The sequence below is a fragment of the Zingiber officinale genome, chromosome 4A, assembly GCF_018446385.1.
Source record: "Zingiber officinale cultivar Zhangliang chromosome 4A, Zo_v1.1, whole genome shotgun sequence".
Lineage (NCBI taxonomy): Eukaryota > Viridiplantae > Streptophyta > Magnoliopsida > Zingiberales > Zingiberaceae > Zingiber > Zingiber officinale.
Window position 1 is genome coordinate 146,915,026 of NC_055992.1, and position 72,089 is coordinate 146,987,114.

Here is a 72,089-nt window from a genome sequence, read left to right on the forward strand (position 1 = left end):
AAATCCATGTTTTTAAGGAAGATCTCTCCCTCAAAACATGTACTAACTTCTAGCATTACACCAACAATGATTTGGAGTTCCTAAACCTTTAGGAAATCCAAAATTAAAGTTATGAGGTTTAAAATTCAACTTTTGAAATTAAACATCCTCCAAATCATCAAAATAGTCTCCTTTAACAACTCCTTTCTTATTTTCATCAAAAAAAAACTATCCTTAAATACTTATCAATGCATTTTTTAGGATTAGGAATAGTTAACTTGATTAATCATAGCTTAACGAACTGAAATAAGACCATTTAAGCTGGAATCAAGTCATCCTAATCGATTGGTTTTAGCTACCAATCGATTCAGGCGTCTCTTAATCGATTGAAGTATTACAGCCTTTCAATCGATCGGTTGATCAATTCTGTGAGCCCCTGTGCTCACTAAAAAACTCTTTAATCAATCTCTTGTTCGATTAACGTCTAGGCTAATCAATCACTTGATCGATTTTATGAGCTTCTATGCTCGTTGAAATGTCGTTTAATCAATTGACCAATTAATTCACCCTAAGTGAATCAATTGCCTGATCGATTGGAATTTTTGAATTTTTCTGATTTCAATTTTTTTTACTAAAATTCATAAATCCATAAATAATTTTATAAAATTTTTAAAATCATGAAACTTTACGTAGATATTATTTATGTCATATACTTCTATAGAAAAATATTTTTCTATAAAGATAACTCTCATTTTTAAGGATTGATATAAAATTAGAAATCACTGAAAACTTTAATGTTTCACTGCATTTTGTATCTAACTAATCAATAGTGATTCCTATCAAAAGATAGACTTCACCAAGATTTTTTATAATGATTTTGAAATGATTTTCAAAATAAATTTTCAACCATATTTTTTGGGTTAAATGCATATGACTTGTACACTTGCTTTCCCAATGATTAGACTTCACATAATCATTTGTTTTAATGAAACTAAAACTCAAAAGGATGCACTAATTAAGATCTTGAGTTTTGTTCATCTTTCTAACATCTTATTTGAATCTAATGTATCTCAAAACACATACAAGTCAAACCTAAAGTCTCGTGAAATGTAAAATAGGTTTTTCCTAAAACTAAGGGATCATGCATATTTAACTAAGTATTTAAATTTTGATCATCAAACCTAGGATGTCAAGTGATGTCATTACCCTAATTTTAAGAAATTAAAACAATGCATGGAAATGATTATGGCACACATCAAAATGCATATTTTTAAAAAGAAATCTATCGTATTCAAATGATGCATGTATGACATGACATATGACATTTTTCATAAACATATGAATGCAAAAGCAATGATGTCATGGCATATGATAGGACAATCAATCATGACAATTTTAACATTAAAAAATATCTAGATTTTCTATCTAAGTATTACTAACTAATTGTTAAATTTAAAAATAAGCCTAAGTTTGCCCTTATTTCTCTAAAAGATGCTAAAATTCTAATTTGACATTTCTTTGACTTTTATCCTAATTGTGCCAATTTAATTAAACTCAATTTTCAAATGATGGCATATTTTACTCTTTTAAGAGTAAAAATCAACTTTTTATTTTTAAGGTGTAACAATACTTTGAAAATGTCTAAGAGTGCCAACTTCATTATGGTTTAGTTAACTACCCTTCCAATTTGAGTTGACACACTCTAAACTCATCTAGTGTGTAGAAAACACACTCTTAGGAACTCAAAACCTATTGATGCTCCTTGAGTGTTCTAGGTATTCATTAAGGATAACTTTCCTTGATACATTCCTAATGACCTTTCTAGCCTTCTTAGAAGTCTTGGTTACACTAGTCTCCTCGAGGTCAACTCTAGGGATAGCTTTCATTATAACCTTGGCTTGACTCCTAAACCTAGGATTTGTTTCATAGTTATATGGAACTCTATGGTATGAGGTCACCTTTTCCTTGGACTTAGGTTTGTATCCCAAACCCTTCTTGCCCTTAGATGGCTCTAGCTTTCCTAAACTTAGGTTTTGCTTCTTAGGCCTTAAGACTTCATTTATCATTTTTTTAATGGTCTTCTCTAATTTATCAAGTATTGACCTCAAGACTTGATTTTCTATCCTTAAATCCTTAAATTTAGAATTTTTTTTCCTTATTACCTTGAATATTATTATTTTTAGGCACATATCTAATTTTGGTAGATGTCTTGCCTAATCTATTTTCTATCCTCTTATCCTTATGTATGATAGTCTTAGCATGAAATAATTTATAATTTTTCCTAGATTTTTCACACTTTCTATTTTCATGATAAATGATATTAAAATGATAGAAATGATTTCTAGCATGTTTTTTATCATAATTTAAATAAATACCATTAATTAGTGGTACCTTAATATTGCCCTTGGAAGTTCCCCCTGACTTGAGCTTTCTTCTTTCTTCTTGGTTGGATTCTCCCCTTTGAACATTTGACTCCAATAATATCCTTTTTTGATTGCAAAAAAAAAAAAATACACAATGTGCTCATTGCCTTTTCGAATCACGAGGCCAATCTCCTTTGACTTTTCCTTCATCTTGAGAGTCATTTGAGCCTTCTTCTTCACGAATTTGGGACACCTTCTCTTACAGTACCATTTTTCCCTACACTCAAAGCATATAATATGTTTTTTATTTTTACAACTTGAAATTGATATACCTTCACAATTTATGCTTCTTAACTTGTGGAGGTGGCATCATCTTATTTCTCATTGACCCCGTATGATGAGGCTTCTTGTTGTTCCAATGTCAATGATATCTCCCTCTCAATCTTTGAGGTGGATACTTTTTCAAGTTCTTCCTCGGATGTTGAGCATCTCTCAACCTCTAAATCCTCTTGTATTTGAAACAAAGAGTTTCTCTCGTTGTCTTTCTCATTACATTCCGTTGAGAGTGGAAATTCATAGAGCTTGGCCAAATTACTCCATAATTTGTTTGCACTCTTGTGATCTCCTATTTTGCATAAAATATTGTTAGATAATAAATTAACCAAAATTTTGATTACCTTATCATTTTCCTCAGATTTTCTTAATTACTCCTCGGTCAATTTGTTTTTCTTAAGAAGCTTCCCTTTGCTTTTCATCGAAGCTTGAAATTCCTCCACTATAGCAAACTGTTGTTCTATCTCAATTATAAAGAAATTTTCAACCTTTGATTTCCAAAGGTTGAAGCTTCCAATTTCGAATGATAAAGGTGCTCGTATATCGTATCTAAATACATCTTGGCACTCCATTTTAGAACTTGAGCTCCTTTGAAAATAAGTTTTCAACTTGTTAAACTTAGGGCTTCAAGCTTCAACTTCTTTTTTTTTTCTCTAGTTCATTGCTCTCTCAGTGATTAGTCCAATGAAAAATGACCTTGCTTTGATACCACTTATTAGGACACTTTGGGAGCTAGAGGGGGTTGATTCGCTCCAATCACTTCGTTGATGATGATTTACAACGAAAACTTAAAACAATACTAACACCCTTGATCCTTCTTGGTATCCACCTCCTTGAGGCAACTAATCCAAGGGTGCACTCTCCTCACGATCTCATCTAGTATGAAATCTACTCTTTCTCGAAACAATCCGAAGGCAGAGAAGCCTCGTACAATCTTATAACAAGAATACAATGAAAGCAAGAAGTAAATACACAATACAAATAAAATCTGACTTGCTTGATCTCTTGTTGCTTGTAGATGTCTCTTGTAGACTTGGAAGTGCTGCAACACTTCATCCTGAATCGTCCAAGAATCGACGATGAAGAGTGGAGAAGAAGAGTTGTTGATTTGAATCTTCAAACACCTTTATATCTCGTGGATGGCCTTACTCCCAATTGATTGTCATGTCAGATCCGGCACATCTAGCCGTCCAAACCTCGCAACGGCTCTATTTCTTCTTCTCCCAATTGATTACCTAATAGATTAAGAGTCTTTAATCAATTACCTGATCGATTACAAAGCCCACTGTGTTTCGTAAAAACTCCTATCAATCGATTGAGGATGCTCTGGATTGATTGCCCAATCGATCTAACAGCTTACTATTCTTCAAGGGAAAAAAAAACACCTCATAATCGATTGTCTAATCGATTGGAGAGTGTTGAATTGATTGGTCAATCGATTCAACACCTCTTTATGCTCACAATTTATGCTCTCAATCGATTGCTTAATCGATTATACTTTGGGCTAATCGCTTACCCAATTGATTACTCATACCTCTGTGCGAAAGCACTCCCAATCGATCGACTAATCGATTGAACTTGGGTCAATCAATTACCCAATCGATTACTCCAATCCTAACTTACTTAATCCAAATCCAGAGTTCCCTTGCCCAACCTCTTGTCAACTGTGACATATTGGAACTTCCCAAGTGTCTGGTCAACCTTTGACCCACTTGGACTTTGACAACTTTCCGTTGAACTTTCGATCACCAAGTGCAATCCTCCTTGACTCACTTGGATTTTCCTCTTGTCTAACCGCAGTTTGAACTTTTCTCTTACCAACGTACAGTCCTCCTTGACCCACTCAAACTTTCTTTACGAGTGTACAATCCTCCTTAATCCACTTGAACTTTACCTTTACCTAACCCTCGAATTAGGATTTTACCTCTTGCCAGCATGCGGCCTTCCTTAGCTCACTTGGACTTTCCTTTGCCAACGTTGGATCCTCATTGACCCACTTGGATTTTACCTTTGCCTAACTCTCAAGTTATGACTTCCCAAATCAAATATCCGATCCTTCTTGACCTACTTAATCTCTTCTCACATATTATTTAAACATATTGTCTAAACATTGAAACTTAAACCTACTAAAACTTAATCAGACTGATCAACCTTAACTTAGGGGCAATTACATCAACAATCTTTCAACAAATATTATATTGTTATAGGATCATAGCTACTAAAGATAGTAGTAACTACAAAATTATAGATACTACAATTGTATAACAATTAAAAGATTGTAATTGTTGTAATTATGTAATCATTATGATTTTATAATTACTATAATAGCGTTAAAAGTAAAAATATTTTTTAAAAAATATAGGATATTTTTTTTTTTGATAAAAAGATTAAAACATGAGGCCTTTTGATGGATTTTTATTCAATTAGGTTAAAAAATAAAAGAGGATGGCGTCGTGCGTTATTTCCTATAAAATTGCTAAAACACGAGACATTGTGGTGGTAAGTCTGCTTACTTATGTTCTTCGATTTTTATTGAAAAGTACAATTAGTTCAGAAATATTTCCATTTGTTATATTTCGATTTTGAACTTGGTCCAACCGGTGGAGACAACGAGCGTTCAACAACCGTACCATAGTGTTTACACTTTGACGGGCAGTAGTAGCATTTCATGGCGCCAGTTCCTCTATGTGAAGGGAAAAAGACAAAAAGTAATTTTTCATTTTCCAATCGAGTTAAAGAAGAGGGAAAGGATCGCGAAAACTTTACTCTGGTAGCCCGAGAAGGGTTGCCCCGAGGACGAAGATGAAAAAATCGCCGACGCCGGCGTTTACGCGGCTAACGACGAACTTTCACCTACGGCGGAGGACAGCGAGGCGGAGCGCCTGAGCTTCCTTCGCCCCTCCGATAGGGAGGAGATGGTGACCGTAGGCTGCGATATGTTGCTGCGGGGCGTCGCGGTGATCGCCGGAGGGAATCTGGCGGAGTTGCTCCTCGGTCGCCACTTGTCGGCTTGCAGGACGCCATGCTCATCGTACGCCCCGTGCCTCCGCACCTCCGCCACTCTGGTGGGAAGCACGCACTTGCATAGGAACCCTAGTGCGGAAAAATCATTCCATTGGCAACGAACGGGGAGATCAAAAAAAAGAAAAAAAGAAAATCGCTGCGTTGAGGGGAAAGGGAAACGGGACGACGTCGAGTACCTATTTTGGCTAGACGGTTGACCCACTTGGGGATGGATTTGCCGGTGAGGCGGAAACAGGCGTCGTCACAGAAGTGGTTGCAATTCTTGGAGATTAGGTTGTAGGCGCTGCCGGAGTATTCTGCTGCCATGCCCTCCACGAGCGCCCGCACCTCGCGCGGCCCCATATCGGTGCGCCCGATGAGGATGGCCTTCCGGAAAACGAACCCCGGGCAACGGCGCGGCTCCCCCTCAAAGATCCCTGTCGCGGCGTGCTCGTGTGCCCCATAGGCGTACTCCACCCCGTGCACTACGCCAAAACAAACCAACAAACACCCTAATCACGCTGACAATCAGTCGGAGATAAAGAAACAGAGGAGAAGACGGGGGCGACGGTTCGATCCCACCTTGGACGCCGGAGTGATACGCGCCAAGGCCGAGCCAGTAGGCGTAGCCGTTGATGGGGGAGAGGTCGTAGACGTTGAGGAAGACGGGCGTCGACGCCGCTGGCCTCCACTCCCGCGAGCCCCTCCGGGTGAACATGGTCCGTAGTAGGCGGGAAGGAGGAAAGACGATCATAGAGGCAGCGGCAGCCTACGCGGCATTGGGAGCGGCGATGAGAACCTCGAGCATCAACGAAGACCTACAAGTACTTTTGGGAATGGAGCGGAGATAGTGCCGTGTGACCCGTGTCCAACGGAGTTAGTTTAGAGAAGGATATACTTTTCAGAGGGAAACTTGAACAATAAGATGCGAAGTAGAGAAGAATATACTTCGATATATATAACTTTAAGCAATAACGTCGAAGGAATGTGGCACTCGAGCGTTTGTCTTAACGAGGGATGACAATCGATCATGATGAATATTAACGCAGAAGGAGCCATCACCGAATAGATAGATAGATGTAGGGGCCTCCGTAAGGGACCCTTGTATCGCACTTTTTTTTCTCAACTCGAACAGCGCAAAAACAAAGAGAATTGGCTTATTGTTACTGTAAACCAAGTGTGGATAAACCGACGAACCAGTTGGGACATGGGTAATTGAGGTTTTCTTTGAAATAATTTGGAGATAGGTGACACTTGGGATATTAAAATAATTTGGCATCTTATGTCCGTCGGTTCCTTACCTTTCTAGATAAGATCGGACAATGGTGGATGCAGCATAACAGCACATGTGGCAATCACGTTCCATGTTGCAAGTATGCAAGTCAGTAAGTTTGTTTCAACTTATTCGGCCGCTTAGGGGAATTGGACCTCAAGCCAGTTCAATTCAACAAACCGAGGTATCATTTATAGCATAACACACCATGTCTTATTATTAAATGAATGTTTTTTTTTCTTTTTTGCTTTGTACGTTCTAAAAAACTAAAGAAGATTGCTACGAGAAGATTGCTACGATATTAGGTACGCTTTGCTGCTGCACACTGAACAGAAGAGAAAGTACTGATAATTAATGTCTCGTAATCCCCAATTCCACCGAGTCATGATTCCACGGAGCCTTGAAGGCCAGGCACTAAGCGTAATAATTTAAGCTGGATTTCTTCTTTGCTTGAACTTGAATTATCCCTTCATTGAAATCTTCATGCGTCACCTGAACCAAAATTAGCATTAGTTGACTATCATAGCTTTGTTCATCGACCATATATTGTGCCAAATAAGAAAGTGACTATTCCACCACTTTGTGATTGCCTGATGGCCCAGTTCAAGGCAATCTAGATGTATGCAGTGCCAACTAGATCATAAACGCAGGTACAGTATTTCCTCAGTCGACTACACAGCAAAATTCTCTTAATAAGAACCATCCAGGTCAGGTAAACAGAGAGTCAAAGAACAGCAGAAGAGTTCCTAAATATGGGACGTGAAGTTTCAATTATTAAAATTATAAAACCCACATCAATTTGGATCCTGAATGTTAAAATTTGACCCCTAAAATTTTATAGAAATTTAATCTCATCAAAGCCAAAATTTTGATAACATTCGGCAACTTTTTGCGCCAAACAGAAACAATTCAAGCTTGAAGAGCACTAAAGTAGGGGGTCAACTTCAGGAGGCATCTTTTTAAAACCAGCATATGGACTGTAGTTCAGTGCTCTAAAAGTTTATACTAGGACAAGAATTAAAATGCAGCATTAAGTTGTTAACAGTGAAAATTATGGGCAATATAAGGAAAGCGCAGAAGAGAACCTCAGTTGCATCACGACGCAAGGCGAGCATGCCAGCTTCAACACAAACCGCTTTAAGTTGTGCTCCATTAAAATCATCGGTTGATCTTGCCAGCTCTTCAAAGTTCACATCAGGGTGCACATTCATTTTCCTCGAATGGATCTAAATTTCACACACATAGTCAGCAGGGAATAAACAGATGAGATAACCTTGCTTAAGCAGCATGATTTTTTTTCCCCCTGTTTTTTGCTATGCTATGCAAGAAAAAGATTGTAAAACTGAATCTAGTGGGGGCCTTGCGCAGACTGGAGCCGTACTGATGATGACTACTTTTTAAAAGGATTTTTTTTTTGTTGATATATAAGTATTTCCTGTTACCTGCAATATTCTAGCTCTTGCCTCTTCAGTTGGATGGGGAAATTCTATTTTACGATCCAGACGCCCAGAACGCATAAGAGCAGGATCAAGAATGTCAGCACGATTAGTTGCAGCTATCACCTATTAAACAGACAAGTTCACACAATTAGGGAGAGCCGCAAGTAAAAAATTGGGAATCTCATTGTTTCTTTTCCCAAATTTAAGGAAGCAAAAACATGCAATGTTGTATCTCTTAATTAGCTAACTCGACAATATGAAAATAAAATCGTCTCCCAATTAATCTCATATGCCAGAGTGAAGAGTGAAGAATTAAGAATCATACGAGAAGTTTCAGGGAGATGAAGGCAACATGGAAAATTGTCAGTACCCAGTAGCGAGGTGCAAACACACAAACAAAATATTTTAAGCTAAGACTAGTAGTTTTCTTAGATTTCATTGTCATCTTCATAATAATTGATAACGATGTTTTTTGGAGCTCTAGAAGGTTAGCAATTCACTGTAATTAACAGAATGTTATCACAGTCAAGCAGTGACTGCAACAGTTCCTATCATAATGCAAAGATAAAAGATGTTTTTTTGGAGCTCCTGAAGTTTACAGATTGACTGTTATTAACAGAATATTATCACAGCAAGTAGTGAATGCAATAGTTCTCACACATTGATAGTCATTAACAGAATGTTATTGCAGCAAGTGGTGATTGTGAGATCTTTATCAGATATCTATAAAAAAAGTATTTGTCTTATCAAACTTCTATGAATTTTGTTATCAGACCAATATTATGTATGAGGTTTTTGCTTATATTCTGTTTAAGTTATGAAATTGTTTCTGTGAACAATCAATTTCAGATCATTTATGTTCAAGTTGATTAAGTCTTTTCTGTCATAAGATTCAGATTGTTTATGACATTGCTTCTGTCCACTTTGTCATTAGCCATGACTGCAGAACACTTTTTTAATTCCATCAACTTTATTGTTTTTTCAGCAGCCTTCTTTAATAAAGGCTATACTAGTTATGCTTTCCTAATTCAGCATGCAATACTGTTTTTTGAAGAATTATGTTCAACCTAATTAGCAATCAAGATCTAAAACTCTTGACTAGAATTTGAATTCTTTCAATGCACTTAAAGATCTGAAGGCAGCATAAAGGATTCAAATTGATTTGTCCTTTTTGGGCATGGTGAGAATTGCAATACTTACTCTAAGTTTTGGACTTCATAGGAAGACAATAGGGAAAAAACAAAAGTTATCAAGGATATTTAGTCTTTTATAGAAAAGAAATCCATCCTCCTAATATCATCCAAAGTACACAGGAAAGGAATGATTAATCAAATTTGCCATCCTTCTATCCAGCAAATAGAATAATTTATTCTTACCCCTCACTCTTCATCCATCTTTTGACTTTTTTCACATCCACATACAAGGACCCTCATGCTATGGCTAGTTTATGCAGGAACAAATGACAAATGACACAGGTCAAACAAAAGCATGCACTGCTACATATATATGTGAGTGTTTTTCTTATGATAAGCATAATCTTGTGTATAAGAAAGGAGTAAAAAACCAATAGAATAAAACAAAGAATGGAGTTGAATGCTGAATGTGTTAAGAGATTAAAGATAACTAATTAAAATGATCAGATTATCAAGTTACATGCACTCAGGTATAGTAAATTTGAATTCACTGTAAGCTAAGTTGACTAATAACAATGACCTTTATACGTTCATCACTGCTAAAGCCATCAAGCTGATTTAATAATTCCAGCATAGTTCTTTGAACCTCCCTGTCTCCACTTACTTCACTACAAGTATTAAAAAAGAGAATGTTTCAGTCTCATGTAAAAATAATCTGATGAACTATTGCTACAATACAATAAAATAAAACAATTACATAGCCAGTGAACTATTAGCCAGCGCTGATAGATTGCATGTGGGAAAGCAATGACAAGGGGAAGAAGAGATCCATCTAGGGGAGTAGACAAACTAACAAGGAGATTCTGACTTTGGGAGAAGACAAAGCAACTTCTTTGTTGGGTATGAATTTCCGGGGAAACCTGTTTTTCATTTGTGTTGAGTGAGGGTTTTGCTGTGATTGTGGGAGTGAAAGATACTTGGCAGTATACCAATTAATAAGAAACATACTTCTAGAGTACTGCAATTGTTAGCAATTCCAACACTACAACTCAACTGATATTTATATTTGCAAAATTGTCCAATATCAGTGCCAATATTTGATTTTGACAACCATAGTATAAATAATTGAGCACCCATGTAAAATAAACCATCCCAAGTCAAGAAAGTTCACTTCTACAAATAAAATTAAATTTCAACTCCCTACGCTCAAAGAAACCAGATCCCAAATCACCTCAAGTCTTTTCTAGGTTTTTGACACATGTCTCACACTTTTAGCTAGGGGAAATGTTCATACTTGCACAATTCCTTTATAGTGTGAGAAATATCCTTGGATGTATGATTTGAAATCTTGTACCATGGGTAGGCAAACCGGTCAAAACTATCATTCTAATAACTTACCAAAACTCGATACTACTAGGCACCGAGACTATATCTCCAATGTCGTATCAATCATGTTGACAAGTATCATTTCATGTCAAACTTTCAACACTTCTTGACATGCTAAAATTGAGATAATGTTGTTATTTATTTTTGTAGTTTTTCTTAGTACAAGGCAATGTCATAATCGTAGCATGCTAGATAGAAAGCAAACATTGAAATTAAGTATATAGTTGTTTATCTTTTTCGTTTTCATCTATTTCCGCCCACCTTCAATTTGTCACCTGCACCATACATGGGAACGTTGGCACAATACCAAATCAGTATCGTTTGACTGAATGAGTCAAAGACCAAATCACCACGTACAACTTGAGATTTCAAACCTTAACCATTTGCCACAAAAAAATACCATAGTAGAGAAATTAGAAGAGGAATCAGCAAGCTGCCCATGCTACTAAATCTGACTTATATGAACTTGTTACCAAGGGAACCTCTTTAGGTGCATCAGAGAAAGTTATATTGTGACAATATCGTGCCCCTATGCTGGTCAGTTTGCCATTCTCTAAATTAATTCATACAAGTTGATATGAATTACTTCATAGGTTTCGTACCTCATACTCAAAGAAATGCCATGGTATAAAAATGTTCTACATTCTGATCAAATTAGCATGCTATATGAATAATAAATATTTTGTTGAACATTAAACCCAATAAGTGCAGTCTAAAACGGAAAAGAATAAAGGTACCATACCTGTCAAAACGTTTGGTTCCGATAGCATCTATCTCATCAATAAAAATTATACATGGAGCTTTCTCTTTTGCTAGCTGAAAAGCATCTCGGACAAGCTTTGCTCCATCACCAATAAACATCTGCATAGAGTTGCTAAATTTTGAACCGAAACTCAAATAAGCTGATGGTTCAAAAAGGAAAAGAATATAAATAAGAATCCTATATTCTTTAAGACATTTAACCTTTCTTGCCAATTATGTTGAGGTCCGTATGCAACATGGGTATGGATCGAGTGTCATACATGGGAGTTTACCAAAGTAGGGGCACAACTGCTTTCAAAAAGGGGTTTAATGATAGGTGGCTTATATTTAGATGAAGGTCAATGCGATAGTCCTGACCTACTCCAAGCCCATCCTCAATTTCGTTCAAGATCATCCCATATGGCATCTGGTCTGGGTCATGGCTCTGATACCATTTGTTATGCCCAAAGGATATTCACATATTTCTACAATGACATGATATTGCCTAAACCCACATGATTTTGCTCTTGGGCTCTACCCAAAAGGCCTCATAGTAATAGAGATATCTTACATCCTTTTAAACCTATGATCTTTTCCAAATCTATGGGACTTTGATTGAATCTCTAACAATCCTCCCCTCAAACGAAGAACCACAATTACTCTCATGGTCCAGACCTCCCCGCGTGCATCCAGTCACTTTTGACTTTCTTCGGGCCTCCCTGCGAGTATCTGGTCACTCTGACATGCTCCGAGCCTCCCCGCAAGCATCCGCATCCGGTCACCCTGACCTGCTTCGGGCCTCCCCGCGAACATCCAGTCACCTGACTTGCTCCGGACCTTCCCCGCGAGCATCCGCATCCGATCACTCCTCACTTGCTTCAAGTCTCCTCGTAAGCATCCGGTCATCCTGACCTACTCCGGGCCCACCCTCAACTTCGTTCAAGGTCATCCCACATGACATCTGGTCTATACCATGATTCTGACAACCACATGTCTCCACAATAACATGATATTGTCCACTTTGGGCCTAAGTTTGACTTTGTTCTTAGGCTCTACCCAAAAGGCATTATGACAATAGAGATATCTTACATCCTTTTAAACCCATGATTTTTTCCAAATCTTTCCTATGTGGGACTTTAATTGAATTCCCAACAGGTTCCAACTAGAATATGGATGGTAGGAATACAACAAATCAATATATTACATTAAAATTTAGTAAATGCTAGAACCTAAATACTAGATAACCCTAATATTGTTAAATAACCTTAACATAGCTCACCATTCCACCATAACATTCCGAATAACCCTTGATATAACCTCAATTCCTAGAATTATATGACTGAACCAACCCACCCTCCCCTAGCACAATTTAATATGACCCACTAATGCTGTCATTGTACCATCACAAGTTGACAGATCATGAGTCAACCGCCTGTAAGCCCCATTAAGGCACCCATCCAGCACCCTCCCCTCTCTCTCTATCTCTCTCTCTCTCTCTCAACCCCACAAAAAAAAAAATCACAACCAACATGCCTTCATCTTCTTGTCCAAATGTCATTGTGAACAAGCCCACATCCCTCTATTCCTCTCCCTCCATGGCACCGCAATGCTAGTTGAACTCTCCTCCCTCCTTAGACAATGTGATCTGCCAACAAAGCCGAATAGGAGTAGGTACTTACCTCTTGTTCTTCCTGCATTGTACGTTTTTTTTTGAATTTTTAAGGCAAGTCCAACCACTCAAACTCATTTTCATAATCGTACTCTATCTCATATCAAAACAAATACAAGAGGGGAATGTGTCGAACCAAGTATCCTCCCCAAACAATGTGATTCGTTAACAAAGCCCAGTAGTAGGTAATTTTCCTCCACTTCTATTTCCACTTTTGTCCTCTATTACTTGCTCTTCCTTTCTTGGACCAGTCTGACTACTCAAACTCATTTTTTCATACTCGTACCCATCTCACATGTTGACAACATGTACAATGAGGGGAATCTATCGAAACAAGTAATTATCTAAGACTAAAAGGGTACAGTATAGAGTCATTTTGACCAAATCAAGTAATATTTATCCATTTTGGTAATGGGTTTTAAAAGGCACTTAAATTTTAAGGGGGCCACATGGAAACTAATGACATTTGCAATCTACTTATACAGAAAAAAAAATCTTATCACTTGAATTAATTTAAATTGAGCCAAATTGACTTAAACCCTAAAATTTCTCTATGGAGTAGATTGTAACTTATAAATGTTGAACAAAATTTCCCTAATTACATCATTGTCCCTTGTAAATGTTAAACTGTTAATTTGAAAGTAATAAACACTATGAATATAAATGTTTTTAATATTGTAATATTGACCACATGTCCCCTTATATACAATTTATACTACATATGCATTATGGAATTGATCAACTGCATATCGTCTGTATATGCTTTGGAAACCTTGATTATGAAGGAAAAACTTGTTGGCTAATGGATAGACCCTTACAGAGTTCTCAACATCTATCCTCACTACACGAATGATCATTTGAGGGATGATGCAAAGCACCCTCTTTTTGTTTGTTGGACAAGGCATGTACAAGAGCTTTCAACATCTTCGGTAATGCTCCCTCCCACTCTGAGGCTTCATTATAACCTCAATCTACTAAATATTGCACGGATAAGGCCTCTAACCAACTATGTACAATTACATTGATTAAGCATTCTATTTTAAATTCAAAAGACTTTTTTGAAGTGACATTGATGAAGCTACATGTGCACCTTGGAGCCACTCCACTCCACTGTCATCTCCCAAGATCCACCGCGATTGCCATAGTAGATAGGATAGGGAACCCTCCAAGAGCATCCACAGTTTCTCTATAATATCTCTAAAATTTGGATAAACCACCCTTTTTATTAAATTTAGACAATCATTTTTTAGTGCATACTACATCAACTATCTTAAAATTTCCATTATCTTTATTTTTTTTATTGTTTTCTTCTCCCTCTTCCACTTTTTTTAATTATTTTTTCTCTCTAACTATGTAATATCTACTTTTCATTACATAATCCATTCCCTTTATTGTTTCTCTCTCCCAAAATTAAATGATATTTTAATATTTAGGGAATGGATTTCATTCCCTAAATTTAGAAAAGTACTATTCATGAAATTTAAATTTAGAGAATGGAAAGGGTAAGTTGATGCAAAGGTTTTTTTTAGTAAAATGTAAAATTTAAAGTAAATTTTGTGTTTAGAGAAATTGATGTGGATGCTCTAAAGTATTATATCAGCAATAATTAGGTGAATTCTTATCATGTTGGATTACATTGCTGAGACCGTCAAAGCCCCAACAACACAAGAAACTATAAATGTCCATCCGCCCATTAAGAATATGAAGTATCTACATCAAGCCATCTTACATCCACAATTTCCACTTGATGCAATGGCAAAAGCTAAGCATCCTTTAAAACATTAATTATAGTCTTCCGGCAAAATACTAATTCCTTTTTCCTCTCACAATGTCCCTAGGTTGTACAATAGTACGACAAAAGTATGCTATTGAAATATGGTTCCTCTAATAAAATGTTGAATCCACTTAGTGGGATAAAGGCTTGGTTATAATTGTTGTAGAGGATTAAAATGAAAAGCATTGAAGAACCAAGGAAGTTAATAATAGGTTCCTCTAATAGAATGTCCATAGAGGATTAAAATGAAAGCATTGATTGTCAACCAAGATATTTTCCTTATTCACTTCTTATTAGCTTTATCATTGCAACTGCTTATAAGAGAGATATTACTTTCATGGGGTCCCTTGGATATTGCCAGTGATCCTTAGGTGCCTCGCGTGGATTGTATTAATGTCAATATTGTCATCTTAGGCATATCACTCCAATTAGAATTGGCCAATTATGGAGGCAATTGACTTGCACAGTCACACTTCAAGACCCATCACATTCATTAATGTTAACCATAAGTGGTTAAAGAGCCAACACAACTATCAAATGAAAGTCTACATTCATAGATGAGAAGACATTCCCAACAATGTCGACCTTTACATTGTTGGTTAACACTTTCTAGCGCACTCAAGGTCATTGAGGGATCAAAATTCACAAGTATGACTTGTTCAACCAAAAACGAGGGCAACTGACACCTAAGGAGGTTCAAAAAGATTGTATCTAGCATCATTCAGGGCATTGAAGCCCACAATGTCAAAACTCCACCAACCCCCACCCTTCCCCAGTGAGCCAATGCTACCAAAGCTACTTCCCCAATGAACCAACCACTCGAACAATCCCTTTCAATGCATCATCACACTTGGTCTCTGTGTCTCTAATGAAAGCCACATGGAGGTGGCCTGTTCTTATTCCAAATGGGTTGCTATCCTACCAAGACAATCAAAATGGGCATAGTAACTTAGTTGATCATATCATATTTATAGCTGTTGCATTATTGCACATTATTATAAAGGCTAAGATGAATTTGATGGTAGTAAATGTTGGACCTTTGTCCCAAAGTCCAAAAATACAGATGGACACAAATATTAGCATGTCAAAAGGTTCAGTTACTGTAAGAACAAATGCGGGAGAAAAAATAAAGATCGGAGAAATGCTGAGAACAAAACTGCAATATTGCAAATGTAAAAAACTTATGTAAAATTAGGAAAGGAAATAATACCAAAAAACAACAAACTAGTTACTGAAAAAAAAAGGAGTACAAATAGTATATGTGATTTCCTTTCATCTTATAAGCCAAATATTTATATTTAATCTATTATTTGAATCAAATTCTTGAATTTTAAAAGCCACCTTTCTCATTAAAAAGAGCATTAGCATGTTTCTTATTAAGTTGGATGGAGATTTATCCTGTCTGAAATAAGTGAATTGGGACGTAGCTCTGCTGTCGATTCGATGAAGACTCCGCGCTACCCGCAAAACAAGGAGTGTTAGTATTAGAACAGGGAACTAGCGTTGGCCTTCCAACACTCAAGTTAATGCTCGGTCTAGGAGAAAAAAGTAGCGAACTGTAGCAAATGGCGAATGCAAATAAGAAGCATCGCATACATCCGCCTGTAGATCAAGACCCCTTTTATAATGTCACTGTTGCATGATGAACGCATCTCAAAGCATTAGCATGCTTCCCAAAGCTTTCCTAAGAAAAGATAGACCCCTTAAACGAGCTTACAGATCGCTGTGACTTGATAAGCTAGAAGCTTCTAAAGGACGATTTGCTGATGGATATTCTCTATCCTTTTCGGCACAAACTTCCAAAAGAGTATAATATGACAGGTATCTAGGTCCTGCTATAAGCCGACCGACGACCACCTTGCCAGCTCGACCTTCCAGAATGCAACTGCCGACTTGTTCTTCACTCGGCCCTTTATATTGTCAGAGATGCGCACTATGTCCGATCGGCCCTATGCCCGATTAGACCTTAGGTCTGATCGGTGGGCCAGGTGAATTAGTACTTAACTCTAAATTCCATTTGCGAGTTGTGAAGAATGGTCGTCGGGTGGTTCGACCAGCCCTTCACATCTGACAGGCCCACTCGATCAACCTTGCTTGGTGGGCAGTCTCCAAGTTCGTCCGACTCTGCAACTTTGACTATTTGACTTTGACCTCCACGTTAGTCGATCCTCGTTGCTTTAACTCGCTTTTTCGAGGGGGGGCCATCTTTATCATTGTATCATAAGTCCTCCCCTCAAGTTTAGTCAAAGGAAGTTGCAAGTCCGACTAACTTGACACTTGGTATTTTTGCAACTTTTCTTCCCGACCAGGCACTTTACTGTCTTGGACACCAGTTGGGCGACTCCGAGGTTAACGCCGCTCGGATCAAATGTTGATGATACTTAAGCGGTTTGCTCTCTTTTCTCATTTTTTTTCCCAAGCGACCTCCCATACTCAGTGTCTCTTAATTACTGTTGACGTCATCCCAATTTCTTGGAAATCGCTCAAATCCTTTATCATGAATGCAAAGCATGTCGACCATGCTTTTCCATCATTCACCTACTGATCATTTCCATTCCCCATTAATGACACCTGTGGTTGACTGCCACGTGTACCAATTCGTGTCGCCGAATGTTTGATGTGATAGGTGATTGTTAAGATTCAATGTGACAGCTCTACCTTTTGAATTTTGACGGCCCGGAGAAAGTCTAGTTTTTCTAAGCCCTTGATCGGACGACTGAATAATCGACAACAAGGTATTTTAGCCTTCGCTTCTCCTTGCACTGTATCACCTCCACCTTCGCTTTCATCTGCTCAACTTTCTGCTCTCTGTTACAAGTCACCAGGGATTCATATCCAATAAGTTCCTTCTCCTTGCCCCTTTCAATATTTGATCTGCACCTTTCATCTTCTCCTCCGTATAGTGCACTCTCCTTCTCCTCGTACTGTCATATTACGCCTATGGTACACATTCACCTCATCGAACTTCAATGGCGACGAGATTGACCAGATGAACCTCACATACCATATTCCCTCCGACCATAAGCTCATCATTCCTTCCGTCTACGACCGTCCCCACACTCCTCCTGAGGGGTTCCTAACTTTCTTTGAGGACCAACTGTATGCTGGCCTTCGTTTCCCGATCCACCCGTTTTTCTCCGAAGTCTGCAGATACTTCCATATTCCGTTGCATCAACTAGTACCCAACTCCTTTAAGCTACTATACGGAGTGGAAATACTATTCTGTTTGTACAAGATTCCTTTTAATCCACATATTTTTTACTATTTTTATTACCCTAAGCAATCTGAGTCAAGCGTCTTCCTCTTTCAAGCACGAGTCAGCGTCGTGTATTTTGCTAAGATGTCTTCTTCCAACAAGGGTTGAAAGTCTCATTGCTTCTATGTTCAACTTCCCGGCTGAGCTACCTTCCCAACCGGGTGGCAAATGCAGCTACCCAATTCCCCAGAGCTAAGAAAATATCTATAAAAGCGGACCTACCACCAAATCGCGGCGCAGCTAACCGACCTAAATATCACATAAACAAGTTGTTGCTAGAGGGTGTTCTATATGTGTTTGGATTGAGTCCCGTCCGTGTCCCATTGCCCTGCACAATTGGTGAGCAGCTTTGTCTTCCCTTGTTTTTGGATCTAAGGGATTTTTTCTTCTCTTTTGCAACAAAAGTGATGTTTAGGGATTTACTGAACGACTCCACTAAGTTAACTGAGGCAGAGCTGGAAGCTCATGGAGTTATCGAGCTAGAAAGTCATAGGCTATTGCTGGTCGAGCAAAGTAGCGGGGAGTGGCGCTGCTAGCAACACTAGCGACCTACCTCTCAAGCAGCCCTCCTTGGTGCCCGTAGCGGTGCCTTCAAAGTCGACAACTTCCGCAAAAGCATTGATTCAACGACAACCCCACAAAAGACTCTGAATGGAAGATACTGCTAGGTTGGTCACTTCAATCCCCCAAACTTCTGCTGTCGCGTCTACACATCGACCACCTTCCGAGCGAGGAGAGAGCTCCACTTCTACCGCCCTCGAAGGAGCCATGGGCGAACCAACTCCCCCATCCTCCAACCGGAAGCCTTCCCTCTCCGAACTGCCGTCTGGTGCAATCGTTGTACAACCTCTAACTTATCTACCTCCAACACCGGCCGGACCTACGGCCTCTTTCTCCACCATCCGCTCTTCTCCAACGTCGAAATCTAAGGGTAAAGCCAACTCAACAGAAGAAGACGACTGGATCACTGACTATCCAAAGCTCAAAGCCCTTACAGAGCAAATTTATTCAACAGAGGCTGTCTCAAAATACACGCCTCCAATGGACACAACGATGAACCCCGTCGGCTATTCCCCAACAAACAGGGCAAAATCTGAACCTATTAGTATTGTTCCCCCAATTGAACCAGGAAAAGGGAAACACTTCAAAGGCAGAGATATATCTGAATGGTGGAACCTACCGTCAGCACACCAACAAACTGGTGCCATCTTAACCCTGCCTACGCAGCTTGGTAAAGTAGAGGATGTATTTTTAAGATGGGAAGGCATTACTAAAAATATGGTTGCTTTGCAGAATTTTACAAATAACCAGGACAAGGCCGATTTTATTGAAAATCTTTTAGGAGAAGCAAAAATGCTGACCTGGATTCAATGTCGAATGGCCTACCCGGATGAATATCAAGAATTGGTAAATTCATCTGAAGGAAGAAATGGTACCCAAAATATACTTTCTCAAATAAGAAGGGTATTTATTCTAGAAGATCCTTTCCAGGGATCTATTAATATGCAAGACAATGTATATAGAAACCTTGAAAGAATATCATGCTCCCATATTAAAGATGTTCTTCCATTTATGAATGATTACATGAATTTAGCTGCAAAGACTGGAAGGCTATTTACTAGTTCAGAACTATCTGAAAAATTTTGGCTAAAATTACCATGTGATCTTGGCAGAAAAATTAAAGCTGCGTTTGAGGAAAAATACCAAGGAAATACAATAGGAGTTCACCCAAGGGTCCTTTTTGCATACAAATACTTAGAAGAAGAATGCAAACGAGCGGCTTTCAACAGGTCATTGAGAGACTTATCATTCTGTAATCAGATACCTATACCAGGATATTACCAAAAGAAAGGGAAATTTGGAGCAAGAAGATCCACTACTTATAAAGGAAAGCCTCATAACTCTCATGCCAGGATTGAGAAGAAGAAACACCTTCTAAGAAATAAGAAATGCAAATGCTTTCTATGTGGAGAAGAAGGTCATTTCGCAAGGGACTGCCCCAAAGAATATCGAAACACAAAAAGGGTAGCTATGTTCGAAGGCCTTGAACTTCCAGAAGACTATGAAATAATGTCCGTCCAAGAAAGAGATGAACCTTCTGACGCAATCTATAGCATATCCGAAGGAGAGGATAACCAGGTACTTACAAATCTTAATGAATCTCTATTTGTATTTATAGAGGAGAAGAATTGTTATATGATTGGAAAAGAAAGTGGATGGCAACCCATGGTACGGGTTACTAAAACCCAACACGACTGCAACCACATATGGATGATCAACGATGAAATTTCATACCATATGAAAGGTGTTACTGCTGTAAAAGAATGACGATGCAGAAACACAGGATGCACTGTTCCACATGCAAAATAACATCATGCGGTATGTGCTCAAAACATTACTTCAATGTTACAATTCCTATTCAGCAAAAGGCACCAATTTCATATAATCCTAGTAGCCTTGTTCAAGAGAGCAGGTATATATTAATTGGGCTGAAGCAGAGATGGCTAGACTAAAGCAAGAAGTTGAAGCAGCCAAAAAACTTTCTATTTTGCAGATAGAGCAATTAAAAAAGGAGTTCCAAGGAAGAGAGGAAAAGTTAATAAGAAACGTCTTAGCAGACAAACTTGAAGCTGATGCGGAAAATGAAGAACTTTGTTTAAAGGTAGACCTTATTGAGCTAGAAAATGCCGATCTCAAAAGGCAAATATCTAAAAATCAGAATGAGGAAATTCATCAAGAAGAAGAAGAAGCATACATGTTTATCACCGAAGGGCGAGAAAAGGATCTCTCTACCTCTGAAGTAATATCGCCAAAAAGAAAAACAAATGGCCTTTTTAATCTTGTGGTAGAGCTCAGCATACCAGGGGTGAAGAACTTTAGAGTTAATGCAATATTAGACACCGGAGCTACTACATGCTGCATAGACGAGGCATCTATACCACTGGAGGTCATTGAAGACAACACCTTCATTGTCAATTTCAGCGGAATCAACTCAAAAACAACTGCCAACAAAAAACTAAAGTATGGCAGTATGAAGATTGGGGAACACACTTTCAGAATACCTTACACGTATGCTTTCCCCCTAACAATTGGAGGAAACATCACCATGATAATCGGATGTAATTTCATCCGATATTTATACGGAGGCATTCGGATAGAAGGAGATGAGGTAACTTTCTACAAAAATATAACCACTATAAAAACTCAGCAAACTGTTGCTGCAGCACCCACTCTTGAGGAATTGGAACTTGAAGAAGAAGAGTGCAACCAGATTAAAGAACAAATCTGTACATGACAATCAGGTACTCTGCTGCAAGACCTCATAAAAGAACTTACTAATACTGGTTATATTGGGAATAATCCCACCAAATATTGGGACAAAAATAAGATTACATGCAGGCTTGAAATTAAAAATCCCGATCTTATTATTGAAGATAGGCCCTTGAAACATGTAACTCCTCAGATACAAAAATCCTTTAGTGCTCAGATAAAGGCTTTGTTGAAGTTAAAGATAATCCGACCAAGTACAAGCAGGCATAGAACTATAGCAATTATTGTCCATTCCGGTACTACAGTTGACCCAGTAACTGGTAAGGAGACAAAGGGGAAGGAGCGCATGGTCTTCAACTACAAACGTCTCAATGACAATACTCACAAAGACCAATATAGCCTCCCAGGCATCAACACCATTATTAACAAGGTTGGCCGAAGTAAGATCTATTCAAAGTTTGATCTTAAAAGTGGTTTTCATCAGGTGTCAATGGATCCTGAATCTATCCCCTGGACTGCATTTTGGGTTCCTGATGGACTCTACGAGTGGTTAGTCATGTCATTCGGATTAAAAAATGCTCCAGTTGTTTTTCAAAGAAAGATGGGCAACTGCTTCAAAGGTATAGAAGATTTTATTGCAGTTTATATTGATGATATTCTGATTTTTTCTGAATCTGAGCAGGAGCATCGAAGTCATTTAAAGTTCCTATTAGATATCTGCAAAAAGAATGGGTTAATAATAAACCCAACAAAAATGAAGCTTGGAAGCCCAACTATTGAATTTCTTGGTGCAACAATAGGAGGATCAAAAATCAAGCTTCAAGCCCACATTATTACAAAAATAGCTGATTTTAGTTATAATGAATTGCAAACAACCAAAGGGCTTCGTTCATGGCTGGGCCTCCTTAACTATGCCCGATCCTATATCCCTAATCTGGGAAAAATTTTGGGCCCATTATACTCTAAAACAAGTCCAAATGGTGAGAAAAAGATGAATTCACAAGATTGGGCTTTAGTACGCAAGGTCAAAGTAATGATAAAAGAACTGCCTGATCTGACTATACCACCGGCCAGTGTTATATGCTTATTAAAACTGATGGTTGCATGGAAGGATGGGGTGGCATCTGTAAATGGAAGCTTCAAAAGCATGATTCAAAAACAGAGGAAAAAATCTACGCTTATGCAAGTGGCAAGTTCTCACCCCCAAAGTCCACCATAGACGCTGAAATCCATGCTGTTCTGAATAGCTTAAACAGCTTTAAAATCTACTATTTGGATAAGGAGGAGCTTTTGATCAGGACTGATTGCCAAGCCATTATTAGTTTCTTTAATAAGTCTGCACAAAACAAGTCATCTCGAGTACGATGGATAGCTTTTACAGACTTCATTACTGGCCTGGGCATTCCCGTCCATTTTCAACATATTGAAGGTAAAGACAATCTTCTTGCTGACGCTCTATCCCGATTACCCTGTGTCCTTACAGGTCCATAGACTCACACGGAGAAGGATCTTCTAATACTGACCCAAATGGAGGAGACCTTGAGGCAGCTCGACTCCAAGCCAAATACAATAGCATCCCGACACCTAACGGGCCTTATCATCTCTTGGAGATGTACGAAGAACTGGCCCAATCCAATAAAACCTGGATCTTCCATCCAGAAGAACATGACAAAAGAGCCCACATGGAAGATATTGAATGGACAGCCTCAAGAAATGTCATTAATAGCATCAGGGAGCTAGAACTCATCTGCAGGGTCAAAGAAAGCGACTTTAAGTCAAGAAATACCCAGAAACGAGACATTTACTTTAAAGACGCACTACCAGCAGTAACCATCACTAGAATTGAATTATTGGAGGCTTTTCTGAAGATGCAAAGCACGTTCCAGCACATCAAAAACACACCACCATGATTAAAGGAAGCATGGTGAGCCCACAAATCCAAAAACACTTTATCCTCTGATAGATTGAGCCCCGAGGAGCCGTCCATTTGTCCAAAAGGATAAGAGTGTTGAGTCAGTCTGTCCTGTAAAGCAAGCAATAATGGTAGAGTATCTACTTTAGAGTCTGTAGAAAAACTGTAGTGGGTACAAGAGATAAGAATCGGCTGAATAATGATGGGGCCCAATGCGCACCCAGTTCACCGATGAAAAACTCTATAAAACCCATGACTCTCTCAAATGCAAGACACACAGCACATCTTGCTACAAGTCTTACTTTGAGAAATTTCTAAGATTGTAAGTCTCTTACTTCAGTTCTTAATATTAAATCCCAGTCCAGTATATTATTTCTATTTCTTGTATACATTATCTGTGAGATTTAGATTAAAAGACGTTTCCGCACTTTGGTATCAGAGTTAGTTTGATGGCTAGCTATGTTTTATAGCAAGGTACTTAGGGGACAGGTCCCTGAGTTAAATATCACCTCCTGTCATTCTTCCTAAAAACAATAACAGAGATCTTTCTTTAAAATTCAGGCTTAGTGAATTACAACTGTTGATCAGTTATAGCAACGTCTGAAGGCATGTCTAGCGAATTGCAACTGTTGATCAGTTATAGCGAAAACATGAACTGATGCTGTGTCTTATTAACTAATTTTCCTTAAAACTATTTTTATTTTTCTATTGTAATAAGGCGACCAGGGAACAATGGGTGGAATGCAAAAGAATAGGTCCTAACTTGGCAACAAAGGCTGGTGAAGCCGCTCTAGTCCAAGGGCACACCTATGTGAGCATGAAAGCCTTTAAAACCCTCTAAGCCGTAAGCAATAGGACTATAAAAGATAGAAAAGGAAAAGAGGTTATAATTGTGTCTATGTCTAGACAATGGGAGGAACGGATTCAGGAATGGTATACAAAATCTCATACCTCGAACCTTGAGTACCTTGATTTAGCAAAAACCAGTAAAAAGCCAACCCAAGAAGAACTAGCTCACAATCTTTCAATAATCTACGACCGAGTTTGTTTGTCTTGTAGAGTTCACTTAAAAAACTTCAAACAAATTCAAGAGGAAATAGAAGTCCTCAAAGAAGAAAACAAGAAGTTGGTCAAAAACCTAATAAATTTGACAAAGGTGATAGTAGAAAATAAACCACTCACAAAAATACAACTTAAGGAAGTGGTTTTAAACATTATTCGACGACCTAAAATAATTGAAGAACGAACTTTGCAATTGTCAGAGGAGCTAAAGAGGAAACTGGATAGAGTTGAAACTTTGTTACATAAAATTGAGACTTGGACGTCTTCATGAATGAGTTACATCAACACTCAGGCTACAAATTCATATAAAGAAGCTCTCCAAGCAACTGAAAGCCTAGAATCACCTTCTTTAGGCTTTTGTTGACCAGCTGACTACAAAGGAGCTATCAGTAGCTCTATAGCTACTATTAAGCAATCAAATACTCAGATTCAGCTATTAATAACCATTCTTGAGAAGTTAGAAACTCTTGATGACCGCTTGAAGAAGCTTGAAGCCGTAGTCCAAAAATTCGGAACACCCTCTTTACCAAAAACAGTCATTGATAATTTAAGTGAAAAAATCAGGAGCCTCAAAATACAAGAAAAACCAAAAGAGCAAAAAGGAAAGCTCAGAGTATTCTCGGACCCATTCACTTTATTTAAAGAAGAAAAAGCTAGAGAAAGGGGCAAGTAATGGCCACCAGAACAAGGTTACAAAATCCTCCTGTAACAACCCTTACCAGAAGTCTAGCAGCAGAAGAACACCCAATGTTTGAAGATCAAGTAAGGGAATACAGGTAAGGAAAGAAGCGTAGATACAATGCTCAGAGAAGACTCCAGAGGATTACCAGAAGCATCACTGGTCGAGGACCTTTTAACCGATCTCTAGAGCAGCAGCTTTAACCAATCTCACAGATAATGTATACAAGAACTAGAAATAATATATAGGACTGGGATTTAGATTAAGAACTGAAGTAAGAGACTTACAATCTTAGAAGTTTCTCAAAGTAAGACTTGTAACAAGATGTGCTGTGTGTCTTGCATTTGAGAGTCATGGGTTTTATAGAATTTTTCATCGGTGAACTGGATGCGCATTGGGCCCCATCATCATTCAACCGATTCTTATCTCCTGACCCCCACTACAGTTTTTCTACAGACTCTAAAGTAGATACTCTACCATTATTGCTTGCTTTACAAGACAGACTGACTCAACACTCTTATCCTTTTGGACAAATGGACGGGTCCCCGAGGCTCAATCCATCAGAGGATAAAGTATTTTTGGATTTGTGGGCTCACCATGCTTCCTTTAATCATGGTGGTGTGTCATTGATGTGCTGGAGCGTGCTTTGCATCTTCAGAAAAGCCTCCAATAATTCAATTCTAGTGCTGGTTACTGCTGGTAGTGCGTCTTTAAAGTAAAAGCCTCGTTTCTGGGTACTTCTGGACTTAAAGTCGCTTTCTTTGACCCTGCAGATGAGTTCTAGCTCCCTGATGTTATTAATGACATTTCTTGAGGTTGTCCATTTAATATCTTCCATATGGGCTCTTTTGTCATGTTCTTCTGGATGGAAGATCCAGGTTTTACTGGATTGGGCCAGTTCTTTGTAATGCTCCAAGAGATGATAAGGCCGGCTAGGTGTCGGGATGCTATTGTATTTGGCTTGGAGTCGAGTTGCCTCAAGGTCTCCTCCATTTGAGTCAGTATTAGAAGATCCTTCTCCGTGTGAGTCCATGGACCTGCAAGGACACAGAGTAATCGGGATAGAGCGTCAGCAAGAAGATTGTCTTTACCTTCAATATGTTGAAAATGGACGGGAATGCCCAGGCCAGTAATGAAGTCTGTAAAAGCTATCCATCGTACTCGAGATGGCTTGTTTTGTGCAGACTTATTAAAGAAACTAATAATGGCTTGGCAATCAGTCCTGATCAAAAACTCCTCCTTATCCAAATAGTAGATTTTAAAGCTGTTTAAGCTATTCATAACAGCATGGATTTCGGCGTCTATGGTGGACTTTGGGGGTGAGAACTTGTCACTTGCATAAGCGCAGATTTTTTCCTCTGATTTTGAATCATGCTTTTGGAGCTTCCATTTACAGATGTCACCCCATCCTTCCATGCAACCATCAGTTTCAATAAGCATATAACACTGGGCCGGTGGTATAGTCAGATCAGGCAGTTCTTTTATCATTACTTTGACCTTGCGTACTAAAACCCAATCTTGCGAATTCATCTTTTTCTCACCATTTGAACTTGTTTTAGAGTATAATGGGCCCAAAATTTTTCCCATATTAGGGATATAGAATCAGGCATAGTTAAGGAGGTCCAGCCATGAACGAAGTCCTTTGGTTGTCTGCAATTCATTATCACTAAAATCAGCTATTTTTGTAATAATGTGGGCTTGAAGTTTGATTTTTGATCCTCCTATTGTTGCACCAAGAAATTCAATAGTTGGGCTTCCAAGCTTCATTTTTGTTGAGTTTATTATTAACCCATTCTTTTTGCAGATATCTAATAGGATCTTTAAATGACTTCGATGCTCCTGCTCAGAAAAAACCAGAATATCATCAATATAAACTGCAATAAAATCTTCTGTACCTTTGAAGCAGTTGCCCATCTTTCTTTGAAAAACAGCTGGAGCATTTTTTAATCCGAATGGCATGACTAACCACTCGTACAGTCCATCAGGAACCCAAAATGCAGTCCAGGGAATAGATTCAGGATCCATTGACACCTGATGAAAACCACTTTTAAGATCAAACTTTGAATAGATCTTACTTCGGCCAACCTTGTTAATAATGGTGTTATGCCTGGGAGGCTATATTGATCTTTGTGAGTATTGTCATTGAAACGTTTGTAGTTGAAGACCATGCGCTCCTTCCCCTTTGTCTCCTTTCCAGTTACTGGGTCAACTGTAGTACCGGAATGGACAATAATTGCCGTAGTTCTATGCCTGCTTGTACTTGGTCGGATTACCTTTAACTTCAACAAAGCCTTTATATGAGCACTAAAGGATTTTTGCATCTGAGGAGTTACATGCTTCAGGGGCCTATCTTCAATAGTAAGATCAGGATTTTTAATTTCAAGCCTGCATGTAATCTTATTTTTGTCCCAATATTTGGTGGGATTATCCCCAATATAACCAGTATCAGTAAGTTCTTTTATGAAGTCTTGCAGCAGAGTACCTGATTGTCATGTACAGATTTGTTCTTGAATCTGGTTGTACTCTTCTTCTTCAAGTTCCAATTCCTCAAGAGTGGGTGCTGCAGCAACAGTTTGCTGAGTTTTTATAGTGGTTATATTTTTTTAGAAAATTACCTCATCTCCTTCTATCCGAATGCCTTCGTATAAAGATCGGATGAAATTACATCCGATTATCATGGTGATATTTCCTCCAATTGTTAGGGGGAAAGCATACGTGTAAGGTATTCTGAAAGTGTGTTCCCCAATCTTCATACTGTCATACTTTAGTTTTTTGTTGGCAGTTGTTTTTGAGTTGATTCCGCTGAAATTGACAATGAAGGTGTTGTCTTCAATGGCCTCCAGTGGTATAGATGTCTGGTTTATGCAGCATGTAGTAGCTCCGGTGTCTAATATTGCATTAACTCTAAAGTTCTTCACCCCTGGTATGCTGAGCTCTACCACAAGATTAAAAAGGTCATTTGTTTTTCTTTTTGGCGATATTACTTCAGAGGCAGAGAGATCCTTTTCCCGCCCTTCGGTGACAAACATGTATGTTTCTTCTTCTTCTTGATGAATTTCCTCATTCTAATTTTTAGATATTTGCCTTTTGAGATCGGCATTTTCTAGCTCAAGAAGGTCTACCTTTAAACGAAGTTCTTCATTTTCCGTATCAACTTCAAGTTTGTCTGCATAGGCGTTTCTTATTAACTCTTCCTCTCTGCCTTGGAACTCCTTTTTTAATTGCTCTATCTGCAAAATAGAAAGTTTTTTGGTCGCTTCAACTTCTTGCTTTAGTTTAGCCATCTCTGCTTCAGCCCAATTAATATATACCTGCTGCTCTTGAACAAGGCTACTAGGATTGTATGGAATTGGTGCCTTTTGCTGAATAAGAATTGTAACATTGAAGTAATGTTTTGAGCACATACCGCATGATGTTATTTTGCATGTGGAACAGTGCATCCTGTGTTTTTGCATCGTCATTCTTTTACAGCAATAACACCTTTTATATAAGTATGAAATTTCATCGTTGATCATCCATATGTGGTTGCAGTCGTATTGGGTTTTAGTGACCCGTACCATGGGTTGTCATCCACTTTCTTTTCCAATCATATAACAATTCTTCTCCTCTATAAATACAAATAGAGATTCATTAAGATTTGTAAGTACCTGGTTATCCTCTCCTTCGGATATGCTATAGATTGCGTCAGAAGGTTCATCTCTTTCTTGGACGGACATTATTTCATAGTCTTTTGGAAGTTCAAGGCCTTCGAACATAGCTACCCTTTTTGTGTATCGATATTCTTTGGGGCAGTCCCTTGCGAAATGGCTTTCTTCTCCACATAGAAAGCATTTGCATTTCTTATTTCTTAGAAGGTGTTTCTTCTTCTCAATCTTGGCATGAGAGTTATAAGGCTTTCCTTTATAAGTAGTGGATCTTCTTGCTCCAAATTTCCCTTTCTTTTGGTAATATCCTGGTATAGGTATCTGATTACAGAATGATAAGTCTCTCAATGACCTGTTGAAAGCCGCTCGTTTGCATTCTTCTTCCAAGTATTTATATGCAAAAAGGACCCTTGGGTGAACTCCTATTGTATTTCCTTGGTATTTTTCCTCAAACGCAGCTTTAATTCTTCTGTCAAGATCACCTGGTAATTTTAGCCAAAATTTTTCAGATAGTTCTGAACTAGTAAATAGCCTTCCAGTCTTTGCAGCTAAATTCATGTAATCATTCATAAATGGAAGAACATCTTTAATATGGGAGCATGATATTCTTTCAAGGTCTCTATAGGCATTGTCTTGCATATCAGTAGATCCCTGGAAAGGATCTTCTAGAATAAATACCCTTTTTATTTGAGAAAGTATATTTTGGGTACCATTTCTTCCTTCAGATGAATTTACCAATTCTTGATATTCATCCGGGTAGGTCATTCGCCATTGAATCCAGGTCAACCTTTCTGCTTCTCCTAAAAGATTTTCAATAAAATCGGCCTTGTCCTGGTTATCTGTAAAATTCTGCAAAGCAACCATATTTTTAGTAATGTCTTCCCATCTTAAAAATACATCCTCTACTTTACCAAGCTGCGTAGGCAGGGTTAAGATGGCGCCAGTTTGTTGGTGTGCTGACGGTAGGTTCCACCATTCAGATGTATCTCTACCTTTGAAGTGTTTCCCTTTCCTGGTTCAATTGGGGGAACAATGCTATTCTCTGCCGATGCATCATCAATCGAGCGAATGTTTTATCTCTAATTTCTTCTATTAAGTTCAGCTCCATAAGACGCCGCTCGGAGTTTTCTTCGCCATATAGTTGTCTCCGATCGGACTCGACGCCTATTTCCACCAGCACTACTGCTTCTCCATACACCAATTGGAACGCAGTGTGCCAGTAGCTTCTCGGGGTGTGCGATACACCCATAGCACACTCGGCAGTTCATCGACCCAACTCCCTCCAAGATGGTCGAGCAGGGTTCTAAGTCCTCTGATAATTTCTCTGTTAGTGACCTCCGCCTTGTTATTGCTCTGGAATAGGCTACTGAAGTAAAGACCTGTAGAATATCATAGTTGGCACACCATTCTTTACGCCTTCATCTTTGGAATTGTCTTCTAGTATTAGAAACGAGCTTGTGAGGAACACCAAATCGACACAATATTTTATCATAAAAACTTAATAACCATCTGCTCAGTTATCTTAGCAAGCAGCTCGGCTTCACCTACATAGAAAAGCAGTCCATGGCTACAAGCAAGAATTTTCTTTGACCGATCGCGGGAAAAGGTCTAACAATATCCATGCAAACGAGAACGAGAAAATTGATGTCTTCAGCGTTTCAGTAGATCAGTATGTTATGTTCTGATGTCTTTGACATGAAAGGCAAGTGGTCATTGTCCGAACTACATCTGCTTGCAGGGTTTGTCAAAAATATCCTACCAATAAGATCTTCCAAGCCAGTGAACGGTCATCCGGATGACTGCCACAAGAACCTTGATGTACTTCTTACAAAATGTATTGGACGCCTTCCGACCCGACGCATTTGAGCAATGGCCTAGAAAAGACTCTTGTATAAATAACCTCATATAAGCGTGAACTGATCAACCCTCTTTTTATCAATCGAGCTTGTTCCCAATCTAATAAGTATTTCCCAATCGGAGGAATTCTATCAAGGTGTCCTCCAATCACTTTGCACTTCTGCTTCAGTCGATCTTTCAATATGAGCCACTAGCAATACTGCTCGACCGGCTTATCCAACGTCACTAGCTCAAAGAACTAGCTAACTTGGACAACTCATCCGTATATTGATTGTCCGACCGGGGGATCTTCTGTAATGTTATCTCTTGAAATCCTGAAATTCATCTGTCAAACGCCTCGGCATATAATTTCAACCTCATATTATTTATTTCGAAATTGCCTGAGAATTGTTAGGCGCCAGCTGGAATCAGAATAAATAAGAACCCGAGAGCTCCAACATGCTTAGATGCTTGTAGACCGACGATCAGAACTTCATATTCTGTCTCATTATTGGTAGCCTGATAATCTAGTCGGACGCACAACTGCATCCTATCTTCGCGTGGTGATATCAAGAGTACCCCCACTCTACTACCCTACCAAGTGGATGATCTATCCACATAGACTCCACGTTTCCTACAGCTCAGGATTCTGTATTTCTGTCACAAAATTAGCTAAGGCATATACCTTGATGGTTGATCAGGGCTGATATTGTATATCAATTCGCTCAATTCCATAACCTATTTAATTAGTCGTCTCGACGTCTCAGGATTGAAGAGAACTCGAATGTGTTGTTAGTTAACACAATGATAAGATGAGAGAAAATAAGGACGTAACATCCGGACGGCCAAGACCAACCTATACGCCAACTTCTCGAGACAGGTATAGCGGCATTCAGCATCTTTTAATAAATAACTTAAAAAGTACACCGACTGTTGTTCGTTGTCGTCCTGTCGCACCAACGTTGATCTAATGGCCCGTTCGATAGAAGATAAGTAGTTTTTGAGTTCCTCCCGCGCCTTATTGCATTCGGCATCCCACTAAAACTTGGTCGCTCAGTGTAGAATTTTGAAGAACGACAGGCTTCGATCGAACGATCTTGAGATGAATCTTAAGAGAGCAGTGATTCGTCCGATCAACCGTTGAGCCTCCTCCAAAGTTATGCGACGAGGGCATGTCTTGAAGTGCTTTCACCTTGCTGGGATTGACCTCTATTCCCCTTTCGGTCACGATGTAGCCAAGAAAACATATGCTCTTAGCCCCAAACAAGCATTTGTTGGGATTGAGTTTGACTCCATATCTTCGCAGGGTCTGGCATGTTTTCTCGATATCTGCACACAAGTCTATAGCCCGGAGGGATTTTATTAATGTGGTCGACATATACCTCCATATTTTTGTCAATCTGCCACCAAAACACCATGTTCATAAATCTTTGATATGTGGCTCCAGCATTCTTCAAACCAAACAGCATGACATTGTAGTAGTAAGTCTCATCTGCCGTGATGAAGCTGACTTTTTCTTGATCCTCCTTGAAGAGCAGGACTTGGTGATCTCCTTGATATGCATTCAGTATACATATCAACTTGCATCCGGTTGTAGAATCCGATCGATACGCGGCTAATAATCTTTCAGGCAGGCTTTGTTCAAGTCTCTAAAATCAACACAGACTCGCCACTTGTTTCCCAGTTTGGATACCAACACCACATTGGCAAGCCAGGTCGAGAACTGTACTTCTCAGATGTCTTGCCTTAGCAGCTTCTCTTTCTCTACTCGGATAATTTGATTTTGTTCCGAGTTGAAGTCACTCTTCTTTTGCTTTACCGAACGAGCATCCGGTCGAACGTGCAACTCTTGTTGCATTATTACTGGAGAGACCGAGAGCTCATGGGTTGCCCATGCAAACACATCATGATTTTGCTTTAAGCAAGCCACCAGCTCGGCTTTCTTCTCGAGGCTCAGATCGACCGCAATGAATGAAGTGGCCTCCGGTCGGTTGGGGTGACTTTCGACTTCCTTCTTTTCTTTATAAACTAAAGTGGGAGGCACCTCTTAAATTGCGTTGACCTCGAGTCATTGAGCTTTCCGAGCTGCTTGAGACTCAGCTCTGACCACCTCCACGTAGCATTTACGCGCCACGAGTTGATCACCTCTAACCTCACCGACCAAGTCGTTTTTCGAAAACTTGATTTTATGGCAGAATGTTGAGATTACGGCTCGAAACTCAGTCAGTGTCGATCGACCAAGTATCATGTTGTAGGCCGAGGACGCGTCCACCACGATGACATTGGTGCAAGGATTCCTCATGAGTGGCTCCTCTCCAAGAGATACCAGCAGAACTTGACCAATCGGCAGAACCTCGTTACCTGTGAAACTGTATAATGGAGTCGTCATGGGCTGAAGCTCGCTTTTTTCTATTTGCAGTTGGTCAAACGTCTTCTTGAATATGATGTTGACCAAGGTGTCAACAAAAGTCCGATGGATATTATAGTTAGTGATTACCGCTTTAATAATTAAGGTGTCATCATGAGGGATTTCAACTCCCTCCAAATCTTGAAGACTGAAACTGATTTCTAGTCCTTGTGTCTTTTTCGCGCTGCACCCAACTGCATGGATCTCCAACCTCCGAGCTTGTGATTTCCTAGCGTGGTTAGATTCACTGTCGATCGGGCCGCATGCTATCATGTCGATGTCGCCCCAGGCTGCGTTACCCCGATTTTTTGCTTCGCAATCCGACCAGCGCACTGGTTGCTCGGCGGATGCCCAGGTGGGCCTTTAGTTCTCTTTGTTGGAGTTGTCGCTAGTCCCGCTCGACCGGTGTGTTGTCTTGATCTTGGGCTCCCGGTCGACGATGAAATTGACGAGTTGGAGAGAGAGATCGTCGACGATATCCATGAGGGACCGATCGGCGAGGCCTCAGACTAAAGCGGTAGCGGTCCTTAGTGTTATGAGTCGACGACGGTGGTAGGAGCAGAACATTGGGGTCCACGGTCGGGGTTTGATGGATCTCGTCCATTCAACTTCCACATGCTGGACTGCTTGCGCTGATGTTACTGTTAAGGACCCACTCGGGGCCCTTTTGGGGGCACATTGCTATTGGTCGATCGGCGCTCATGACCAACAATAGGCTCGGGGATCACTTCCTTCTTCTGAGCTAACTGGGCCTCCACATTGATGTATAGCCCGTCCGAACAGATAATCGAAGTCCCTCAGAGGCTTCCTGATGAGGAATCGGAAGAAATTATTATCTACAAGTTTTTGTAAAAAGGCACTTACCAAAATTTCCTAAGTGGCTGGCGAGATATCTATGACCACTTAGTTGAACATTTGATGAAGGCTCGTAAGACCTCCTTAGGTCCTTGACTAAGAACAAATTTACAGTCTTCTGATAGCGACGGCTGCTTGCGAAATGTTGGAGGAATGCCGCTCGGAAATCCTTGAAGTTATAGATGGATCTGATCGGTAGTCTTTTGAACCATCTCTGTGCCAAGCTAGACAATGTGATGAGAAACACTCAAAATTTGACTTCGTCAATGTACTAGTGGAGTGTGGTGATGCAGTCAAATTTGAATAGGTGATCTTCAGGATCAGTCGATCCTCCATACTCTCCGATCGACAAAGGTCGGAAGTGAGCTGGCAGCTGACAACCAGTCATCCAAGATTTCTTGCGAAAATGTAGATTCACCCGCTCGGGCGAATCGTCAGTTTGGAGTGCTTTGCCCTTACGAGTGACCCGAACAGGTGCATCCTCGGAGGACGATCCTTGTGTTCTTTATCATGCTCTTTCGAAGGTGTTCTGAATAATGCTATGTGGTATGGTATCGGTGCATTGGGCGCTGGTGGTAAGTTAGTTGTCGAGGCGAGTGCTTGATGGAAACTGCCCGTCGGTTGGTGGTTCAACTGGCGCCCGGTGTAACCCTCCACTCGAGTCCCACGCTCAGCGTGTTGGCCAGTAACGGACACGGCTGGGTCCTTCAACGTTCGACACACAACTGCTAGCATTAATTAGCATCTCTATCTCTTCTGGGTTAACGTCACTGTAGCGAGTCGTCCAGCGTCCTCCATCTTCACGTCTATACAAGTGAGATTCCCACGGATAGCGCCAAATATGATCATGTCCAAAATCGATGAAGCTCACGTGGCTCTCTTGTTGACTCGATGAAGACTCCGCGTTGTCCTGTAAAACAATGAACGTTACTGCTGGCCAGGGAAGAGGTCCCGGCATTGGCCTACGACGCTAAGTCAGTGCTCGATTTAGGAAAAGAAAATAATGAACTGTAGCAAATGGCATAGCATCTCATATCTCTGCCTATAAATGGAAATCCCTTTTATAGTCATTGTTACATTATACACGCATCTCAAAGCATTAGCACACTTCCGAAAGTTTTCCTAAGAAAGGACAGGCCAGACACCTTTCCTTAAATGAGCCTGCAGATCGTTGTGACTTGACAGGTTGGAAGCTTCTAAAGGACGATTTGTCAGCGGGATATTCTCTATCCTTTCCGGCACAAACTTCTAAAAGAGTACGATGTAACAGATATCAAGATTCTAATATAAGTCAACCGACGACCACTCGGCCGGGAGCTTGCCAACTCAACCTTCCAGAATGCAACTGCCGACTTATTCTTCACTCGACCCTTCATGTTGTCAAAGAGACGCACTATGTCAGATCGGCTCTGTACCCGATCGGACCTAAGGTTTGATCGGCTAGGACAATGGGCCAGACAAATCAGTACTCAACTTCAAATTCCATCTGTGAGTTGCAAAGATGGTCATTCGAGTGGTCCAGCCTGCCCTTCAGGTACGACCGGTGTTGCGAGACCCGCTCGGTCAACCTTGCTTGGTCAGCAATCTCCAAGTCCGTCCGACTCTGCGACTTTGACCATTTGACTTTAACCTCTACGTCAGTCGGTCCTCGCTGCTTTGACCCGCTTCTTAGGAGGCTCATCTATATCACCGTATCGTAGATCAAATAGTGTATACATGTTTTCATGTAAACTTTTAAGTAAATTTCATCAAAAGAACCAACATACCATATCAAATAGTGCAAAACTGTTTTCATGTAACCTTTTAGGTGATTTTCATAAAAAAAAAACATTCTGTGTATAGCATTAAATCAATAAAATTTAGGAAATATGAATAAGAAATCACATGTTACCTGAACCAGTTGAGGACCTGCCAGTTTCAAGAAAGTTGCATTTGTTTGTGCGGCACAAGCTCGTGCCATCAATGTCTTACCAGTTCCAGGTGGTCCGTATAGAAGCACTCCTTTAGGAGGGCGAATTCCTAATTTCTCGAAACGGTCTTTGTGTGTCATTGGCAGAACAATAGCTTCAACAAGTTCTTGAATCTGAAATTTTTTCAAAAATAAACAAGTTGATTTAGATAAGAATTTCCCAACAAGTACCAAATTGTTTTGGTTAATATTAGACCAGCAGAACATAACTCAGGAATCAGTGTGGGAAAAGAGCCAACGTCTTTAAGGTCTACAGAGCAAACTCATGACTGGATTTGGAATTCGGAAACTTAGTTACATGCATTGACATAAACAAATTACCTGTTTCTCAAGACCACCTATATCATTATAATCTTCTGTTGGTTTTTCGTCAACTTCCATTGCCTTCACTCGTGAGTCATATTCTGAAGGAAGAGTGTCCAAGATCAAGTAACTATCTTTATTGACCCCAACAAGATCACCAGGCTTTAACTTATCAGGATCAACTAACCCAACAACAGGGAGAAAAATTGTCTGGAAGAAAATAAACAAAAAGAATAAGTAGGCAGCATTCTTTGTTGGCTGAAATAAATAACAAAAACTGTCAATTTTAAGTAAATAATAAAAGATTCAATAGCATTATTCTTGACCTCGGAGAATGAACCTTCTTTTTGAACTATTATTCAAGTGTTTGATTGCACTTAATAGGAAAGTTGAAATTATAAAGCTCTTTCAGTTTGCTTCCTTCTCCTTTTTAGCTAGAAATGATATTTTATGTTGCCTTGATTATTAATGGTGAATACCTTAGGTTATCAATTATCTAAAAGGATATTTGATGGTAAGAAGTCAATAAAAAGGAAGGATGCACATTTAAATCGATGCACGAATTTCCTGACAACCGAAATAAGCAATCACAACCAAAGATGATTCTAGCAAATAGACTAAGCTAACAGTAAGCTTGGCTACAACTAAGTGAAGCTTGATGAAACCGGAATTAAATTTCTGAGCTTTAGGAAGGATAAAGAAACAGTTTTAGACCAAGCTGAAAACCACACACAGTCAAAAAGAAAAGGCATTTAAGCATGGAACATATTCCACTTGAAGAAGAAAGAGAACAACAGTTAGTAGAATGCAATGAATAAATTCACAGTAGCATATATGTTGTATGGTTCAGGCTACTTAGGAAATAATGAGGCATCCAATCAAACTTATAACTTTATTTCCTGACTCAACTCAACTAAGCTATTTGTGTTTGTGTGTGTTCACAATAATGACTATAATGTTTTCATGTATAATTATGTTTGTAAATGTAAGTTCATATTCGATTTTATTGGTATTATGTACTTATACATACAATGATACAACCATGGGTCATGGCAAGTTTGGTTTGCCAACTGAATTCGAACATGAATCCGTATAATCCAAGTCCAAATAATAACCACAATTATTTCCTTTCCACAAACTGACGATGGCAGAAAGACAAAGCAGTAACAACTTTGTGCATAGACCATAGATGAGAACCGTAAGAAGCATGAATATAAAATAAGAAGAAAAGAAGATTGAAACTTTACAATTATATAGAATTCATTAAAGTTCAGAACCAGCAGAAGAGCTTTTCAAAACTTTTAATACACTTGGCCAAATCTCATGGGAAAAATCTTGATTGGCATATAGTGCACATACACGAGAACAAAACAGTAGAAAAAAGTTACAGGTCGTATCTTACTTGTCGGGTGGAAGTTTTTAATACAACACATTTTCCCTTTCTTTGAGAATCAAGATCAATATTTGCACCATCTTCCTCTGCCTCTTCTTCTGGATTCATCTCCAAAATCTGGAGAACAATATAAGATTAGAAATCTCATCAACTTGCAATAATTAATCTACCTTTTATTTGCATTTGCTAAACTAAAGAAAAAGAGCAAAAAAAATAGTGCATAGTTAAACTAACCGGCACCATCTTCAGCAAAAAAATTTACTCAGAATAACAATATTGAGCAGAAATTTGTATTTAGTTGAGAATACAGAAACAACAAAAAATGCCATGCTAATCACAGAAAAACACATATCTTAAAAATTAAATGGAAGTGCACCACACCTCTATACATGTTTGACGTAACCACATGATAATAAACTTAACGGAAACAAAGACAAACTAATCCATACAAGAGAAATAATGCTAAGGAAGCTAACCTCAACGATGTTTCCAACTAGGTAAGGCAACTGCTTGTTGAGCTTAATTTTCTCTTGGTTCTCCTTGATTTTTTCCTTGAAGGACTCGAGTTCGAGATTCGTCCTCTGCATCTCATCCTGCAACCAACACCGAAACACAACAACAAAAAATGATGGCGAAAAAAATGAGAAACAAAAACGACACCTTATATTGCAGGGAAAAGCAGATGAGGAACGATTCATTGGGCGTTAGGGTTTGAGACCTTGAGGATGCGGATCTCGTTATCGAGGAGGCGTGAGGCCCTGATGATGTCTTCGGTGGTCATGGAAGAGATCTGATCGTCCTCGAACGCCGCATCCTCCACCGTCGCCGTTGCCATGGGTTGGAAGCAGAGGTGCTTCCCTGAAACGGCTGAGTTGATTCTTCTGCAAGCAAACTTGCCGACGGATCCTTGCACTTAACGGTGATGGAGAATCGGATCGGGTCAGAATCTTATTTCGATCCGACCTAATCCAATATAAAGTTCGCAGGAACCCAAATTTAAACTTACAAATGCTTTGTAGATTTTAAGAATAATTTTAACAAGTAATGATAGGTATTAAATTTTAATATAAACTAGTGTGATCGTACACACACGTTACGTATGTAATATAATAATATATAAATTATTTTGGTCTTTAAAAATCTGAATTATTTGGATTTTCTAGTGTCATGTTAGAGAATCCCAGCACTAAGCTATTGTAATGGGCTTCCCTATGTAAAAAATTATTTTAATTTAATATTATACTTATCTTAATAAAAGAAACTAAGAAAAATATATTTTTTAACATCGTCGGCCTAAAATATTTATAGAAGCTTCTTTGATCATAGTGTTGTCAATTCTAAGATGTGAGACTAAAGAGAACTATATTTTTTATATAAAACAACCAAAGAAAATTACTAATAAACCTTGAAATTATTTTTAGTGTGAATAGAAAAAAGGACAGTAACGTAAATTCAATTTAGACTTCACCAAAGTTAGTTAGTAAAGGAGGGAGATTTTTATTTTTTATATATATAAAACAACCAAAGAAAATTACTAATAAATCTTGAAATTATTTTTAGTGTGAATAGAAAAAAGGACAGCAATGTAAATTCAATTTAGGCTTCACCAAAGTTAGTTAGTAAAGGGAGGAGATTTTTAATAAAATAGTAAGATAAATTCACGAATACACGTAAATAAGTAATTAAATAATATTATTAAATGTTAGTATAATTTATTCTATAAAAAATTTAATCTAAAAATAAAATTAAAATTAGATTATTAACCATACTTTAAATTATATCATAAGAATGCCTTATATAATCAAAGAATGCACAAGATATAAATATGGATAGATGTATATCAATAAATAGAAAAGTCAAAATAGATTGATAGATATATTGTGATATAAAAAAGATAAGAATGAGAAAATTGTAACAAAAATTGAAAAAGAAGATGAGAGGAGAGATCGATAAAGATTGAGATGATGAGAAGAAACGAGGTAGAAAGTAGAAATTAGGTTATGTGTTAGTGATTTAAGAAAAATAAAAAGTTGAAATTATTAATAAAGTTTAAATTAATTTTAGTGTGAATAGAAAAAAAAATATTAACATAACTTAATTTTGAGCTTCATCAAATTAATTAAGAATTGATTATTAAAAAATTCAGATTCTTAATTAAATAGTAAGATTTATAATAATTTTGAGAAAATCTAAAACGGTTATAATATATTGAGCAAAATGCACGCCTCTTATTTCTAAAATCAGTAAGAAGACACCCTACCAATTTTTTTAATTAAAAGAGTGTCTTATACAACTATAATTACTCAACTATCCTTTATTATATTATACATATTATTATTCTCTCATCTATATTTTCTCATCTAAATCTTGAACATGAGACACATTGTAGTAGCTCTAAACTCATAGTTATTATTGTTGGTATAGTTTGCACTAACGATCTAACTCAGGTTTTAATAAATGATAAGTGAGTTCAGTTAGGTATTTTGTGATCTAATTACGTTACCAAGTGTGCAAGAATTGACAAGTCCAAAGGACCAGACACCAAGCTGAAATCCAACTAGGTCCGCGGGACCGGATAGCTAGTGCGAAGTCTAAATAGGTCAACGGGCCGACCGAATATCTGATAGGAAGTTTGGTTAGATCCGCGGGACCGGATAACCAGTAGAAGCCCAGTTGGGCTTGCGAACCGGACAACTAGCATAAACACCTAGTGGGTCAGAAGACTAGTCAACCGACTACAAGATGGTAAGTAAAGGTAAGCCACTGGTGTTGGTGCAATATCCCTTAGGTCAAGGTTGGCCAAGTGGACTAAACTTGAATTGGATCAACCTTGAGTCATGATGTGCGAGTTTCGATGTTTGACAATATATGAATATTATTTTGACAATGTATGAATATTATTTTGACAATGTATGAAGATTGTAGGAGCAATCATCCGTTTGGGAGATTGGTCAAGGTTGACCAGGTTGACAAAAAGAAGAGTCAAGTAGGTCAAGGTTAACCAAATACTTGACTGAAAAAAATTCTAACTAAAGGTTAGGCAAGGATAAGTCCAACGAGAAGGTTGGTAAAAGAGGGAAAATCCAAGTGGGTCAAGGGATTGATCGAACACTTGGTGTTGAAATTCCTGATGAGTGAAGTCGAGTAGAAGGAAAATCCTAGTGAATGAAATTAGGTAAAAGCCATGGTGAGTGAAGTCAAACAGAAGGAAAGTCCTGGTGAGTGAAGCCAGACAGTGAGAAAATTCTGATGAGTGAAGCCAAGTGAAAGACCTAGTGAGTAAGCTAAGCAAATGGAAATCCTAGTGAGTGAAGTCAGGTGAAAGCCCTAGTGAGTGAAGCTAGGTAGTAAGAATATCCTGGTGAGTGAAGTCAGACAATAAAAATCCATGTGGGTCAAGGATGACGTGACATCTGGTGATTGGAAGTCCAAGTGGATCAAAGGATCGACTCGATACTTGGCACAAGGGAAAAAGTTCAAGTGGGTCAAGGGATTGACCAGACACTTGGTGAAGAAGTCCCAGCAGGCAAAGGTTGACCGGATGCTAGGCAATGAGGAGTCCTAATAGGTCAAAGTTGACTGGATGTTGGGTTTGGGAACCCTGGACTTAATTTAGGGAAGTTAAGGTTGGTCAATTGATCAGGTGATCGATTGAACGAGAGCTCAATCGATCAGCCGATCGATTAGGAGTGTGCTGTGAGTGAAAGCAGCTCGATCGATCAGCCGATCGATTAGGGAGACATTCTCACAAGCACAAAGAGGCTCCTAATCGATCAGCCGATTGATTGGGTCATGCCAATCGATCAGCCAATCAATTGGGATTGGATTTCTCTCGTGAATGTGAGGAAGCCTGAATCGATCAGTCCATCAATTCAGGGCTTTTCCAACGAGAGCATAGAGACGCGCTGAATCGATCGATCGATCGATTCAAGCCTCTACAATCGTTGGTCAATCAATTAGGATATGACCCTTGTATAGGATGCAGGTTTTGGACGACTGGGATTGTTGAGATCTGATGTGGTAATCGATTGGGAGGAGGCCCAATTGATTAGGAGCCCTGGATCACAGATATAAAGGCAACAACGAGTTCAAATGAGGTAGCACTTACACGAAGATCTTCTCCACCAAGCTCACAATTCTTCCGCCAGTTCTTGGTGAATCTTGGAGACAAGTGTTGTTGCACTTCCAAGATTCAAGAGGCATCAACAAGCTACACGAGATCAAACAAGAGAGGTTATTTATTGTATTGTTTACATTTACTTCTTGTTTCGAGTTGTATGCTGGTGTGAGTTTATATGAGGTTTTTCCACCTCCGGTAGTTATAGAGAAGGAGTTTCTTTCTTAATGGAGAGTGCTTGTGTGTATGTGTGGATCCTTGGATTAGCCACCTCTTTTTGAGGTTGATACCAAGTAAATCCTGATGTTAGCATTGTAAGCTTGTTGTGAGGTTTTTCACTGCAACATCATCATCTATGAAGCAAGCGAACGAGCGCGACAAGCTATTCACCCCCCCCCCTCCTCTAGCTCCCGAAGTGACCTAATAAATGGTATCAGAGCGAGACCGCTCTTTACTGGAATCATCACCGGAAGGGCAACGAGCTAGAGGTTGAAGAAGTTGAAGCCTCAAAATTTCAACAAGTCAAAGACTACACCAAAGATGAGCTCAACATCAAAATGGATTTATGAGATGGACTCGGATATGACACAAGGATGTCTCCACTATTCACATCAATGAGTTTCGATTCTTAGAAATCAAGGATCAAAAATTTTCTTACGATAGAAATAGAGCAATGGTTTACTCTAATAGAAGGCTTTCAAGCTCCAAGAGATTCAAAAGGCAAACTCATCAAAATGAACAAATGAAGTCAAGAGCAAGTCCAAAGATGTGAGGTCAATGATAAAGTGACCAAGCTTTTGATCAATTTATTGCCTAGTAACATCTTAAACAAGATAAGAGAATTTGAAGATGGCAAAGAGCTTGGAGCAAATTGGTAAAGATTCATGAAGAACCCTCTACTACACCAAATCAAGATAAATTCAAAGAGGGCAACTCATTAGATCAAGAAAAAGAGAAGTCCGAAGTTGAGAGATGTTCAACATCGGAAGAAGAAGATCAAGAAACCTTATCCTCAATGGAGTGCAACGAAAAGGCAAAGCATACTCTTAGTTTTATGTGCAAGAGGATGAATATGAAGAGGCATCCACATCTAGGATTGAGGGAGAGCGTCATTCATTGACACCGGAGCAAGAAAAAACTTCTATCTCTGGGTTAAATGGAGAGGAAGATGATGCCGCTTCCAAAAGTCAAGAAAAAATCAAATGGAAGATCATGTGCCACCCCTACAAGCAAAGGTATAGAAATTTCAATTAGCAATAATTAAAATTATATTATTTGCTTTGAGTGTAGGGAGAAAGGGCATTACAAAAGCAAGTGCCCTAAGTTAACCAAGAAGAAAGGTCAAGTGGCACCAAAGGGCACGGAAAAGCTTAAGAAGGTCGGTCTCATAACTAGGAAGAGTAAGGAACACATTGAGTGTTTCTTATGAAATCAAAAGAGGGCATTATCGAAGTTAATGTCCTAAGGGAAGAAAATCGATCAAAGTCAAAGGAGGAAGCTCAAGTCAAGGGGGAGCTTCAAAGAGAAAACTTAAGGTATCATTTATTGAGTCAATTCCTTTGACCCATGATAAAAAGCTGTTGGATCGAGACGCGCTAGAGGGGGGTGAATAGCGCTCGCGGCTATTTCGTTCGATTCGTAAAACTATCAGAGTTAAAAACACGTAGCGGAATAAAGAAACACAAACACAGAGACACAGGGGAATTTACTTCGTTCGGAGCCTAGATCGACTCCTACTCGAAGGCCCGCGATCCTTAATCGCTTTCCGTGGGCAACAACTATAAGCTTGATAAGTATTACAAATTAAATACAATTATAAACTGAATTAAACTTTATACCGACAACAATAAAGTCGAAACTGAAGCTTCGGGTCATCGGTGTCAAGTCGCAGCGCTTCCGGGTCGTCGATTTAGCAGCACGCAGCAAGAGGATCACTTGGAATTGGTTGTACTGAGTTGCTGGTCGAAACCCTCATTTATACTGTGTTCAAGGCACCTTCAAACCCTCTCAAGGCGCCTTCCACCTTCGGTCCAAGGCGCCTTGAGCATCATTCAAGGCGCCTCCAGTCTGCTGCGCTGACTTTTCCTGGCTCGCACCCGAGGCGCCTCCAAGCTCCATGGAGGCGCCTTGGACACTGTTTATCCGAGGTTAACTTGTGCTCCTTTGGTCCTGCAAAAGTGTTAGTACCAAACACATATCTTGCAAAACAAAGTTAGCACAAAACAACAGTAAATATGATAACAGAATATTATGACAGTCTCCCGACTGTCCGGGTCTGACTTCGGATTTCCAATCGGAAACCCTAGGTTGACCCGACGCCTACTGTTCCCTCTATGGGGAGCGCGTCCTTACCTACTCCACTCAGGAGATTTACCTCATGTCAGTCCGGTCCTCCAGACCGACTGGACTTTCCGCCTAGGGTTACCACCCCCTAGGACCTAGGGTTACCACCCCCTAGGGTTTTTCTCCACCTAGGGTTACCACCCCCTAGAACCTAAGGTTACCCCCCCTTAGGATTTTCCTCCACCTAGGGTTACCACCCCCTAGGACCTAAGGTTGCCGCCCCTTAGGGTTTTCCGCCACCTAGGGTTACCATCCCCTATGACCTAAGGTTTCCGCCCCTTAAGGGTTTCCGCCACCTAGGGTTACCACCCCCTAGGACCTAAGGTTTCCGCCCCTTAGGGTTTTCCGCCACCTAGGGTTACCACCCCTAGGACCTAAGCATACCCCCCCCCCCTTAGGATTTTCACCTTGCCTAACCGCAGCTAGGACTTTTGCCTAAGCATCACTTAGGACTTTCCTGTAAGCTCCATGAACCTTGTTAGATAACACCACAGCTTAACTTTGAGCCTTTTGCCATAATCAAAACTCATGTTCGATCATCTGGTGCTCACTACACCAACAAAAGCATGGTAGAAATAATTTATATGTAACTCTTTCAATGCTATTTATCATGAAAATTGAAGGCATGATAGGATCAAAGAAAAATATGTAGCTCTTCATGTCAAGATTACCTCACCTAAGGTTAGGAAGGTAGATAATAATCTTGGCAAAAATTATAAGAATTTTAGATATACGCCTAGAAATAGAAATGCTCAAGGACTAAATAAAAAATCAAAATCTAAGGATTTAAGGATAAAAAATCAAGTCTTAAGATCAAGATTTGATAAATTAAAAAAGACCCTAAAAAGAATGAAAAATATCCTTAAGGGGTTAAATGAGAAAAACCTAGGTTTAGGACATCAAGAGTCATCCCATGACCATAGAAATTTGGGATACAAACCTAAGGCTAAGAAGGATATGACCTCTTATCATAGGGTTTCATATAACTATGAAACCAACCCTATGTCTAGGGGTTAAGTCAAAGATATAAGGAAAGTTATCCCTAGAAGTATTTTTGCCAAGAACAATGTGACTAAGGCTTCTAAGAAGCCTAAGAAAGTCACTAAAAAGGTTACAAGGGAAGCTATCCCTGGAGTTGACCTAGAGGAGTCGAGTATGACCAAGACTTCCAAGAAGACTAGGAAGGTCATTAGGAAGGTATCTAGAGAAGTTATCCCTAGTGAGTACCTAGAACACTCAAGGAGTACCAATAGATTTTGGGTTCTTAAGAGTATATTCTCTACACCCTAAATGGGTTAGAGAGTGTCAACTCAAATTGGAAGGGTAGTTAACTCAATCTTAATGAAGTTGACACTTTGAGAGCATTTTCAAGGTAGTTATTACTCCTTGAAAATGAAAAAGATTGAATGATTACTCTTTGGAAGAGTAAAAGGTGTCAAACTTTGAGGAATTGGACTTGAGTTAAATTGGCACAAATAAGGAAAAGCAAAAGAAATGCCAAGTTAGGAGTTTGGTGTTTCCTTAGGAAAATGAGGGTAATCTAGGATTAAGTTTAAATTAGCAAAGATTTAGAGATACTTAGATAGATAATCTAGGTATATTTATTTATTCTAATTTGTCATAATTATTTGTCCATCATATGTCATGACATCATATCTTACATTCATTTTCATTATGAAAAACTACAAAAATATCATGTCATGTCATACATACATCATGTAGCAATAATATATATTTTTTTTAAAAAATTATTCCTTTTGATGTATGTCATAAATCATCATGCATTATTTTTAATTTCTTGTAATTACGGACAATGACAGTTATCAACAAATGGTAAAGGATTTTATCAATAAGCAACATCCTAGGTGGATGTTCATAAATTAAAATGTCTAAATAGATATGTATGATCCCTTAATTTAGGAAAAACTAATATCTACATCTCACAAAGACTATAAGGTGACTTATATATGTTTTAGTGCACATTAGATATAAGTGAGATGTTAGGATAATGAACAAAACTCAAGATGTTGATTTAGTGTATTTATTTGAGTTTAGTTTCATCAAAACACATAGTTATGTGTTATCCAATCATTGGGAAAACTAATGTACAAGTCATGTGTATTAAGCCCAAAGAACATGGTTGGAAATTAGTTTTGAAAATTATTTTAAATATATACTTTGGAAAAACTTGGTGAAGATTATCTTTTAATAGTAATCACCATTGAAAAGTTAAACACAAACTAAAAGAAAACATTGAAGTTTTCAAATTTATATCAATCTTTAAAAATAAGAAGTATTTTCTTATAAAACTATTTTTCCTTTATAATATGTCTTAAATAATGCCTACAAGAATTATCATGATTTGAAAAATTTTATAGAATTATTGGGGAATTTCTAAATTTTGGCTAAAATTCAATTTCGGAAATTTAAAAATCCAATCGATCAGCCGATCGATTGGGAGAGTTCGATCGATTGAACTGAGTTTTCTCGTGAGCAAAAGTTCACGAAATCGATCAGTTGATCGATTCAACTCTGCATGGATCGATCAATTGATCGATTTAAAGGCATTCTCCACAAACAAAAGCTCACGGAATCGATCAGTGGATCGATTGAATGACTTCAATCGATTGAGTCCCAACTTCAATCAATTGGAAAGGCTGTTTTTGACTGAAAATGTCTAATTTCAGCACACTAAGCCATTTTTAGTCTGTTAACTATTCATAACCCCTTGAAATATATTTTTATATGTTTAGGGGTGATTTTCTAGATGAAAACAAGATTAAATTGGTTAAGGAATACTACGTTGGAGTTTAGGTTGAGGTTTGCAGTCAAATATTGATAGTTAAACATTAAAACTTCAAATTTTTGGATTTCTTAAAGTTTTAGAAATTTTAAATCATTGTTGGTGCAATGACAGAAGTTTATAGCATATTTTTAGGGGGAGACACTTTTTAAAGTCATGGAAATTATTTTTCACAAAACTTTGGAAGGAAGTAAAACGTTTGTAGTGGTGAATGCCTTAGGATGAGCATTATGAAGTTGTTAATACTTAAGAGTGAGCATTGGAAACAATGAAGGGTATGAGACATTCATTGTAGTGTTGTGAACAACGAGTAAGGTTGTGAACAACGTATAATAACTCTTATGGAGAAAAGTTTTTATGTATGCTAAAGGGGGAGAATGTAGGGTTTAAGTTAGGCCTTCATTACCCAAAAGGGGAGTTTGCCTATATGAAAAGGAGAGAATGAAGGAAACCTCCATTCATGCTTTGGCATGAAAGAGAATGTGAGGCTATGAGATTAGCCTAACTTAAAGGTATTATCAAACATCAAAAATAGGGAGATTGTTGGTGCAATATCCCTTAGATCAAGATTGACCAAGTAGACTAAGCTTGAATTGGCTCAAGCTTGAGTTATAATGTGTGAGTTTCGATGTTTGACAATATATGAAGATTGTTTTGATAATGTATGAAGATTGCAGGAGCAATCGTCCGTTTGGGAGATTGGTCAAGGTTGATTAGGTTGACAAGAAGAAGAGTCAAGTAGGTTAAGGTTGACCAGATACTTGACTGGGAAAGTCCTAATTGGAGGTTAGGCAAGGATAAGTCCAATGGAAAGGTTGGCAGAAAAGGGAAAATCCAAGTGGGTCAAGGGATTGACCGGACACTTGGTGTTGAAAGTCCTAATGAGTGAAGCCGGGCAGAAGGAAAATCCTAGTGAGTGAAGCTAGGTAAAAGCTCTGGTGAGTGAAACCAAGCAGAAGGAAAGTCCTGGTGAGTGAAGCTAGACAGTGAGAAAATCCTGGTGAGTGAAGCCATGTGAAAGACTTAGTGAGTGAAGCTAGGCAGATGGAAATCCTGGTGAGGGAAGTCGGGTGAAAGCCCTAGTGAGTGAAACTAGATAGTAAGTATGTCCTGCCAGGTAAAAGAAATCCATGTGGGTTAAGGATGATCAGACATCTGGTGATTGGAAGTCCAAGTAGGTCAAAGGATCGACCGGATACTTGGCATAAGGGGAAAAGTCCAAGTGGGTCAAGGAATTGATTAGACACTTGGTAAAGAAGTCCCAGTAGGTCTAGGTTGGCCGGATGCTAGGCAATGAGGAGTCCCAACAAGTCAAGGTTGACTGGATGTTGGGGTTGGGAACCCTAGACTTAAGTTAGGCAAGTTAGGGTTGGTCAATTGATCAGGTAATTGATTGAACAAGAGTTCAATCGATCAGCCGATCGATTGGGAGTGTGTTATGAGTGAAAGTAACCCTATCTATCATCCGATCGATTAGGGAGACCTTCTCACAAGCATAGAGAGGTTCCCAATCGATTAGCTTATTGATTGGGTCATGCCAATCGATCAGCCGATCGATTGGCGCTGGATTTCTCTCAGGAATGCAAGGAAGCCTGAATCGATCAGTCCATCGATTCAAGGCTTTTCTAGCGAGAGCACAGAGGCATTCTAAATCGATTGGTCGATCTATTCAAGCCTCCCCAATTGATTGAGATATGATCATTGTGCAAGATGTAAGTTTTGGACAACTGGGATCGTTGAGATCTGATGTGGCAATCAATTGGGAGGAGGCCCAATCGATTGGGAGCTCTAGATCACGGATATAAAGGCGACAGTGAGTTCAAATGAGGAAGCACTTACATGAAGATCTTCTCTACTGAGCTCACGATTCTTCCGCCAGTTCTTGGAGCATCTTAGGGACAAGTGTTTCTGCACTTCCAAGATTCAAGAGACATCGACAAGCTACACGAGATTGAACAATAGAGGTTATTTATTGTATTGTTTACATTTACTTCTTGTTTCGAGTTGTATGCTGGTGTGAGTTTGTACAAGGTTTCTCCACCTCCAGTAGTTACCGAGAAGGAGTTTCTTTCTTAGTGGAAAGTGCTCGTGTGTGTATGTGGATCCTTAGATTAACCACCTCTTCTTTAGGTGGATACCAAGTAAATCCTGGTGTTAGCATTGTAAGCTTGTTGTGAGATTTTCTGCTACGACATCATCATCTACGAAGCAAGCGAACGAGCGCGACGAGCTATTCACCCCTCCTCTAGCTCTCGAAGTGACCCAACAACTGGAGGTGAGTGACTTTATGAGGGCGCGTCCCAGTTGAGGGACAGTAAGCGTCGATCCAAGTTAGGTCCATTTTGGATCCCTAATATGAGACCTTAACTAGTTCCTAGTCTTGGGAGGACAGGAGCTAATTTCTGTTGGTGCAGGAAGCACCAAACGATCAAACCTGAGTTTTGATTATGTTAAACGGTCCAAAGTTAAATTATCTTATGATCTAACAAGGTTGATTGTGCTTGCAGGAAAGTCCTAAGTTAGCTTAGGTAAAAGTCCTAGTGGATTATAGGCAGGTGGAAAACCCTAGGGGGAGGTAACCCTAAGTCATAGGGATGGTAACCCTAGCTGATGGAAAGTCCTAGCTACGGTTGGGCAGGTGGAAAATCCTAGGGGGAGGTAACCCTGTTGGTCCCTTTGGAGGTTTACAAGATGGGAGGGGTGAATTGCCCTGAAACAAAAAATCTATCTTTTCTCGGATATATCGACTAATTAACAGACACTTGTAATAATAGAAAGAAGAGACTAAATAAAAACAAATAGACACAGAGGATTTACTTGGTTTGCAATCAGGGGATTGCTAATCCAAGGAAAAGACGTCGCAGTATCTGATGATCTCCTTTGGGCGGAGTAGTCTCTTACAGCATTGAGTGCATAGATAGAAAAGTAAAACACTAAGAAACTGATTACAAGTGAGTTGATTAATCTGTGTAAATCAGTGCTATATTTATAGCACTGGTCGGGACACCCCGAAGGGTTCCGGGCGTCCTCGAGGGATAAAATTTTATCCCCCAACGTTTAGATCGAATCAAAACTCGATCTGGTCAAAATCCACTTCCGGGCAACTCGATCTGATAAAATTTCTAAGTTTTTGAAAATATGATTATTTTTTAATATATTTTCTAAAAAAAATTGAATAACTTTTTAAAGCATTATTTGCAACAGAAACATTTTCTAAGTTAAACAAAATTTTCAAAACAAATGTTTAAAAACTTTAAAGCACTATTTAACTCTAACTTTAATACTTTTTTCCAGAAAGTTAATTAAACATTTGATTTCAGTATTTTGGCTTCCAGGTCATGGTGAGGCACTAGGCCTTCTTGGTTATTGGAGCAACAACCACTTCCTTAGACAAAGCCTCATAAAGAAACTATCTGTTTAATTTTCTCGCTGAAAATGCTAAGTTTAATTTTAAATTCAAGTTAAACATGTTTTCGGAACCCAATAGAGGTTCCTACCTACAGGATTAATTAAATATTTTCTGGGTATATAGGCTTTTGATATTTTTCTGATTTGACTTTGATGAAACCTATAGTACCAATTTAAACCTTTATAATTTCTAAAAGTAGAAAAATTTGAGTAGATAGAGTTTTTCAATTTTCTATTTCTTCTTTTAATTTATCATTTTCAAATTTTATTTTATCAAGGTCTTCTATTAGACAAGATTTTGCTAAAGTTCTTTTTATTTCTAAGTTTTCATTTTTTAATTCAGTATTTTTACTTTTTAACTTAAACATGGATTTTGTCATAGACTTAATTCCAAAGTAAAGTTGATCAGGGGGTAAGAGGCATACCTCACTTACCATATCAGACTTGAAGCCTGAATCTCCCCCTGCTTCGCTGCTCTCATCTGAGGTCGCTCCCCCTTCATCGATGTTGGGTTATGATGTACTTTATCCTTCGTAGCTTGCCATCAGCGCCAGTCCGACATATTCTTGAATCTCGGACTCAAATGATGAAGTGTCGTCCCAAGTAGCTTTTAGGTTCTTGTGCTTCTTGGGAATCTTGCCTTTGTCTTTCTTTAGTTCTGGTAATCCTCTTTTAGGTGTCCTTCCTTTTGACACTGGTAGCAACACATCCTTCTTCTATTTCTTGGATTCTTTTTATTCTGCATTTCTTTAAACTTATTAGATCTATTTTTTTTTTTTAAAGTTTCTTACCATGTATGCTTCCTGGTCATCTTCTGAGTCTGACTCGGGTTCATCCCTTTTGGTTGCGTTCAACGTCATTATCTGGCTTGATTCCTTAGTTGTCCCTACACACCTGATTTCATGTAATTCAAGAGTAGAAAACAGTTCTTCTAAGGTACTTACCTCCAGGTCCTTTGAAATGTAATAGGCGTCGATGATTGACGTCCATTCTAGAGTTCTGGGAAACACGTTGAGAGCGTAGCGTATGGTGTCCTGATTTGTTACCGTTTCATCAAGGTTCTCGAGACCGGTAATCAATTTTTTTACCTTCGCGTGTAGATCGGCTACCTTCTCACCTTTCTCCAGACGGATGTTCGTTAGTCTGTTCCGAAGGATGTCTCTTCTTGCTAGCTTAGCTTCGGATGTTCCTTCGTGGAGCTCCAGGAACTTCTCCCAGAGTTCTTTGGCCGATGAGTAGCTTCCGATGTGGATAACTTCTTGAGGCGGCAACACACTAAGCAGGTGATATTCCTCATGGTTGTTCACTACGGAATCATTCTGCTCCTTCTTTGTCCACTGGTTCTCTTCTTTTTCTTCTCTATTCTGATTCATCAGAGCTACAAAGCCATACTTTATAATTAACCGAATTTCGAAATCAATTTTTAGGAATACCTCCATACGACGCTTCCAGTGTGCGAAGTCCCTCTCGAATTTTGGTGGAACGATGCTTGGTTCGGCCATCTCGTTGCTTCGATCGATGGTTAGTCCTCCTGAAACGTCCTCGCTCTAATACCACTTGTTGGTCCCTTTGGAGGCCGGCAAGAGGGGAGGGGTGAATTGCCCTGAAATAAAAATCTAACATTTCTCGGATATATCAACTAATTAACAGACACTTGTAATAATAAAAAAAGAGACTAAATAAAAACAAACAAACACAGAGTGTTTACTTGGTTTGCAATCAGGGGATTGCTAATCCAAGGAAAAGACGTCGCAGTATCTGATGATCTCCTCTAGACGGAGTAGTCTCTTACAGCGTTGAGAGCACAGACAGAAAAGTAAAGCACTAAGAAACTGAATACATGTGAGTTGATTAATTTGTGCAAATCAGTGCTATATTTATAGCACTGGTCGGGACACCCCGAAGGGTTCCGGGCGCCCTGGGGGATAAAATTTTATCCCCCAATGTTTAGATCGAGTCAAAATTAGATCTGGTCAAAATTCACTTCCGGGCGCCCGAGCCACTTAAGTCAACCTAGTTGACTTTTTGTGGTCTGATTCCATTGCTCCGGTTCAGCTCGTTTAGGTCCGGGTCTTCTGTTCCGGCTCCGCTAGCTTGGGTGATCTCGACCATCCGGAATAGGGCTCACCCGAACTCAAGTTCCGGCCTTCTCCTCGAGCAGCCTTCCTTCCCGGTTTCTCGTCCCTCGAACGTCGCGTACGTTCTTCTCGTCCGCCGATGTACTCTTCCGCGGTCACCTCGTCCCTCGGACGCACCGAGCCCGTCGGCTCTCTCCCGTGCCATCCTTCTCGCTAGCCGCATCTTCCGCTCGACTTCCTGTGTTCCTAAGCTCCTGTACACTTAGACACAAGGGTTAGACAAAACATGACCTAACTTAACTTGTTTGATCACATCAAAACACCTTGGGGGTTCCAACAAACCCTAAGTCATAGGGGATGGTAACTCTAGGCGAAAAGTCTATACGGGCCGTGGAGTGGACGCTCAGCAGAAAGTCCAGTCAGTCTGGAGGACTGGTCTGACAATAGGTAGCTTCTCCTGAGAGAAGTAGGTGAGGATGCATTCCCCGGTGAGGGAACAATATACATTGGTTCGACCTAGGGTTTCCGAAGGAAATCCGAAGTCAAAACCGGACAGTCCGAAGGCCGTCAAATTATGGATTTATATATCATTTGCTATTTTGTCTAACTCTATTTTGCAGGAAACTAACAATTGTGCAGGGTTAGTTTCAGCCTTGATCGGTCGACCGAACCTCCAAAGCAAACAGATAGATTTCCAACTAAATAAACAGGTTCGACCGAACAGTGGATATACGGTGATCAAAATTAGGCCAGATTGATCGGATTAGATGAGATAAGCCAACGAGGATAACGGGTTCGGTCCATCGAACAACGGGATTGGTCGATCGAATGAGAACTCATCCGAAGCTGAATCTGGACAGGAAGACGGACCGATTCAGGCAGGATCGGTCGACCGTACTAGGGGATTGGTCGACCGATCAGCGATGAGTCAAACCTAATCCCAAGATTAGTAGATCTGGATTAAGCCTAGCTTTGCTATTTTAAGGAGGGATTGACCAGTTGTTTTAACAACACAATTTCCAAGATTAAGAACGAACAACTGCTGCTCTCTTCAACGTTGCTCCGACAACCGATGAAAGACTTCTAATTCTATTATTGTCGGTAACTTTGTTATCTTGTATTTCAAGTTTTGTAATCTTTATTCGAATTATTAGTGATTGTCACTGAAAGTAATCAACGATCACGAACCTTGGAGTAGGAGTTGTTACAAGCTCCAAACAAAGTAAAAGAAATTGTATTAGCATTACTTTTGTCTTGTTCTTTATTCCGCCGCATTACTTTGAGTTTTTTGAAACGGACAAATTAGCCACGAGTGCTATTAAACCCCCCTCCCCTCTAGCACGTCATCAATCCTACAATTACTACTTATTTTCACTATGCTAATCTTGTTTTGTAAGTTAGATGTTTTAGTTTTGGATTAACACAACTTGCACGGAAAAAGGAGCAAAAAGTCTTCAGATAAACAGTACCCGAAGGCACCTTCGAGCAGTGAAAGGCGCCTTCGCACTGTTCATGGAAGGCACCTTTAATGGTTTGAAGGTGCCTTTCAAGGGATAAAATTTGGACATCATCGTAGATAAGGTGCAGTGACTTCGGGATTAGATTTGACCCATTGGAGGCACCTTCAACGCCTATGGAAGGCACCTTCCATGGCCTTTATAAGCCAGACTCGACTAAGCTTCACACAACAACTAATATACGAACTACTACGCGTCAATTCGAGGTTCCGACTGCTATAACTTTTTTCTACTACTCTGCTGCAAAGCTACTGCGCCCGACGACTACTCCGAGGACTTTCGATCATGGCCGACAGACCAACACCGACATAAGAGCGCTCTCACATCGATCCCTACGTGTTGGTAACAAAATTTTTGCACTTAATTACTGAAAAAGGGAAGTGTAGTGTGTTACACTTCGCCTAGATTCTTTGTACTCGATCAATCTTCTGGAGGTACCGGGAGAGGTATTTTAGTGGATTACCCATCGATAGGTCCGTGGGACCTAGGTTTTGGAGTAGGAGTCGCCAAAGATTCCGAACCAAGTAAAATCGATCGTGTTTATTGGTGTTTTTCTACTTAATTTCCGCTACGTACTTATCATTTAAAATCCAAAAAGAATGAGATTTTCAAAACTACGTGATTCACCCACCTCTCATGTGCGACTCGATCCAACAAGTGGTATCAGACTAGGTTATGCTCTGAATTGGTGCAACCACCAATCAAGTTAGGGGGAGTTGTTTTATTTTCTTTTCAAATTCTAGTTTTCCGTACTCAATTTAAATTGGTAGAACTTACCCTTTCAAATAACGATTTTTTGTTCGATTTTTAACTCGAAGTTGATGCAACACCACTTGAGTTCCTTGAAATTTTATTCTTCTTCTCAAACTTTGCTAATGCAAGACCAAGTCTTGGTACCTTTCTTCAGTTTTCTATCTACAGTTCTAAATGACCCAAAATGAAAGGTAAGGCACTGTTCGTCCCCTACTCTTCAATGGGGATAATTTCCCATACTGGAAGAAGTGGATGGAGATATACCTGAAAACTGACTTCAATCAATGGTTCTGCGTCACCAAATGGTACAAGGTGCTAATTGACAATGCCGGAATTCCAATAGACCTAGACAATTGGAATCTAAAAATGAAGAAGAAGGCCCAGATTGATTTCAAGGCCCTCAACACAATCCAGTGTGTGTTAACAAAGGAGGAGTTAAACTGCGTCGGTCCACACGAAAACACCAAGGAGCTATTGGACAAACTCATAGAACTACATGAGGGAACTAATGATGTAAAGGTAACGAAAAGAGATTTATATTTAAATAAATTATTTAATATAAAAATACAAGAATGTGAGACTGCATGTCAGCTGTACGCGAGGATAAAAGATATCCTCAATGAACTTCACACAATCGGCCACCAGATGAAGAATCGGAATCTTATAAGGTACGCTCTAAATGCATTTTCTCAAAATACACTATGAGTATCCATCATGGATGCCTATAAGATTTCGAGGACCTTATCCAAGTTAAAGTTGTAGGACCGTGATCGTTCGATAGAGGGGGGGGTGAATATCGATTCGAAAAGTTGAGTTAAAATACGCAGCGGAAAAGTAAATAAACACAGTTGTTTTTACTTCGTTCGGAGCCTGTGACGACTCCTACTCGAAGGCCCGTGGTCCTTGACCACTTTCGTTGGGCAATCACTATCAATTCGAATACAGTTACAAGATAAGTACAGGAAATGCTAGTAAAAAAAATACCGACAAGGAAATTAACTAAAACCCGAAGGAGCACTTTGTCGGAGCTTGTTGGCGTCGCAAGAACGTAGAGCAGCAGGACCAGCAGTAGCGGAGTTCTCAGATATAAAGATGATTCTGAAGCTCCTGCCTGAGGCTTCTTTTATATGTTGCTCCGGGCGCCTGGATTCCTTCCGGGCGCCTGGAATGTGACGTAGCTGCTCAAACCGAGATGCTCCACGTGGCGACGACTTGGCCTGGATATAATTTGCTTTCCGGGCGCTCGGACCACCTTGTTCCAGAAAACTCCTTTTTCCTGCAAAACAAAGTTAGTCCGAGGCAATATATATCCTGCAAAATAGATTGTTAGCGCATAGTATGAATTAGCACAAATAGTATGACTTAGATTCCGTCTTTCCGAGACCGGAATCTAGTCACGATCTCAACTTAGACATCCGAAATGGATCTAAGCCGAATCGATGCCTAATGTTCCCTTCCCGGGAACGCGTCCTCGCAGTCACTCCCCTCCAGTGACTTACCTCACTTACCTGTCAGACGTCCGGTCCTTCACCTGCTTGGACTTCTTGCCCATCCGGCCATCGACCGACTTCTGCGGCCCGTCGACCGCTGACTTCTCGCCACTATCCGGCCCGTCGACCTAGCTGGACTTCGTGCCATACATCCGGTCAGCCCGTCGACCTGTCTGGACTTCTCCTGCACACTTGATCAAAATGTCAGACAACAACAAAACTAACTTAACCTATTTGTCATTTATCAAAACCTACGTTAGACCGTTAGTGCTACCTGCACCAACAATCTCCCCCTTTTTGATGGAATGACAACCTGGTTAAGTTAGTGAAAGAGCGCAAAAAAGAAAGAGCACAAAAAAAACAGGTGCATCGGTTTTAAAGTTAGTTTTAGTGTTTTCAAGTTGGTTTATCTAACTTAACCACCTAACCCTCCCCCTTTGGCATTCATAAAAAAAAAAAACAAGGGTAAATAATCATAGTGTAGAGTTACTTTAAAAAAGTAAATACAGCTAATCTTGAAAAAAATCTGAGTTTGGTTCAAAATTCAAAGATAAAAGTACAATTTTTAAATCCAAGGAAAAAATCAAGTTGACTTGGGGGAGACAAGTTGAATCTTGAAAAGTATAAAATTAAGTTTAATTAAGTTTAACTTTTCAAGCGTGTAAAAATTTTAAATCAGGACTTTCAAATTTTCTTTTCAAGTTTAAGTAATATTTACTTCTCAAAAAGGTAAAATTTTTATAATTTCAATTTTTTAAAACAAAGCAAAAATTAAACAAGTAAGATTAAATTTGCCAAAATAAATTTTTAAGGCTAATTTGATAAAAGCTAAATTTGGAAAGTTTAATTTTCAAGCATATGTTACAAAACTGAATAAGTTTAACTATTCAACTTTTTAAATCGGGTTTAAAAATTAGGTGAGATTCAACTTCCAAGTTTTTTAAACACTTAGTTTAGTTGGTGTTTTAAAAATAAGTCAGTTTTAAAATAGCTGTACAAAGACATTTTTCAAACACACAAAATTTTAATTAATTTCTCCCCCTGAACTTGATACTTAAATTTAAACAACTGTCTAACCAATTAGGTACTAACTAATTATCAGAAGATAGTAGCTTTCACTTGGTTAGTCAGATTAAGTTGATTATAAGCAGTCAGTCTTTGACTTGACCGAAGACCTTAATCTGATTAATATCTGAGTTGTATTTAACGTCCAGACTTATGCTGATGCACCGAAATAAGCATCTTAAGTCCAGACAGTTGGCCTATGCATCTCACCCCTTTCTATGTTTGTCAAACACTAGCAAGGTAAACATAAGGTGTTGGTGAGATACTCAAAAACTAGTCCTATGGGTACATGCTTTCTAAGGATTCAAAACTAGTTTAAGGCCAAAACTGTTTTTGAAAATCTAAAAATGGAAATTTTTGAAAACACACAATTTTAACTTATAATTTGAAAGAATTATTTTTGAAAACAATTTTGAAATTTAAAATTCCTAGTCTCTTAAGATAGAACATAATCAATGCAGGTCTGAAAATATCACTAGATAAATTCAAAATATTTTACAGGTAGTGTAGCTACAGAAGTGAGTCATAACTAGCGCTACTGGGATGATGAAGGGGGTGGTCCAGATCCCAAGGATCGGAGAAGTGCCATCAGCTCAGTGTGTCGGGTGTCCCCGGCAGCTCGTAACTCCGATGAAAATCAGAGTTCTCCTGCTGGAGACTTGCCATAGCTCTCTCTAGTCCGGTCATACGGTCGGCTAGAGTGCGGGGAGCGTGACGTGGTGCTCGAGTTGGGGGCGGTGGTGGAGCCGGTGCGACTTCCTCTGGAAATAGTGCGAGCATGAACTCGTCCACCTGTGCGTCTGGATCGGGCTGGTGCTGTGCCCCCCTCCGCTATCTATCTGGACACCAGCTAGGGAGAAGTTCCGAGCTACTATAACATCGAACTCGGTCATGTGGGCAATGTCTCCTCTAGTGACATCAATGTGCAACGAGGACATATAGGCTGTCAGAATGTGACAAAATGGCATGTGGACTCGTCTATCAGTCACGAATCCAGTCGAGTAGATAATGGTGGAGAAGATATATAGGCTGATGTCAATATCTAATCTATGACTCAGAGCATAGAGTAAGAACGAATGGAATGGGGTGATGTCCCGAGTAGTCAGTGGTAAAATGCAAAGGACTAAAACCCTATAAAGAGCGTAGTCCTGGACCCGAAGTTCTACCGACCTAAACTGTGTCACAGTGGGATCTCGCTCTCCCCCAAAAAAATACGAATAGATCGTATCGAGAGTAATATGTGAGTAGGGATCTCCGAATGGTAGATCCCTGGGAGGATAGCACAAAAAGGAACAAGTAGATGGACGCAACTCTAAAAACTCTCGGATAGTCGTAGGGGAAAATGTGATATCAGTGCCCGCTGCCCTAGTGGTATAGGTGAGATCGTCTACTTTCACTAGGTTATTGCAAAATTCGGCACACAGACTTATGTTTATTGGACTGGTACATTCGACAAGGTTCCTTAAGTTATAGTGTTCTATATAACCTCTAAAACGGAGGGACATGACTCTAGAAAGAATGATCTATTTATGCAGGTAGTCCTAATGGCCTTATATATGGTTGACTCAAACTTAATCCTTAGTTCATCTATGGGAAACCTAGGGTCAGTGCTAGCATTAGAGGGTCCAGCACCAGTATTTGTTCGTTTCCTACTGTATATATAAGAAAATATTCTAAGAAGAAAAAAAAAATGAGAGGACAAATTCTAATAAAGTTTTAGAGAGGGGAAGAATTTTTACCGAGGAGCTATCGACAAATATAGATCTGACGACCTCGGTTGAATCGCAACAGCGTCTTCACCGCAAGAAAATTTGATTTAAAATACTCTCACACTAAGGTTTGGAGTGAACCTTTGGCAAAAGTAAAGTTTGTGGGGCAAGGGTTGGGGGCGCCTGCTGCCCCTAGGGCGGGGCGCCCGGGTCCCCTTCTAGGCGCCCCGGAGGGGAATACCAGGGGCACCCGCCCCTGGTTTTTGACTTTTTTTTTTTTTTTTTTTTGAATTTAGAGATTAGGTTTGAAGTTAAGTTTTAAAATTTTTGAAATTAAGTTTAAAATTAAAATTTTGAAAATAATTTAAGTTTAAAATTAAAATTTTGAAATTAATTTTTAAGTTTAAAATTAAACTTTTGAAATTGATTTTTAAGTTTAAAATTAAAATTTTGAAATTAATTTTTAAGTTTAAAATTTTGAAATTGATTTTTAAGTTTAAAATTAAAATTTTGAAATTAATTTTTAAGTTTAAAATTTTGAAATTAATTTTTAAGTTTAAAATTAAAATTTTGAAATTAATTTTTAAGTTTAAAATTTAAAATTTTGAAATTAATTTTTAAGTTTAAAATTAAAATTTTGAAATTGATTTTTAAGTTTAAAATTAAAATTTTGAAATTAATTTTTAAGTTTAAAATTAAAATTTTGAAATTAATTTTTAAGTTTAAAATTTTGAAATTGATTTTTAAGTTTAAAATTAAAATTTTGAAATTAATTTTTAAGTTTAAAATTAAAATTTTGAAATTAATTTTTAAGTTTAAAATTTTGAAATTGATTTTTAAGTTTAAAATTAAAATTTTGAAATTAATTTTTAAGTTTAAAATTAAAATTTTGAAATTAATTTTTAAGTTTAAAATTTTGAAATTGATTTTTAAGTTTAAAATTAAAATTTTGAAATTAGTTTAATTTTTAAGTTTAAAATTTTGAACTTAATTTTTAATTAAGAAATTTAAGCCTTATTCATCTCACCCGATCTATATTATCAATCAGGGAATCCTATGATTTTGTGAGATGAAATTGGTTTGATTACAGAATTTGGTTTAACTAGTATTAGATTCAGGTTTAGTTTTGGTCTCTACAAACAGGCATTCTTCGGATAAACTTCTAAGCTTGGTGAGTCACATGGACGTCATTAGAAGTAACCAACCTTTCGAGGTTTTCCGAATAGTCCTATCCACGGAGCTTAGTACTAAATCTTGGTCTAACTGGTTAGGATTCGTTTAAAGGTAGCTTCGGTCTAAATGCACCAGATCGAAGCCATATCTTTCTAGACATGTGATGCCCAAGTTTCCCTAACGTACTATCATCCAAAAACTTCACCGGTATCATGATTCAAGTTAAACTTGGTCTCTAATCCTAATTACCCTGCCGGGTTAATTTGTTTTGGGTTACCCTGTCGGGTAAGTTAGTTTTGGAGGTGCCAGCTATTCTGGAGCCTCCCCCTGAATTATTGGCCATTGATTTTAAATTTTGGTTTTAGGTTTGTGTCGATTCTTTTTATAGTTATGGTTAACTTGGTGATAATTTTGTTGATTTTTAAAGTGTTTAGATTTTGAATTTGATTCAGGTTTGTATTTTAGATTTTGGTTTGGTTTATTCGATTTTATATAATGTATTTTTTCTTTAGGTATATAATATTGATTAAGTCCTACTTGCGTGGTCAGACACGCTTTCGGAACCCAAGCTAGATTGGTTGATTTGTATTGGGTTGTTAATGATTTGAAGGTTTTATTTGAATTCGACTTATATCCTAGTCCGGTTTTATTATAACATGCTTTTTGATTATTCAGGATTAAGTCTAAATTTTTTGATATTGTTGTGAATTTTTCTAATATTTCTTTTAAATTATTAATCTCATTTTTTAATGATAAATTGTCCTCCTCAAGTGTTAGATCTTGAGTTGGATTTGAATTTTTGATTTGTTCCTTGAGGTTTTGATTTTCCTCAAGAAGTGATTTGTTTTCATTTTCTGTTTTAACTAATTTATTGTTTAAATAGGAAATAATTCTAAAAAAATTTTTGTTTAAATTAAAGTATACCTCATTCGGGCCTTCGGAAACGAGTACGGACTCGTGGCTTGTTTCGGGTTCAGACCCGTCTTCATCTTCCGACTCGTCTTCTGTTTCAGCTTCGTGGGCCATCAGTGCGAGGTGGCTCTGATGTTTCTGTTCTTCTTCCTCCGATTCGTCCAAGGAGTCGTCCCACGTTGCTTTGAGTGCCTTCTTTTTGGTTGGCTTCGGTTTGTCGAACTTCAGTTTTGGGCATTCGTTCTTGTAGTGTCCCTTTTTATTGCAGCCGAAGCAAGTAACGTTCCTTTGTTCTGTGGGAGAGCTGATCTTTTGAAGGTCCTTTTTACTGAAGCTCCTCTTTCTCCTGGTGAACATTTTTCTTACCAAGTTCACCAAGTGTTCTTCGTCTTCGGAGTCTTGGTCGGAATCTTCTTCAAATTCAGGCTTGCTTTTCTTTTCTTTGGTGGAACCTGCAAATAAAGCTATACCTTTCTCGGCTCCCGCATTAGTTTGTTCATGTAATTCTAATTCACAGAAAAGCTCATATAATTTTAACTTAGAAAGTTTTTTTGAAATTTTGTAGGCATCCACTATTGATGCCCACAAACTATTACGTGGAAAGACGTTTAATGCGTACCTTATTAAGTCTCTGTTTTCCATCTGGTGGCCTATCATATGAAGCCCGTTGAGGATGTCCTTGATCCTCGCGTGGAGCTGATTCGCCGTTTCTCCTTCCTGTATTTTTATATTAAAAATTTTATTTAAAAGTGTTGGTGCGGGTCGCACTATCGGTCTAACCTAGGTTTTGACGCTTTTGTGTGGACCGACTCTGTTTAGTTCTTCTCTTGTTAATCCGCACTGTAGAGTGTTGATCGCTTTATTTTCTGTTGATGCCTTTTTCTTTAAGTCTGCTGTCCAGTCTTCAGGATCCAGTAAATTCCCGGAGTTGTCTACTAGAATTTTGTAGGGTCTTGTAATGCTCATCCACTGGTCGAAGTCTGTCTTGAGGTAAACCTCCATCCGCTTTTTCTAGTACGGAAAATCGTCCCCGTTGAAGAGTGGAGGGCGTACTGTGCTGAATCCTTCTGTCTGAGACATTTTAGTCCTGCGCACAGACGAAAGAAAAGAGACAAAAAAATCCCAAGACTTGGTCTTGGATTAGTAGTGCGGGACGAAGAAAATAGTAGACAAATCTAGATTGGTGTTGCACCAATTTAGATTTAATTGCAAAAAAATGATATACCAGTTTAGAATTAGAAAAAAAATTTAAGAGGAATAAAAAAACAAAGGAAAGGTTTCACCCCCAGTCTGATTGGTGGTTGCACCAAATCAGAGCGGTACCCGCTCTGATACCACTTGTAGGACCGTGATCGTTCGATAGAGGGGGGGGTGAATATCGATTCGAAAAGTTGAGTTAAAATAAACACAGTTGTTTTTACTTCGTTCGGAGCCTGTGACGACTCCTATTCGAAGGCCCGTGGTCCTTGACCACTTTCGTTGGGCAATCACTATCAATTCGAATACAGTTACAAGATAAGTACAGGAAATGCTAGTAAAAAAAATACCGACAAGGAAATTAACTAAAACCCGAAGGAGCACTTTGTCGGAGCTTGTTGGCGTCGCAAGAACGTAGAGCAGCAGGACCAGCAGTAGCGGAGTTCTCAGATATAAAGATGATTCTGAAGCTCCTGCCTGAGGCTTCTTTTATATGTTGCTCCGGGCGCCTGGATTTCTTCCGGGCGCCTGGAATGTGACGTAGCTGCTCAAACCGAGATGCTCCACGTGGCGACGACTTGGCCTGGATATAATTTGCTTTCCGGGCGCCCGGACCTCAGGGCGCTCGGATCCCCTCCGGGCGCCCGGACCACCTTGTTCCAGAAAACTCCTTTTTCCTACAAAACAAAGTTAGTCCGAGGCAATATATATCCTGCAAAATAGATTGTTAGCGCATAGAATGAATTAGCACAAATAGTATGACTTAGATTTCGTCTTTCCGAGACCGGAATCTAGTCACGATCTCGACTTAGACATCCGAAATGGATCTAAGCCGGATCGACGCCTAATGTTCCCTTCCCGGGAACGCGTCCTCGCAGTCACTCCCCTCCAGTGACTTACCTCACTTACCTGCCAGACGTCCGGTCAGCCCTTCGACCCGTCTGGACTTCTTGCCAGCTATCCGGTCAACCCGTCGACCTAGCTGGACTTCTTGCCAAGCGTCTGGGTAGCCCGTCGACCCGCTTGGACTTCTCGCCAGCTATCCGGTCAGCCCGTCGACCTAGCTGGACTTCGTGCCATACATCCGGTCAGCCCGTCGACCTGTCTGGACTTCTCCTGCACACTTGATCAAAGTGTCAGACAACAACAAAACTAACTTAACCTATTTGTCATTCATCAAAACCTAGGTTAGACCGTTAGTGCTACCCGCACCAACAAAAGTTAGATAAACTTTTTTGTGAATTAGAGCTATATGAACGGACTAACGTCAAACTCGAGAAAGACATTGCTTTAATTGCAGGAACATCAAAAGAAAAGACCATAACTAAATCGGAACCTGAAGTTGAGTCCGACCAAAACTCAGACTTTGAAGAGTACCTGGTGAACCTGGTAAGAAAGATATTCACCAGGAAAAAGATGAATTTCACAAAAGGGACCTGTAGAAGATCAACTCAACCTCAAACTCCAGCAACAACAAGACGAATGTCACATGCTTTGGATGCAATAGAAAGGGGCACTACAAGAATAGTTGCCCGAATCTAAAGAAAAAGAAAGCCCTCAAGGCGACTTGGGACGAATCATCCACGGAGGAATCAGATGATGATGAACCAAAGCACATTAACTACCTCGCGCTGATGGCTTATAGACCAGAATCGGAAAGCGACTCAGAAGACGAGTCCGAACCCGAATCGAGTCATGAGTCCGCACTCGTTTTCGAAAGTTCTGATGAGGTACAATTTAATTTAAGCAAAAAGTGTTTTAAAATAATAGCATGCTTAAATAAAAATTAACTATGTATGAAAATAAAATAAACGAATTAAATCTACAAAATAAATTACTTAGCGATCAACTGAACTCAAACTTAACAGTTAAGTCAATTCAACCTGAAACCCCGACTCAAGTTGCAAACTTGAGGAGGATAATTCCAGATCGAAAGGCGAAATACTTAAACTAAAAGAACTACTAGAGAAATTCACAACTAGATCAAAGTACCTCGACAAGATACTTAGATCACAAAGAGTTGCATACAACAAGTCCGATCTCATATACAAATCCAGCTCGACTAATAAAACCTTTATATCACTTATAGATCAAAATAAGAAACTAACTAAAGCCTGGGTTCCAACTCCGCCCATGATGACCGGTCATGGCCGGTCCCAAGCCCGGATAAAGGAGGAGGGTTGCGTTAGGTTGCCAGCCAGCGTCAAACTATGGCAAATATTCAATGAATGAATCCATTAAACTATTGTCCTAATGCTAGGTTGTTCCTCGGAAGGAACGTGTTGCAGGGTCCAACTGTAACATCTCGGCAAGGACCGTTACATCTCCAGAACTCGGATGTAGTGATAAATATGTAAGAGTTCGTGTTACAAGTGTTGGGACCGAAATGTAGCTAGAAGGGGGAGGGTGAATAGCTCAGTGCGATCTTGTGCTCTTCGTTGCTTTGTTTCTTCGATGATGTGCGGCGGAAATACAAGAAAACAAACACACAATGCTAACACAAAGGATTTACTTGGTATCCACCTCAAGAAGAGGTGACTAGTCCAAGGATCCACACACTCACGTACCCTCCACTAATAAAACACTCCTTTACGGTAACTACCGAAGACGGAGAAACCTTTCAATACTCTCAATACAACAAGAAACAAAGAGAATCAAATACAAGGGAAAGCTTACAAGATTTGTATAATGAAACCCTAACCCTAGCTTCTTTTTCTTGTTGTAGACACGTCTCTTGACTTGGATGTCTCTCCAAGATCCTTCAAGAACTGGCGGTGAGAGTGAAAAAATACTGTGGAGAAGCTGTCGTGATCGCCTGTGGAGAAGAGAGGAAGAAGTGCGCAGAAGAACGCTCGCCAACGGCTTTATCTGCGCCAACGGTCGAATCCCAATCGATTGGATTGCTCCCAATCGATTGGGGAGGCTTTGGATGGATCGACTGATCGATCCAGAGTGCCTCTGTGCTCCTGGGAATAGCCTGGATCGATCGGTCGATCGATCCAGGGCTTATGACACGAAGTCGCAACTTCCAATCGATCGCCCGATCGATTGGAGGCTCATAATCGATCACCAGATCGATTTGGGAGGCTTTATGTTCACGCGATACTTCTCCCCAATCGATCCACTGATCGATTGGGAGGAGGCTTGTCGTGAGGACTCACCCAATCGATCAGCCGATCGATTGGGCATGAGCCAATCGATCGGCTGATCAATTCAGCTCCTGTTTTTGCCCAAAAACAAGTCCAAAGTCCCCTACACCAACATCCGGTCAACCATGACCTGTTGGTTCATCATGCCTAGCATTCGGCCACCCTTGACCTACTAGAACTCCCTCACCAAGTGTCCGGTCAATCCCTTTGACCCACTTGGACTTCTACCAGATGTCCGATCAACCTTGACCCATCTGGATATCCTCGTGCCAAGTATCTGGTCAACCCTTTGACCTACTTGGACTTTCCAACACCAGATGTCCGATCAACCTTGATCCATCTGGATTTCCTCGTGCCAAGTATCCGGTCAACCCTTTGACCTACTTGGACTTTCCAACACCAGATGTCCGATCAACCTTGATCCATCTGGATTTCCTCATGCTTGGTTTCACTCACCAGGACTTCCCTTCTGTCTAGCTTCACTCACTAGGACTTTCCTTCTGCCTAGCTTCACTCACTAGGTCTTTCAAACTGGCTGGCTTCACTCACCAGGACTTTTCTTCTGCCTAGCTTCACTCACTAGGACTTCTCATCTACCTGACTTCACTCACCATGACTTCCCTTTTGCCTAGCTTCACTCACTAGGACTTTCACCTGGCTTCACTCACCAGGATTTTCCATACTGCCTAGCTTCACTTACTAGGTCTTTCACCAGGATTTTCGTACTGCCCGGCTTCACTCACCGGGACTTTCATTCTGCCTAGCTTCACTCACTAGGACTTTCCATAATTTCCTGGCTTCACTCACCAGGATTTTTCAGTCAAGTATCCAGTCAACCTTGACCTACTTGACTCTCCTTCACAATCTCCCCACATGAACAATCACACCTGCAATCTCCATGTATTGTCTGCATGTATTGTCAAATATCGAAACCCAAACATCAAGACTCAAGCTTGAATCAATTCAAGCTCAGTCAACCAGGTCAACATTGACCTAGAGAATATTGCACCAACAACAAGGTCCGATTGTAACGTCTCAGCAAGGACCGCTACATCTCCATGAGAACTTGGGTGTAGTGTTAAATAGGCAAGAGTTCTCACACCATAGGTTAGATAAGAACAAATATGATAGGAAAACTAATAGTCTAAGATTTGGAACATGGAATATAGGAACTCTCACTGGTAAATCAATGGAGGTAGTAGATATGATGATTAGGAGAAAAATTAGTATTTTATGTGTACAAGAAACAAAATGGACAGGTGAGAAGGCAAAGATGATAGAGAACTCGGGTTTTAAGTTATGGTACACTGAAAAGAGTAAAGCAAGAAATGGAGTAGGTATCATTGTAGATAGTTTGTTAAACGATGAAGTTGTAGGAGTAGTTAGAAAAGGGAATATAATTATAGCCCTTAAGATAATAGTGGTGAAAGAAACTATAAACATAATTAGCGTATATACACCACAAGTAGGATTAGATGAAGCTACCAAATCAAGGTTTTGGGAGGACTTAGATGAAATAATATAAAATATTCCACCAAATGAAATGATTTTAATAGGAAGTGATCTAAATGGGCATGTCAGAGTGAAAAATGAGGAATATGAGAGAGTACTTGGGAGTTATGGGTTTGGAACGAGGAATGCGGAAGGGAAAACTATATTAGATTTTGCGATAGCATATGACCTTATATTAGCTAATACGTTTTTTAAGAAAAGAAAAGAACACTTAGTCACACTCAAAAGTGGAAATAATAAATTGTAAATTGACTTTCTTATGGTTAGGAAGAAGGATAGAAAGATTTGTAAAGATTGCAAAGTCATCCCTAGAGAAAGCTTAACTACCCAATATAGGGTAGTAGTGTTGGATATACGCCTCAAACATAGTATCAATAGAAAGAAAATATATACAATTCCTAGAATTAAGTGGTGGAAGTTAAAGGATGAGAAATAAAATATATTTAAGGAGAAGATAGAAATACAAGCATTAGGTGAAATATACGATGACTCTAATACAACATGGGATAAGACGGTATCAAAATTAAAAATAGTAGCTAAGAGTGTACTCGGTGAGTCAAAAGGGCATGCACCACTAAGTAAAGAATCTTGGTGGTGGAATGAGAATGTACAAGAGAAAGTGAAGGAAAAAATGAATAGCTTATAAGGAATTATATATTTGTAAGAATGAGGAAAACTTAAAAAAATATACAATAGCCAAGAAAGAGGCTAAAAAAGTAGTGAGTGAAATAAAAAATGAAACTTTTGAACGGTTATATAAAAAATTGGATACAAAAGAAGGGGAAAGAGACATTTATAGAATAGCTAAAGTGAGAGAAAGGAAAACAAGAGATCTTAGCCAAATAAAATGTATTAAAGATAAATGTAATAGGGTATTAGTAAATGATGGGGAAATAAAAGAGCGGTGGAAGAGGTATTTTCATCAACTTTTTAATGAAGGTTTAGGTGACCAACTTAACTTAGGTATTTTAATTAGGTCAAATTAGCATAGGAATTTTATTTTTTTATCGTAGAATTCAAACTTCAGAAGTAAAACAAACTTTAAATGAGATGCACAAAAAGTCGTTGGACCAGATGATATTCCGATAGAGGTATGGAAGTGCTTAGGGAAACAAGGTATTGAATGACTTACAAAATTATTTAACATGATATTGAAAACGAAAAGAATATCTGATCAATGGAGGATAAGTACTCTAGTTCCCTTATATAAGAACAAGGGAGACATACAAAATTGTGCAAACTATAGGGGTATTAAACTAATGAGTCATACTATGAAACTTTGGGAAAAAGTAATAGAAAAAAGATTAAGGAAGGAGACCACAGTGACAGAAAATTAATTTGGGTTCATGCCTGGAAGGTCGACAATAGAAGCTATACATCTCCTTAGACAATTAATTGAAAAATATCGGGAGCAAAAACAAGATCTACACATGGTATTCATTGACTTAGAAAAAACTTATGATAGAGTTCCAAGAGAACTTATATGGAGAATTTTAGAAAAGAAAGGTGTTAGCGTAACATATATTGAACTAATTAAGGATATGTATGAGGATGTAACGACCAGAGTAAAGACTTCAGGCGGAGTAACTGAAGCATTTCCAATAAAGATAGGGTTACATCAAAGATCAGCCCTAAGTCCTTATCTTTTTACACTAATTATGGATGAACTCACTGCGCACATTCAAGACACAGTACCGTGGTGCATGTTGTTTGCAGATGATATTATTTTGGTAGATGAGACACGTGAAGGAGTAAATGCTAAGCTAGAATTTTAGAGGGAAACACTATAAGGGAAATGTTTTAAGCTTAGTAGATTAAAGACGGAATATATGGAATTTAAGTTTAGCAATATTAGAAGTAATGAAACAATTGTTAAGATAAGAGAGGGCGAATTGCCCAGAACCGAGAGATTTAAATATTTAGGATCATTTTTACAAAATGATGGAGGGATTGAGAGAGATGTCTTACGTAGAATACAAGCAGGATGAGTGAAATGGAGGGGAGCGTCGGGTGTTTTATGTGACCGTAAAGTACCTCTTAAACTTAAAGATAAGTTCTATAAAACTGTAGTTAGACCTGTTATGTTATATGGAGCTGAATGTTGGGCTATGACTCGAGCACATGAACAGAAGATGAGAGTTGCAGAGATGAGGATGTTAAGGTGGATGTGTGGACATACAAAGATGGACAAAATAAGAAATGAGAGCACTAGAGAGAAAGTCGGAGTTACATCTATTGAGGACAAACTCCAAGAGACACGTTTAAGATAGTACGGACATGTACTTAGACGACCAATAAATGCTCCAGTTAGGCGATATGAAACTATGATAAACATGCATATCAAACGAGGAAGAGGAAGACCAAAAAAGACTTGGTTAGCAACAATAAAACAAGATAAAATTTATTTAAATATAGATGATGATATAATAGGAGATAGAGCTCAATGGCATAAAAGGATTCATACAGCCGACCCCACTTAGTGGGAAAAGGCTTGGTTGTTGTTGTTGTTGTTGTTGTTGTTGTTGTTGTTGTTGTTGTAACTAAAGCCTAAGTTCCGAAAATGTGTCTAATGACGTAAGTAGGACTTAATCAATTTTATGTACCTAAAAATGAAATCCACTATCTAAAACCTAATTCAACTAAAACTATAAATTTAAAATTGAACCTAAAAAATAATTCAAAACCAAATCAAAATAAAAAGCTAAATTCCAAAATAAAATTAAATAAATCAAACCTAAATCTAAAAGGTAAAATAAAGTCAAATCCAAACAGACAAAATAAATTCAAATCAAATAACTTAAATTATCATCAAGTCTACTATAATTATAAAAGTAATCGACATAAACCCAAAAACTAAAAAGATCAATAATTTAGGGGAGGCTCCAAATTAGCTGACACCTCCAAAATAATAGTTCACCCAGCTAGGTAATTAGGATTAGTCAAAAAATGACAAAAATTTAACTTGATCAATAGTACTCCGAAGTTTTGTATGACAGTAGGTTAGAGAAATTCTGTCTATGCATGTCTAGAAAAATATAGCTTCGACTTGGTACATTTGGCTTAGTGGAACTAATTGAAGCTATCCCTTACGAATCTTAACTAGTTAGACTAAAGTTTTATACTAAATTCAATGAATAGGATTATTTGAAAAACCTCGAAAGTATGGTTACTCTAATGATGTTCAAGTAATTCACCATAGCCCAAAAGTTTATCCGAAGAATGCCTATTTACTGAACCTAAAGCTAAACTTGAATCTAACACAAAGTTAAACTCAACCCTAAAAATTCTATCTAAACTCATCTCACAAAATTATAGGATCCCCTGATTGAAAATATAGATCGGGTGAGATAACTAAAGATTTAATTCAAAATTAATTAAAATTAAATTAAATTAACTTAAAATAAATTAAATTAAATATAATAAAATTAAATTAAATTAAATTAAAATTAACTTAAAATAAAATTAAATTAAAACTAACTTAAAATTAAATTAAATTAACTTAAAATAAAATAAAATAAAATAAACTTAAAATTAACTTAAAATTAAATTAAATTAAAATAAAATAAAATTAAAATAAATCAAATTAAAATAAAATCAAATTAAATTTAAATTTAAATTAAATTAAAAAATAAATTAAAATAAACTTAAATTAAAATTAAACTTAAAATTTAAATTAAACTTAAAAATCAATTGAAAAAATTAAGCAGACTTAAAATTTAATTTAAAACTTAAAATAAATTACAGTTAATAAATTGAATTGATAATAATATCCCATTTTTATAGGAAACTAAGTGGATATTGGACAGTGATTATTCCAGACATATGATTGGGGATCACACCAAATTTATTCAACTCACGTACAAAAGCTTAGGAACGATTGAATTTGGAAACAACGACAAACTTATAGTAATTGGAATAGGTAATATCGAACTCAAAACTGACTTTATTGTTTAAAAAGTATTACTTGTTGATAAATTTAAATATAATTTGCTTAGCATTAGCCAGTTATGTGATTCAGGATATAAGGTTAGGTTCTTATCTTCTGAATGTCGAATTAAGCACATAGATAACCCTAACATAAACCTAAAAGGGTTTAGGAAGAACAATATCTATGCAATTAATCTAACCATCTCTTCACTTAAGTGTCACCTGACATCAAAAGTATAAATCTGGTTATGGCATAGAAGAATATCCCACACAAACTTTAGAAACTTAACAAAATTAAATGGATTAGTTAGAGGCTTACCAAAATTACCCAATTTAGATTCAATAATCTGTAATGCTTATCAACAAGAAAAGCAAACCAAATCAACTAATTACATTTAAACTAATTCAATACTAGAATTATTGCACTTGGACCTGTTTGACTCTCATGGAATCAAATCCATAAATGGGAGTCTCTATTGCCTAGTAATAATAGATGATAACTCGAGATTTACCTAGGTAAAATTCTTAAAAAATAAAGATGAAACATTTTAAGTATTAAATACTTTTTGCAAATAAACTAAAAACGAAAAAGGCCAAAAAAATCAAAGGAATCAGAAGTGATAATGAAGGTGAGTTTAAGATTCATAACTTTAATCTATTTTACCTTGAAAATGATTATTATCACGAATTTTCATGTCCAAAAATATTCCAACAAAATATAGTAGAAAGAAAGAATAGAACCCTACTTGAAGCCTCCAAGATAATGCTAAATGAGTATAAACTTCCAAAATATTTTTAGGCAGAGGCTGTTAGCACAGCCTGCTATGTACAAAATAGAATTACAATAAATAAAACTTATAATAAGACCTCATTTGAACTTTATTATAATAAACAACCTAATATTAAATATTTTAAAGTATTTGGTGCCCAGTTTATATATTAAATACAAGAGAACACTTAGAAAAATTACCTCAAAAGTAGAAAATATAATTTTTGTTGGTCATTCATTAAACAGTAGGGGGTATAGAGTATATAACAAGAATACACTAAGAATCGAAGAGACAACAAATGTAAAATTTGAATAATCCAATCTGAACCTAGAACAAACTCATATTCAATCAATTGACTTTATTAGAGGTAGTACTAATCTAGGGGGAGCAAGTGACGAAGAAGAACATCAACCTTAAGAACAACAAACTAGAACCATAAGGGTTAACCCAAACTATCCACTTGACTAAGTAATTGATGACCCAGACC

At 38.6% G+C, this 72,089-nt stretch overlaps 2 protein-coding genes across 3 annotated transcripts; both read right to left on the reverse strand.

The window, feature by feature from the left end:
* Positions 1-5,178: 5,178 nt before the first annotated feature.
* LOC121973760 (deSI-like protein At4g17486) lies at positions 5,179-6,542 on the reverse strand. 2 transcript variants are annotated; one of them, XR_006109750.1, is made up of 4 exons: positions 6,261-6,542; positions 5,876-6,163; positions 5,442-5,768; positions 5,179-5,358 (listed from the first exon to the last, which is right to left on the reverse strand). XR_006109750.1 is itself a non-coding variant. In XM_042525120.1 (3 exons), exons 1-3 carry the CDS (start codon positions 6,430-6,432, stop codon positions 5,503-5,505), a joined length of 726 nt encoding a protein of 241 aa, XP_042381054.1. In that variant the 5' UTR covers positions 6,433-6,542; the 3' UTR covers positions 5,370-5,502. The 2 variants fall into 2 exon arrangements, 1 of the variants encoding a protein (XP_042381054.1); XM_042525120.1 differs by lacking the exon at positions 5,179-5,358 and having other exon boundaries at positions 5,370-5,768.
* A 599-nt stretch (positions 6,543-7,141) lies between these two features.
* LOC121971600 (26S proteasome regulatory subunit 6A homolog) lies at positions 7,142-38,588 on the reverse strand. Its single transcript, XM_042522935.1, has 10 exons — positions 38,398-38,588; positions 38,156-38,272; positions 37,689-37,796; positions 36,305-36,496; positions 35,906-36,097; positions 11,652-11,770; positions 10,104-10,191; positions 8,394-8,513; positions 8,037-8,177; positions 7,142-7,443 (listed from the first exon to the last, which is right to left on the reverse strand). Exons 1-10 carry the CDS (start codon positions 38,512-38,514, stop codon positions 7,366-7,368), a joined length of 1,272 nt encoding a protein of 423 aa, XP_042378869.1. The 5' UTR covers positions 38,515-38,588; the 3' UTR covers positions 7,142-7,365.
* Between the last annotated feature and the right edge of the window lie 33,501 nt (positions 38,589-72,089).

Excerpts from the sequence above, each read along its gene's own strand:
- LOC121973760 (XM_042525120.1), bottom strand. The coding sequence starts at position 6,432 with ATGATCGTCTTTCCTCCTTCCCGCCTACTACGGACCATGTTCACCCGG. Across the intron at positions 6,164-6,260 it reads GTATCACTCCGGCGTCCAAG|TGCACGGGGTGGAGTACGCC; the intron begins GTGGGATCGAAC and ends GTTTTGGCGTAG. Across the intron at positions 5,769-5,875 it reads CAACCGTCTAGCCAAAATAG|GGTTCCTATGCAAGTGCGTG; the intron begins GTACTCGACGTC and ends TTTCCGCACTAG.
- LOC121971600 (XM_042522935.1), bottom strand. The coding sequence starts at position 38,514 with ATGGCAACGGCGACGGTGGAGGATGCGGCGTTCGAGGACGATCAGATC. Across the intron at positions 36,098-36,304 it reads TAGGTGGTCTTGAGAAACAG|ATTCAAGAACTTGTTGAAGC; the intron begins GTAATTTGTTTA and ends AAAAAATTTCAG. Across the intron at positions 8,514-10,103 it reads GCAGTGATGAACGTATAAAG|GTGATAGCTGCAACTAATCG; the intron begins GTCATTGTTATT and ends TCTGTTTAATAG.